This window comes from Bos indicus x Bos taurus, chromosome 1 (genome assembly GCF_003369695.1).
Source record: "Bos indicus x Bos taurus breed Angus x Brahman F1 hybrid chromosome 1, Bos_hybrid_MaternalHap_v2.0, whole genome shotgun sequence".
Lineage (NCBI taxonomy): Eukaryota > Metazoa > Chordata > Mammalia > Artiodactyla > Bovidae > Bos > Bos indicus x Bos taurus.
The window spans coordinates 115,626,188-115,698,276 of NC_040076.1; the positions used below are offsets into that span (position 1 = coordinate 115,626,188).

Consider the following 72,089-nt stretch of genomic DNA (forward strand, 5'->3'; position numbering starts at 1 on the left):
CAGATGCTTATATCGTTCCTTTTCTCCTTTGCTTTTCACTTCTCTTCTTCTCACAGCTATTTGTAAGGCCTCTTCAGATAGCCATTTTACTTTTCTGCATTTCTTTTTCTTGGGGATGGTCTTGATCACTGTCTCCTGTACAATGTCATCAACCTCTGTCCTAGTTCATCATGTGGTCTATCAGATTTAGGCCCTTAAATCTATTTCTCACTTCCACTGTATCATCGTAAAGGGTTTGATTTAGGTCATACCTGAATGGTCTAGTGGTTTTCCCTACTTTCTTCAATTTAAGTCTGAATTTGACAATAAAGAGTTCATGATCTGAGCCACAGTCAATTCCCGGTCTTGTTTTTGCTGACTGTATAGAGCTTCTCCATCTTCGGCTGCAAAGAGTATAATCAATCTGATTTTGGTGTTGGCCATTTGTTGATGTCCATGTGTAGAGTCTTCTCTTGTGTTGCTGGAAGAGGGTATTTTCTATGACCAGTGCATTCTTTTGCAAAACTCTATCAGTCTTTGCCCTGCTTCATTCCGTATTCCAAGGCCAAATTTGCCTGTTACTCCAGGTGTTTCTTGACTTCCTACTTTTGTGTTCCAGTCGCCTATAATGAAAAGGACATCTTTTTGGGGTGTTAATTCTAGAAGGTCTTGTAGGTCTTCATAGAACCGTTCAGCTTCTTCAGCATTACTGGTCGGGGCATAGACTTGGGTTACTGTGATATTGAATGGTTTATCTTGGAAATGAACAGAGATCATTCTGTCATTTTTGAGATTGTATTCAAGTACTGAATTTTGGACTCTTTTGTTAACTATGATGGCTACTCCATTTCTTCTAAAGGATTCTTGCTCACAGTAGTAGATATAATAAATATCTACTATTATAGTAGATATAATATATTTAATCTGTGTTAAATTTACCCATTCCAGTCCATTTTAGTTCACTTATTCCTAAAATGTTGATGTTCACTCTTGCCTTGTCCTGTTTGATCACTTCTAAGTTGCCTTGTTTCGTGGATCTAACATTCCAGGTTCCTATGCAATATTCCTCTTATAGCATTGGACCTTGCTTCTATCACCAGTCATACCCAGAACTGGGTGTTGTTTTTGCTTTGGCTCCATCTCTTCATTCTTTCTGGCGTTATTTCTCCACTGATCTCCAGTAGCATATTGGGCACCAAAGACCTGGGGAGTTCATCTTTCCATGTCCTATCTTTTTGTCTTTTCATACTGTTCATGGGGTTCTCAAGGCAACAATACTGAAGTGATCAGTATTGCCATTCCCTTCTCCAGTGGACCACATTTTGTCAGTACTGTCCACCATGACCCATCCATCTTGGGTGGCCCTACATGTCATGGCTTAGTTTCATTGAGTTAGACAAGGCTTGTACATGGAATATCTCTTCACGGCTGCTCCAGCAAAGCACAGCTGCTGCTCCTTACCTTGGACATGTGGTAGCTCCTCATGGCCTCCACTACTGATCTTGGACTGGGGCATCTCCTCTCGGCCACTTCCCACCCCAGTGCTATGTAGCCATGTATGTTCCTATTGTCACTTTATTAATTGTTTTGAGTTTGTTTTTTAGGTCTTTTTTATTCCCTTCCTCTTTTGTTCTCTAGTATTTTCTGCCTACAGAAGTTCATTTAGCAATTGTTGTAGAGCTGACTTGGTGATATTGGATTCTCTTAGCTCTTGCTTGTCTGTAAAGCATTTGATTTCTACATGGAATCTGAATGAGACACTTGCTGGGTAGAGTATTCTCAGTTGTAGGTTTTTCCCTCTCATCACTTTAAATGTATCATGCCTCTCTCTTCTGCCCTGAAGAGTCTCTGCTAAAAAAATCAGCTGATAACCTTATGGGATAGTTCTGACAAAACATGATCTACTAGAAGAGGGAATGTCAAATCACCCCAGAATACTTGCCTTGAGAACCTCATGAACTGTATAAAAAGACAAAAAGATATGACACTGAAAGATGGGTCCCCCAGGGCTGAAGGTATCCAATATGCTACTGGGGAAGAGTGGAAGAGAACTACTAGTAGCCACAGAAAATTAAAGCAACTGGGCCAAGGCGGAAACAATATTCAGTTGTAGATGTGTCTGGTGATGAAAGAAAAACCCAATGCTTCAAAAAACAGTATTGCATAGGAACCTGGAATTTTAGGTCCATGAATCAAGGTAACTCTGGCGTGGTTCAAGCAGGAGATGATAAGAATAAACATCAAGATTTTAGAAATCAGTGAACTAAAATGGACAGGAACAGACAAATTTAATTAAGATGACCATTATAACTACTATGGGCAAGAATCCCATTGAAGAAATGTAGTAGCCCTCATAATCAACAAAAGAGTCCAAAAGGTAGTACCTGGGTGCAACCTCAAAAATGACAAAATGATCCCACTTTGTTTCCAAGGCAAGCCATTCAACATTACAGTAATTCAAGTCTATTCCCCTACCACCAATGCTGAAGAAGCTGAAGTTGATCCATTCTATGAAGACTTAGAAGACCTCCTAGAACTAACACCCAAAACAAAGATGTTCTATTCATCACTGGGGATTGGAATGCAGAAGTAGGAAGTCAAGAGGTACCTGGAGTAACAGGCAAGTTTGACCTTGGAGAACAAAATGAAGCAGGGCAAAGGCTAACTGAATTCTGCCAAGAGAATGCACTGGTCATAGCAAATACCCTTTTTCAACAACATGAGATGACTTTACACATAGACATCACCTATAATTTGGGTCAATACCTAAATCAAATTGATTGCGTTCTTTGTAGCCAAAGATGGAGAAGCTGTATACAGTCAGAAAAAATATGACCTGGAGCTGACTGTGGCTCAATCAGCTCCTCATAGGAAAATTCAGGCTTAAACTAAAGAAAGTGGGGGAAACCACTAGGCCAACCAAATACAACTTAAATAAAATCTCCTATGAACATGCAGTGGAAGTAATGAATACATTCAAGGAATTAGATCTGAATAACTATGGATGGAGGTCTGTAATATTGTACAGTAAGCAGCAAACAAAACCATCCCAAAGAAAAATAAAAGCAAGAAGGTAAAGTGGTTATCTGAGGCAGCTTTGTGAATAGCTGGATAAAGAAGAGAAATGAAAAGCAATGGAGAAAGGGAAAAGTACATCCAACTAAACAAAGAGTTCCAAAGAATAGCACAGAGAGACAAGAAGGCCTTCTTCAATGAACAGGGCATAAAACTAAAAGAGAACAACAGAAGGGGAAAGACTAGAGATCTCTTTTGGAAAATTGGACATATCAAGGGAACATTTCACCCAAAGATGGGCAAAATAAAGGACAGAAACAGTAGAGAGAACTCGTTGACACTGAAGAGATGAAGAAGAGATAGAAAGAATACATGGAAGAACTGTACAAAAAAGATCTAAATGAACTGGATGGTGTGGTCCGTTACCCAGAGCCAGACGTTCTGGAGTGCAAAGTCAAGCAGGCCTTAGGGAGCACTGCTGTAAATAAAACTAACGGATGCGATGGAATTCCAATAAAACTATTTAAAACCCTAAAGGATGATGCCATCAAGGTGTTGCATTCAACATGTCAGCAAATCTGGAAGACCTAGCCACAGGACTGGAAAAGGTCAATCCTCATCCCAATTCCCAAGAAGGGTAGTACTAAAGAATGTGTTAACCATCAGACAATTGCACTCATATCCAGTACTAGTAAGATCATGCTTAAAATCTTGTATGCTAGGCTTCAGTTTAGTTCACTTCAGTTCAGTGGCTCAGTTGTGTCTGACTCTTTGTGATCCCATGAATCGCAGCACGCCAGGCCTCCTTGTCCATCGACAACTCCTAGAGTTCACCCAAACCCATGTCCGAGTCAGTGATGCCATCCAGCCATCTCATCCTCTATTGCCCCCTTCTCTTCCTGCCTCCAATCCCTCTCAGCATCAGAATCTTTTCCAATGAGTCAACTCTTCACATGAGGTGGCCAAAGTATTAGAGTTTCAGCTTCAGCATCAGTCCTTCCAATGAACACCCAGGACTGATCACCTTTAGGATGGGCTGGTTGGATCTCCTTGCAGTCCAAGGGACTCTCAAGAGTCTTCTCCAACACCACAGTTCAAAAACATCGATTCTTCAGTGCTCAGCTTTCTTCACAGTCCAACTCTCACATCCATACATGACCACTGGAAAAACAATAGCCTTGACTAGACTGACCTTTGTTGGCAAAGTAATGTCTCTGCTTTTCAATATGCTGTCTAGGTTGGTCCTAACTTTCCTTCCAATGAATAAATGTCTTTTAATTTCATGACTTCAATCATCATCTGAAGTAATTTTGGAGCCCCCCAAAAATAAAGTCTGACACTGTTTCCACTTTTTCCCCCTTCTATTTCCCATGAAGTGATGGGACCAGATGCCATGATATTAGTTTTCTGAATGTTGAGTATTAAGCCAACGTTTTCACTCTCCTCTTTCACTTTCATCAAGAGGCTTTTTAGTTCCTCTTCACTTTCTTCCATAAGGGTGGTATCATCTGCATATCTGAGGTTATTGATATTTCTTCCAGCAATCATGATTCCAGCTTGTGCTTCCTCCAGCCAGCATTTCTTATGAGGTACTTTGCATATAAGTTAAACAAGCAGGGTGACAATATACAGCCTTGATGTACTCCTTTTCCTATTTGGAACCAGTCTGTTGTTCCATGTCCAGTTCTAACTGTTGCTTCCTGACCTGCATATAGGTTTCTCAAGAGGCAGGTCAGGTGGTCTGGTATTCCCATCTCTTTCAGAATTTTCCACAAGGTTTTAGCATTATGCAAACCAAAAACTTCCAGAAGTTCAAGCTGGGTTTGGAAAAGGAAGAGCAACCAGATATCACATTGCCAACATTCTCTGGATCATAGAGAAAGCAAGGGAATTCCAGAAAAACATCTACCTCTGTTTCATTGACTACACTAAAGCCTTTGACTGTGTGGATCATAACAAACTGTGGAAAGTTCTTAAAGAGGTGGGCATACCAAATCATCCAAACTGTCTCCTGAGAAAACTGTATGCAGGTCAAGAAGCAATATTTTGAGCCCTGTATGGAACAATTTATTGGCTCAAGATTGAGAAAGGAGTATAACAGCTGTCTGATGTCACCCTGTTTGTTTAAACTATATGCTGAGCACATCATGAGAAATGCTGGGCTGGATGAGTTATGAGCTGGAATCAAGATAGGTGGGAGAAACATCAACAACCTCAGATATGCAGATGACACCCACCCTAATGGCAGAAAGTGAAGAAGAACTAAAGACCCTGGTGATGAGGGTGAAGGAGGAGAGGGAAAGAGTTGGCTTAAAGCTAAATATTTTTGTTTTTAAACTAAGATCATGGCATCTGGCCCCATTATTTTATGGCAAATAGAGGGAGAAAATGTGGAAGTAGTGACAGATTTCCATTTCTTGAGTTCTAAGATCACTGTGGATGGTGACTGCAGCCATGAAACCAGAAAACAATTGTTTCTTGGCAGGAAGCTATGACAAGCCTAGATAGTGTGTTGAAAAGCGGAGACATTACTAGGCCAACAAAGGGTCCATATAGTCGAGGCTATAGTCTTCCCAGTGGTCACGTATGGTTGTGAGAGCTGGACTGTAAAGAAGCCAGAACTCTAAAGAATTGATGCCATCAAACTCTGATGCTGGAGAAGACTCCTGGAAGTCCCTTGTACAGCAAGGAGATCAAACTAGCCAATCTTTAGGGAAATTAACCCTGAATAGTCATTGGAAGGACTAATGCTGAAGCTGAAACTCCAGTATTTTGGTCATCTGATGCCAACCGCCAACTCATTGGGAAAGCCCTAATGCTGGGAAAGATTGAGGGCAGAAGAAGGGGGCATCAGAGGATGAGATGGATGGATGGCATCACCAGTGCAATGGACATGAACTTGGGCAAACTTCAGGAGATGGTTAGGGACAGGGAAGCCTGGCGTGCTGCAGTCCACGGGGTTGCAAAGAGTCAGACACGACTGGGCAACTGAAAAATAATAACGTTATGGGGGTTCCCTTGTATATTTTTTGCTGCTTTTATCTTGTTGCTTTTAATATTTTTTTCTTCTTATTTAATTTTTGATAGTTTGGTTAATATGTGTTTGTGTTTTCATCCTTGGCTTTATCCTGTATGAGACGCTGTGTACTTCCTGGATTTGGATGACTATTTCTTTTCCTATGTTAGGGAAGTTTTTTATTATAGTCTCTTCAAATTTTTTCTCAGGCCCTTTCTCTCTTTCTTCTTCTGAGAAAAAAAAAAAAAAGTGTGTTTAATGTTGTCCTAGAGATCTCCTGAGACTGTCCTCATTTCTTTTCATCCTTTTTTATTTATTCTGTTCCTTAGCAGAGATTTCCACCATTCTGTCTTCCAGGTCATTTATCCATTCTTCCATCTCAGTTATTCTGCTACTGATTCCTTCTAGAGTATTTTTCATTTCAGTTATTGTATTGTTCATCTCTGTTTGTTTGTTCTTTAGTTCTTCTAAGTCTTTGCTAAACTTTTCTTGTATCTTCTTGACCTGTGCCTCCATTCTTTTGCTGAGATCTTGGATCATATTTACTCTTGAGTCTTTCTCAGGTAGATTGCCTATCTCCTCTTCATTTAGTTGTTTTTGTCAGTTTTTATTTTGCTCCTTTGTCTGAAACGTATTTCTTTGTCACCTCATTTTGTTAAACTTACTGAATTTGTGGTCTCCTTTCTGCAGGCTGCACTATTGTAGTTCCTCTTGCTTCTGGTGTCTGATCCCTGGTGTGTGAGGTTGATCCAGACATTTGTGGCACTATCCTCTTAATAGGGGGTTTGATTGGTGTTGTAGTGATGAGGGCCTGCCCTGGATATTGAGCATGGCCTCCCATTTGCTTTTTGCTTGTCACTGCCCTATCAGGAGTGAGGTCTGCTCCCTAGTTGTTGTAGCAGAGGCCCCCTGATCTGTTTCTTAGCTGTCATTTTAATCTGTGGCACAAGGTATGTTGTATTAGAGCACTTCCACTGGGAGAAAAGCCACTGAATATTCCTCCTCTGGAGCCATTCATTTGTGAATATACTCTGCAGTGTTCCCTTTTCGTCTTGTGTAAGCTCACAAAGTATACTGTTGTTGGCATTGCTCTCAGTCTCATCTTACCTGTGGGTATGCCTGAATTTGGCCCCAGTGACTCTCAGGTGTTGTTTTCACCAGGACACTGGCACAGATCCACTGAGATAAGGACCCAGGACTTCAGTAGTCATGAACCTGGACCAGCTATAGAAGCAGCTCAGGTGCTGGCCTGACCTAATCTCTATGTGTACATGCCCACAAAGTCCACAGCTGGTAAAGTCAGACCTATTCCAGCTTCTAGGATATTTATTCTTTCAGATATTTTGTAACCACTGAATTTAGGAAGCCATCAAAGGAGTTTTATGGAGCTACAAGGAGAGATTTCAACTCTTCTTCCTTAGTCACAGAGCCAGTGGGGCTCAGCTATGGTTTCAGTGCCTCCTAGTTGGAGGAGGTATCCATGCCTTCCTGGGACAGCAGGGTGCATCCCAGTATCCACTGACAGATTTCCTAATAGTGAGAGCTTTCCTCATAAACCTGGGGAAATGGGGCAGGTCCCAGCTCTCACTGATGGACTTAGTAGGGGAAATATCCCAGGACTGGAGGGCAAGTCCCAGCACCCACGGGTAGTCAGAAGTTTCCTTGCCATTTGAGGACAGTGTAGGCAAATCCTGGGACCCACTGGTGGAATTCCTAGAGGTCAGAGCTGTCAGCTCCTTTCTGGGTCAGTGTAGGCAGGTCCTGTGACCTGTTGGTGGAATTGCTAGTTTGGGAAGCTCTCTGTGCCCGTTTGGGTCAGTGGAGGAGGTGGTCCTAGGGCTCAGTGGCAAAATTTGAAATTTGTAGTGGTGGGAACTGCCCATACCCTTCTGGGTCCACAGATGTGGAGCCTGGCATCTGCTTGTGTTCTGGAGGAGGTGGCCAGTGTCCATCTTTGGAGCCCAAGGTGGCAGTGGCGACTTGTGCCCATCCCCAAAGCTCCTGTAGGAGGTGTTCTGCACCTGAGAGCTCTCACAGGGAAAGACGCTTTTACGATGGTCCCACCCCTCTCCTTGTGCACCTCCAAATAATGGTGCCTCACCTCTCTGGCAGGCCCAGGCTTCTTCCTAGTACACCCTCAGTTGCTACAGCCTGAACTCTTCAGCTGTTTCCACATACAACCCTGGTCCTTTCCCTGGGACTGAGCTCTTGAATCTGGGCATCAGCATGTGCTTCTCACCCTTACCAACACAGGACTGTCTAGGTTGTGGGGAGCCGGGTGGTGGTGTTGACCCTCTGGGCAAGTTACTCACTGTTACGCCTTCCACAGATTGATTGTTGCTCTCTCCTTTAAGGCTCTGAAATTCCCCATCTGTCCAGGCTGATCTCCTTGCTGATAAGAAGACTTCCAGAGCAGTGGGAACCTTTCCTCCTTCACAGCTGCCTCCCTGGGGCACAGTACTGATTACTTCTTTTCTTTCTTCCTTTGGTTCTTTCCTGATTACATGGAAGTTTTCTTGTCTTTTCAGAGATCTGAGGTCTTCTGTCAATGTTCAGTAGCTGTTCTGTGTGAATCTTTCCATTTGTATTTTCAATGTTTCTGTGGAAGGAGGTGATTTTACTTTCTACTCCTCTGCCATCTTGATTCTCCCCCTCTCCTCAGTTCAGTTCAGTTCAGTTGCTCATACTGTCCGACTCTTTGTGACCCCATGAATTGCAGCATGCCAGGCCTCCCTGTCCATCACCAACTCCCGGAGTTCACTCAAACTCATGTCCATCGATTCGGTGATGCCATCCAGCCATCTCATCCTCTGTCATCCTCTTCTTCTCCTGCCTCCAATCCCTCCCAGCATCAGAGTCTTTTCCAATGAGTCAACTCTTCGCATGAGGTGGCCAAAGTATTGGAGTTTCATCTTTAGCATCATTCCTTCCAAAGAACACCCAGGACTGATCTCCTTTAGAATGAACTGGTTGGATCTCCTTGCAGTCCAAGGGACACTCAAGAGTCTTCTCCAACACCACACTTCAAAAGCATCAATTCTTCAGTGCTCAGCTTTCTTCACAGTCCAACTCTCACATCCATACATGACTACTGGAGAAACCATAGTCTTGACTAGATGGACCTTTGTTAGCAAAGTAATGTCTCTGCTTTTGAATATGTTTTCTGCTGCTGCTGCTGCTGCTGCTGCTAAGTTGCTTCAGTCCTGTCTGACTCTGTGCAACCCCAGAGATGGCAGCCCACCAGGCTGTCCCATCCCTGGGATTCTCCAGGCAAGAACAATGGAGTGGGTTGGTCATAACTTTCCTTCCAAGGAGTAAGCATCTCTTAATTTTGTGGCTTCAATCACCATCTGCAGTGATTTTGGAGCCCAAAAAATGTCTAACCCCCTCTCCTAAAGCTCTTTAATTGGCTCATTGATATAGCTCTATAACTACAGATATAATTCACATAGCAAATTGTTCTGATGCTTTAAAGTGTTGAGAAATTTACTCTCATCTTGTCCTTCTTTCCACTAAAGAAAAAATAAATGTACTTCAATAAAAAACTGATCTTCTGTGTTGCCTAGAAGAAAGAGATCTTCTTTCTTCTGTGTCATCTTTGTGTTTCTCTACGTTATCTGGGTCTAGTATATTATGGTCTTTGAAATACTTTACAACTATGCATTGTCTACATTAAGCACACCCTCTATTGCTCATTGTCTTTGACGTCTTTTTGTTATATCGGTCCTCTGAATTATCTTTTGTATGAGTTATAACAGTGGCTTGGTTTGCTTACTGATTGAATTGAATTAAAATATAGTCTTTAACATATCTGGATTTTTATATCTGCATGGGTCATAAATTTTTCTTAGTTTAAAAATTGTCTTCAATTCCACAGACCTTCCTTTCCTCAATAATCACATGTTAGTCACTGTAGTATTTACATATTAACTTAATGGTTTGTAATACTGACAGCTATAAGCTTTATGTTAAGTTTTATAATTAATGTAAATAATGATGTTTACAAAATAAATCTTGAACCACAAAGATTCACATGATTCCAATGATTAATTCAGGCAAGCAATTTTTTTTTTCATCTGAGAAGGAAAGTTATGACCAACGTAGATAGCATATTCAAAAGCAGAGACATTACTTTGCCAACAAAGGTCCGTCTAGTTAAGGCTATGGTTTCTCCTGTGGTCATGTATGGATGTGAGAGTTGGACTGTGAAGAAGGCTGAGCACTGAAGAATTGATGCTTTTGAACTGTGGTGTTGGAGAAGACTCTTGAGAGTCCCTTGGACTGCAAGGAGATCCAACCAGTCCATCCTAAAGGAGACCAGTCCTGGGTGTTCATTGGAGGGACTGATGCTGTGCTGAAACTCCAATACTTTGGCCACCTCATGCAAAGACTCTGATGCTGGGAGGGATTGGGGGCAAGACGAGAAGGGGACGACAGAGGATGAGATGGCTGCATGGCATCACCGACTCGATGGACGTGAGTTTGGGTGAACTCCAGGAGTTGGTGATGGACAGGGAGGCCTGGCGTGCTGCAATTCATGGTCTCGCAAAGAGTCAGACAGGACTGAGTGACTGATCTGATCTGATCTGAAGACAGTATCTTTGAACAGTGTCTCTTTTATAAAAAACACAACTAGATGATTGTTGAGTAAGATGTTATTTCATGCATGTGATGAGACAACAAATACCAATGAAAACATAATAGTCTATACTCATGGGTCCTGATGTAATAGTTTAGTGTTTGGATTTCAGGGAAGAGCTTAATATGGTGGAATATGTTAGGAGATTGGAGAACAGATTAGGTGCTGAGATGACCAAAAAGCAAATAATGCAGCTGTAGACTCAAGCAATGTGTTTGGGGATTAGATTCTCAAACAAATGAACAAACACAATTACACTTATACAGCACCAAATTTACTCAGTTTAATAAAAAGACACAGAACTAACAATAGCATGCAAAGAGTAGCATCACAGGGACTTCAGAAAAGGAGGCACTGTTTATGAAGTGTCCTAATGGGAATTATGGAGAAGGCAATGGCATCCCACTCCAGTACTCTTGCCTGGAAAATCCATGGACAATGGAGCCTGGTAGGCTGCAGTCCATGGGGTCGCTAAGAGTCAGACATGACTGAGCGACTTCACTTTCTCTTTTGACTTTCATGCATTGGAGAAGGAAATGGCAACCCACTCCAGTGTTCTTGCCTGGAGAATCCCAGGGATGGGGGAGGCTGGTGGGCTTCCGTCTATGGGGTCGCACAGAGTCAGACATGACTGAAGCGACTTAGCAGCAGCAGCAATGGGAATGAATTTTAGTCGTGAGGTTCATCTAGATTAACATGAGTGTGGACCCCATTATCACTGGAGAGTCCATAGGTCCAGATATCATCAGTTAAATATTTTTGTAGTTATATAGCTTTCTGTGAAGATAAATGTATGACCCCAGAAGTTCAAAATAATAGAATACCCAATACTTACAGCAATGTACAATTGGTGAGGGAACATCTTGGATAATCAGTACATAGAAATCAGTGTAGTAACTCATCTATCTTCTGGGTTGATGTTTCTAAACATTTGAGTAAGGGCTAAAAATTTAGGCTTTTAAAGGATTTACAGTTTAGATGTTGGCCTTTTCCCTCTATCAGCAAAGAAGGCTAGCAATATGTCTGAAAGCAGATTTTGTGTGAGTAAAAGAAAACTAATGATTTACACAGAGAGGATAAAATTAATGTACAGACCACTAAATAATAAAAATTAAAAAGCTTGAAAGGTATTACTTCCCAACCCCATCTAAAAGCCATTGCAATTTTTCTTTCTTAAAATTACTTCTCACTCACCATTACCATTCCTGTCGGAAACTATGATGTGTATGTTGCTTATAATCATACTTATTTTTATACTTTATTATGAAATTGGTGAATATTTAACATGTATCACACTGAATAAATGACATTTATTAGGATAAATATGTCTTCCTTTTAGCAAGATCTATGATTAGGGAAATTAATTTTTTTCAAAGATACACAATAATTATGCTTTGATTTAAACCTTGATTGATCAGAACTAACATCATATTGTCACTTAAATTCACAAATCTCAAAACATAGCCTTTGCACTATAACACTGATTAGCTAGTTAGTTATATGTACTACTTACAGATTTTCTTCTAGCCAATTAATATACTTATCTTTTATTCTAATGCCTAATTTTAAGTAAACTGGTGCAGCCATGAATGATAAAGCTCCATGGATTCCATCCTCCATATGGTCATGAGAAACTTTAACTCCAACATTTTGAAGTCGTAAGACATACATAAGTCCATCATCTCTTAGAATATCATGTTTACAGGTGAGGATGTAAGTTAAGGGCAGATTTCGCAACTGGGAATCATTGGCTGCCAAGGGTGATAACCTACTATCCAAAAGTATTGAATATGAAGGGTTAAGTTTTCCAATAATTGGTTCAGTATATACATGGTTTTTCTTGTACTTCTCAGGAAGAAAGGTGCTCCAGTTTACCAACTTGAACAGATGCATTGATCCATAAGGCATGTGTTGATTTTTCATCATTGCCTGGGGGAGTGCTTTATCCCGGGTAAAATATAGGCATGCAAGTTTGATTGCCAGTTTCCGTGACAGAAATGGACCATGCTCATTTTCTCGGTGAGATGGCATAGAGACATCAACTAGCTGTAAGCCAGGGTAAATTAAAGCTTGTGCTTTCAGTTTATTTTTGAATTCTGGATCATTCTGTATCTGAAAAAAGACACAATAAAATGTGAATGAGTCCAAGCCTTCCAAGCTATAGGAGTAGGAAGCTTTCCTCCCATCATATCAGCTCTTATGTAAATAATTATAAGAATAATATAGTACCTCATAGTTAGAAATATCGGAGAAGGCAATGGCACCCCACTCCAGTACTTTTGCATGGAAAATCCCATGGATGGAGAAGTCTGGAGGGCTGCAGTCCATGGGGTTGCTAAGAGTCGGACATGACTAAGCGACTTCCCTTTCACTTTTCACTTTCATGCATTGAAGAAGGAAATGGCAACCCACTCCAGTGTTCTTGCCTGGAGAATCCCAGGGACAGCAGAGCCTGGTGGTCTGCTGTCTCTGGGTTCACACAGAGTCAGACATGACTGAAGCGACTTCGCAGCAGTTAGAAATATCAATAACCTCAGATATGCAGATGACACCACCCTTATGGCAGAAAGTGAAGAGGAACTGAAGAGCCTCTTGATGAAAGTGAAAGAGGAGAGTGAAAATGTTGGCTTAAAGCTCAACTTTCAGAAAATGAAGATCATGGCATCCGGTCCCATCACTTCATGGGAAATAGATGGGGAAACAGTGGAAACAGTGTCAGACTTTATATTTTTGGGCTCCAAAGTCACTGCAGATGGTGACTGCAGCCGTGAAATTAAAAGACGCTTACTCCTTGAAAGAAAAGTTATGACCAACCTAGATAGCATATTGAAGAGCACAGACATTACTTTTCCAACAAAGGTTCGTCTAGTCAAGGCTATGGTTTTTCCAGTGGTCATGTACGGATGTGAGAGTTTGACTGTGAAGAAAGCTGAGCACCAAAGAATTGATGCTTTTGAACTGTGGTGTTGGAGAAGACTCTTGAGAGTCCCTTGGACTGCAAGGAGATCCAACCAGTCCATTCTGAAGGAGATCAGCCCTGGGATTTCTTTGGAAGGAATGATGCTAAAGCTGAAACTCCAGTACTTCGGCCACCTCATGCAAAGAGTTGACTCATTGGAAAAGACTCTGATGCTGGGAGGGATTGGGGGCAAGACGAGAAGGGGACGACAGAGGATGAGATGGCTGGATGGCATCACTGACTCGATGGACGTGAGTCTGAGTGAACTCCAGGAGTTGGTGATGGACAGGGAGGCCTGGCGTGCTGCGATTCATAGGGTTGCAAAGAGTCGGACACGACTGAGCAACTGAACTGAAGTAAGTTATACTTTGAGTGCTTTAAAAAGTGTCATGCCACTTTCATCAATAATGATTCACACACAAGTTTACTCACATATGACAACCAAATAAAAAATAATTATGTAATTCCTATGGACAAGTAGTCTATACTGAAAAATCTGACCCTCAGTAACCTGAGAAGAAATAATGAATGTAATAATAGAATATCATTGCCCAAACTCACATATTAACTAAATTCAAATGGAGTTCGATCAAGTTAAAAAAAAAATTCCTAACATACAACTTGTCTTTTGGAAAAAACAGTATAGTGGCACTAGTGATAAAGAATTTGCCTTCATTGCAGGAGACACAAGAGACATGGGTTTGATCTCTGGGTCAGGAGGATCCCCTGGAGTAGGAAATGGCAACCCACCTCAGTATTCTTGCAGGAAACTTCCATGGACAGTGGAACCTAGTGTGTTAGAGCCCATGGGGCCACAAAGAATCATATATGACTGAAGTGACTGAGCACACACATGCACAATAAACAGCTTATCTTTTGGAGAAAACAGTGTAGTGTGGTAGGAAATAAGCATAGTGCTATGTGTGCTAAGTTGCTTCAGTTGTGTCCGACTCTTTGCAACCCCAGAGATGGCAGCCCACCAGGCTCCCCCGTCCCTGGGATTCTCCAGGCAAGAACACTGGAGGGGGTTGCCATTTCCTTCTCCAATGCATGAAAGTGAAAAGTGAAAGTGAAGTCGCGACCCCATGGACTGCAGCCCACCAGGCTCCTCTGTCCATGGGGTTTTCCAGGCAAGAGTACTGGAGTGGGGTGCCTTTGCTTTCTCCAATAAGCATAGTAATTAATGAAAATTTGAAGGGCAAAAAAAGACATAAAGCATTGTATTTGAAGTTTTTCTTTCTTACAGAAATAAGAAGCATCCTAATATCTCAATCATGGGGTGAGATGAGCCACTGTATATTTTCCTTTCTTTTGATTTTACTCCTACACTCTAAAGAAGAAAACTTACAAGTAATGTGAGGTGCCTAACCCCAGACCAACAGCCTCAATAGTGACATCTGTAGAAATGAATATACCAGTTGCCACTCCACATGAAAGGCTCAGTTTCTGGAGGGTGTTTCTTAATCTTAAACCCTCCCAGAAGTAACTGACATACAAAATAAGAATTAATTGAAATTAACCCCAGTAGAACCTCAGAAGGGAACGTGATATCCAACCAACTGCAAACTATACACTCAAGGTATAATGGGGGCATGGTTTCAAAAAGACAATGAAGAAAAACAAATTTGTCTAACAATCTCTCTTATGCCCTTGATCCCTTCCCAGTGTCCTCCATACAGATTATTTTCTAAATCAACCGGCTTATGTCATAAGCAGAGTGGAAGAAACAACAGCAACCCAAAAACAAAAATGACAGAAGCTCAACCAATACTTTCTCAGGCTAGTAGCAAAGTCATACAAGAGGAGTTAGAAGAGCCTGCTGGTTTTACTGGTAGGTATCCTTCTTCTTATGTTAGTTTTGCTCCATAAAATTTACTTTTGGGGTTAAAAATTATCTATTGTACTGAATTCATTTTTCAACTGTAATAGTTATTGGGGACAACTATTATTTAACTGCACACAGCAATGGTTTTAACATAGACCATTTTCTTTATTACAGTAGTGATTCTTCCAAGCAAGCATGTCTTGTGGCCCAAATGTTGTCTGCTAGCATTCCACTGAAATACATGAACTACAATACCTAAGGAGAACAAAAAATCCCTTGTCATATTAAACAGTAGTTCCTAGACATTGTTCTGTTTCCTTCAAAATTTCCTTCAAAATTAAAAGCCTTATTTAGTATTATATGTCACTTTTCCTCAATGCTGCTAAAGCCACATTGTCTAATGGTAAAACTATGTAAAAGGACAGGAGGGTTTTTTCTGTTTATTCCACTTAACAGCTTGAAATATTAAACCATTAAAAATATCCTACCAAAGAAAGTGATTTTGTGTTAGAGTTATAGCATGTGTGTATGTGTTATAAATATGTATAACATATAACACATACAGCTTACCAGTTGAGCCACTCCTGCTGCAAGTGCACCCCCAGAACTATCACCTGAAATACAAATTCGATTGGGGTCCACTCCATATTTTGCAAGGATTTTATCATGTAGAAAGTATTTGACCACAGAAACAACATCCTCATAGGGAACTGGAAATGGATATTCAGGAGCTAGTCTAGGGCTTCAGAAAAAAAAGAAAAGAAACAAAGCATATAGGATTAAACTTCAGTTGCATATATCCACGTATCTCTCAATTTAATCATCAGGTCCAGAGAACAAAATTGGCCCTACTTTGAATCTTTAGTTTCACCAGTCATACCTGGACTTCCTACTAACTTCTGTTTTTAAAATAAAATGTAGATTCTTGTAGAACGTTTTTAAAATATTGGGTTCTATGGGAGATGAAAGAGATCAGGATTCAGTCTTTATACTCATAAAATTGTATGTAAATTTTTCAGCAAAAGTGCGATCAAAGAGACATGCTCTGTAAGATTTATCAGATTCTCTATGGAGTTGGTGACTAACATTTTTACAATCATTCTTGGGAGTGCACACTAGATTTTAAAAGCACCAAATCTGAGAGAAAATGATTTATAGGTGTCATATTAGAAATTTATCTAGGTAAAAATTCTACAGAATAGAATTCTGTTATCAGAATTTGTATCATAAGCTGAGTACATGAGTATGAGTTTACATATGACCTGAAAACACAATTCAAAATAAATATTTAAGTATAGTAAGTGATCTTGTGTGACAGCTGTAAATGTCATTCTAAGGCAAATTATTAGAGCATCTGTTAATGTACCCAACTGTACACTGTGTATATATATATATATATATATATATAATTTTTTCTTCTAATAGTGAATTAAACTCTATTGGGTAATCTTACTTACTTACTTAGTAAGATTGGGTAATCTTACTCTGCACTAGTAATCTTACTTTGCAAAAGAATTGGTGAATTAATAATGTCAATGCTGCTGCTAAGTTGTTTCAGTCATGTCTGACTCTGTGACAGCCCAGAGACAGCAGCCCACCAGGCTCCCGCGTCCCTGGGATTCTCCAGGCAAGAACACTGGAGTGGGTTGCCATTTCCTTCTCCAATGCATGAAAGTGAAAAGTGAAAGTGAAGTCACCCAGTCGTGTCCAACTCTTAGTGACCCCATGGACTGCAGCCTACCAGGCTCCTCCATCCATGGGATTTTCCAGGCAAGAGTACTAGAGTGGGGTGCCATTGCCTTGCTGCTGCTGCTGCTAAGTCACTTCAGTCGTGTCCGACTCTGTGCGACCCCATAGACAGCAGCCCACCAGGTTCCTCTGTTCATGGGATTCTCCAGGCAAGAACACTGGAGTGGGTTGCCATTTCCTCCTCCAATGCATGAAAGTGAAAAATCAAAGTGAAGTCGCTCAGTCATGTCCTACTCCTAGCGACCCCATGGACTGCAGCCCACCAGGCTCCTCTGTCCATGGGATTCTCCGGGCAAGAACACTGGAGTAGGTTGCCATATGCTGACTGGATGACCCCTGCAATCTTGTCATATTGTAACTATATCTAAAATATCTGAAATGTAGTATAAATTAAGGAAAATAACATATCAAAAATGTATTGTTACTTTAAATGTTCTTCAGGGTACAAAAAAAAGAACAAATATCAGAAGTAACTGATTGAATTCTTAAACTCAGTACAATACACATCACAATTTTAAAAGTATCTTAAAATAATAAAGTGGTATATTAGGTTCAATTATAGAGAGAAAGGGAGAGCATCCTAATTATTATAAATTAGACGTATCTCTGAAAACATCCAATTCTTCTGGTTGCCCTACGGCAGCATTAATGAGTAGAACAGCAGTGGTTCCACTTGTATTTTCTATTTAATACCCTTAAGTTTTCAATTAACAAAAATACTACTATGTTCTCTGTTCGCCATTGGGCTAGGAGTCTCTAAGTATGTTTCTGCACTACTTAACTGATTGGAAAATGGGGGGAAAAAACTTCATTATGAAGATGAAATACAGAGAACCCCTGAATAGATCATATAGTACTGGACATTTGCTAGTCTTTCTTGTGTATTGTTGGAAATTTGGGCAAAAATCATTAGCACTTAAGTTCTCTCATTTTGGAATGATTTTAAATTTTCAGATGGTCCCAACATTTTCATCTGATGTTTCTCCAATTAAGAGTATCTATGTTGCCAATATCTTCTAATAAATTATAATGAAAATGAATCTAAAAAAGAATATATATGAGTGTAGCTATATCACTTTGCTGTATACTTGAAACTAACACAATATGATAAATCAATGGCACTTTAGTGAAAAAAAGAATGTCTATAAAATTAATCTTTTATCACCAACTCAAAAAAAAAAAAAAAAAAACTTCACAAAACTCAACATCCCAAATGTATAACGGGTAGCTAACTACTTAGACATTTCTAGAAGTACCACAGTTGGGTTGCCAAAGATGTTCAGCCTGTGGTGCCTCTCAGAAGTCTGTCCAGTGACAGAGGTTGAAGGGAAACTAGGTACCTTTCAGGAAGATAAGATAAGGTAACATTAGTAAAAGTTACTAACATAAATATAAGATCCCTAGGTTCCAAGTCCTTTGGGAGGCTTGGGTGCCTTCTTTGGAAATCAAAACTATGTCACAAGGGCAAGAATTATAATACTAAAAAAAAATCACTGTCTTACTCCACTCCAACAACAACAGCATCAACTTTGTTTGCCGTCCATCTATTCAGGAGGTCCAAAGGTGTATGCTCTGAAATGAAGAAATTAATATGAAAGTCTACCCTGTAAATAAATGGCAATGGAAAACCAACAACACTGTGAAACATGACAGAAATATGATTAATTGGTGGAATCCTCACATTTTCACTTTTCCTGCTACCACATGTTAGGATCCAGAGATGAAAGATTTGATGGCTGCCATCAAATGGGGAAGGTCATTGCAGAAGAAAATACATTCGAAGAATCATGAGAATACATTTAAAGCTCAGGGAATTAACTGTTAAGTACAATTGAAACAAGTATTGAGAGAGAAGTAGGCTATAAAGTGAAACCACATTGGAAAATAAGAATACCTGTACCAGTACTTGGATGCTACACTAAAGATTTCTTTGTCAACAAGGTGATAGATATTACCAAAGAATTTAGTTATAAAATTTATGACCAGATTTGCATATAACAGAAGCAAATTAGAAAAAGGGTGACATAAACAAGGAAATGGTGGTGAGCAAAAAAAAAAAAAAAAAAAGGAGAAGCAACAGAAGGAAATAAAAATGATAATTTTTTTAAGCATGGAGAGAGAAAAAGCTATTTAGGAAGATAGGTGGACAGAATTGGTTATTAAATGTAGATGCTAAGGAACAATAAATAATTGATTGTAATTCTCACATTGATAAAATGACAGCTGAGGAGGAGTTCCTCTGTTTGTTTTCTTGAAGTTGTTTTTACTTTTGTTGTTTATTTGGGTTTATTTTTTTCCTAGACTATGGGGGTGGGGACTAGATATGATTCAGGTTGTTTAATCATGCTAACCTTATATTATCTGCTGCTGCTGCTAAGTCACTTCAGTCGTGTCCGACTCTGTGTGACCCCATAGATGGCAGCCCACCAGGCTCCCCCATCCCTGGGATTCTCCAGGCAAGAACACTGGAGTGGGTTGCCATTTCCTTCTCCAATGCAGGAAAGTGAAAGGGAAATCGCTCAGTCGTGTCTGACTCTTCGCGACCCCATGGACTGCAGCCTATCAGGCTCCTCCATCCATGGGATTTTCCAGGCAAGAGGACTGGAGTGGGGTGCCATCGCCTGTGGTTCCTCCAAATATACTGGCAAGCTCTGAAATTCTATATATATTGATCTTAAACTTAAGACCATGGTTACAGCTGGAGGTACAGCTTTGGAAATCAACAGCATAGGTGTGAGGGGTAGTGCTGAAAAGTGGAAAGGTCTAAATAAAAGAGCATGAGGAGTCAAAAACTAATGAAAGGACTACTGGAGAACACAAATACTTATAAAATGTAAAAACAGGCCCATTTTGTGCATTTGTTTATGTTTGCTTTATTTTAAAGAAAGAGAAGCATGTGAAGTTAAGGGGGAGAGGCAAAAGTCAAAAGAAATTGGTTTCATAGAAACCAAGGGAGCAAAGAATTTCAGTGAAGCAAAGATGAGGGATCATTGTCAAATTACACAATTTAAGAAGTCTTAAAGGAGAAATTGGATTCCACAGTGTATAAAAATGAGCCTGAGAAAGATAAGAGTGATAAGTGACTACCTAGAGAGAGATATTTGGAAACAAAGAAGATCAAGGTAGAAGATGTTGTAACATGTTTAAGTGCCAATAGAGAGGACACATTTATAGATAGAAGAAAAATACTGATTAAAATTTTAACAATAGTAGGAAATATGACCACAGACAAAAAAGAGATTAAATCTTAGCAAAGATAAAAATGCATTTTTCTACAGTATAAGTAGAAAGAAGTAAAGTTAAGAATTAATACAGTCCATAATTTTTGAGGACACATATGGTTGGCAAGGAGTAAAGAATAGATGGGTGCTGAATTTGCACAGACATCCTTGATAGATGAGGGAGGATAAGCTGAGAGACTTGAAAGAGCATGAGGTTTTGAAAGTGGCATTGATATGAAGGACAGTAACTAAATACACACAAGAGACAACATCTTGAAACCACCTTGAGGGTTTGTAGGATGAAACTGCTCACCAGTGGTATGAGGGTTAAACCTGTTGATCCTGCTGACAGGCCTTGGTTTGGGTTTTGGTTCCTCCACTTGCTAATAGGACTTGGAACAAATTACTGAACCATTCTGTAGCTACCTTACCTCTAAAAGCATGATAATAATACCTATCTTAATATTGTGCTGCTGCTGCTGTCACTTCAGTCGTGTCCGACTCTGTGCGACCCCATAGATGGCAGCTCCCCTGTCCCTGGGATTCTCCAGGCAAGAACACTGGAGTGGGTTGCCATTTCCTTCTCCAAAGCATGAAAGTGAAAAGTGAAATTGAAGTTGTTCAGTCATGTCCGACTCTTCATGACCCCATGAACTGCAGCCTACCAGGCTCCTCCATCCATGGGAATTTCCAGGCAAGAGTACTGGAGTGGGGTGCCATCGCCTTCTCTGATCTTAATATTGTGAGTATCTATCAAATAAGAGTGGACCACTCACCAAACTACCATAGCATTTGTGATTATTTTGAAATGTTAACAGATCACAAAGTCAAAATTCTGGGTATAATCACTCAGGCTGTGTCTCTTTGGTGAAAGGAGTCTTTTCATTTGTTTCTTACATTTTGAAATTCCTTCAATACAATATCAATTATATTCTGTGCTGTATGGTGAATCAATAATATCAATAGTCTAAAAGCAACTGTGTACATATGTGTGTTTGTGAGTGTGTGTGTATATGTTTGAGCATGTTTGAGTTTGTATCTGTTTGGGAATGTGTATGAGTGTGTAACTGTCTTAGCTATTCCATCATACCTCTTGGAATCATCTCCAAATATTAGACAGGAATATACTTGAGGAGAGGAACTTGATTACTCAGGTGTATTTTATTTTTCAAGTTCAAAAATATGCATTGGAGTCTAAGCCTCAAAGTGATAAGTATTGATGCATCACTGTCTACAATATGAATATGTGTTTGCTACTTGGAAGTTGCAGATATTATCACTTCTGAACAAACATTTAAATCATCTTATTCACTTCTGTTTTTCTGAACCTAAAATCAGGCCATTAGGTAATTTCAAACCCAAGCTTTAAGTTTACCACTTGAATCTCCCATTATACATTGTCAGTGTAACTTTATTTGATAATAACTTTTTTAAAGCAAAAATCTCACCTGATATTTTTATGATTTATTTACAAAAAAGTATATGAAGATATATATATGAACCTTGACTGACACAGTTTATCTCTCTGCTAAGTACACTTACTTACAAACATAAATTATATCAGCAAAAGTTCTGCCAAATATAATATACAAAAATTATTTTAATATAAATACTTATAATGTGCAACACATACAAACACACATACTCACACACATTTGCTTATATAAAAAGTACTTACTATAACTTCCTAAGACAAAGCCACCACCATGAATAAAAATTACAGCTGGTCTCTGGCTTTCTCTCTTCCTCTTTGGCAAGTACAAACGTACTGGAATATCACTAAATGTTGTATCCATCACTGTAACATTTTCGTCTGAAATTGGTTGTGTATAGTCCAGTTTTACTAGTATGGCCAAAAAATCTTCAAGTCTTTTAAGGCCTATTTTTTCCAATATCGTAGCCTGTCAAAACAAACAAAAAATTTAGAACTTTAAATATTTCAGTTTTTAGTAATATGTAATCAAAGAGGAAAAATAAAAAATGAATACCGTAAAACTACTAGAATTCATCAATGAATTTGGTAAAGTTTCAGGTTGCAAAATTAATATACAGAAATCTCTTTCATTTCTATACACTAACAACAAAAGATCAGAAAGAGAAATTTAAGAAGCAATTCCATTTACTGTTGCATCAAAAAGAATAAAATACCTAAGTATAAGCCTACCTAAGAGACAAAAGACGTGTACTCTGAAAGGTATAAGATGCTGATGAAAGAAATCAAAGAAGAAACAAACAGATAGAAAGATATGCCATGTTTATGGATTGAAAAAAAATCAATATTGTCAAAATGACTATACTACTAAAGACAAACTACAGATTCAATGCAATCCCTATCAAATTAACATTGGCATTTTTCAGAGAACTAGAACAAAACAAACAAAAAAAATCTCAGAATTTGTAAGGAGACACAAAAGACCCTGAATAGCCAAAGCAATCATGAAAAAGAAAAACAGAGCTGGAGGAATCAGGCTCCCTAACTAATACTACAGAGCAACAGTCACCAAAGAGTATGGTATTGGCACAAAAATAGAAACATAGATCAATGGAACAGGATAGAAAACCCAGAAATAAACTCATGAACCTATAGTCAATTAATCTATGACAAAGGAGGCAAGACTACACAATGTAGGAAAGACAGTCTCTCAACAAATGGTGCTGGGAAAACTGGACAGCCACATGTAAAGAAATGAAATTAGATCATTCTTTAACTTCAGACTGGAGAAGGGAATGGCAATCTACTCCAGTATTCTTGCCTGGAGAATCCCATGGACAGAGGAGGAGCCTGGCGGGCCACAGTCCATGGGGTCGCAAAGAGTCGGACATGATTGAGTGACTAACACACTAACTCCATACACAAAAAATAAGCTCAAAATGGATTAAAGACCTAAATATTAGACCAGACACTATAAAACTCTTAGAGGAAAACATAGGCAGAACACTCTCTGACATAAATCACAGCAATATCTTTTCACTCCATCTCCCAGAATAATAAAAATGAAACCAAAAATAAACAAATGGTACCTACTCAAAGGCTTTTGCACAGCAAAGGAAACAATAAACAAAAAGACAACCCACAGACTGGGAGAAAATATTTGCAAATGATGTGACTGATAAGGGGTTAGTCTCCAGAATTTACAAACAGCTTATGACACTTAATAGCATCAAAACAACCCATTCAAAAAATGGACATAAGACTTGAATAGACATTTCTCTAAAGAGGACACACAGATAGCCATCAGGCACATGAAAAGATATTCAACACCACTAGCTATTAGAGAAATGCAAATCAAAACTACAATGAGATATCACCTCACATCAGTCAAAATGACTCTCATCAAAAAATCCACAAACAACAAATGCTGGAGAGGATGTGAAGAGAAGGGTACCCTCCTGCACTGTCGGTGGGAATGTAAATAGGTACAGCCACTATTGGAACAATATGGAAGTTCCTTAAAAAACTAAAAGTAGAGCTACCATATGACCCTGCAATCCCACTCCTGGGCATATATCCAGGAAAGAATATGGCCTGAAAAGATACATGCACCTCAATGTTAATTGCAGCACTGTTTACAATAGCCAAGACATGAAAACGACCTAAATGTCCATTGACAGGGGAATGGATAAAGAAGATGTGGTACATATATACTATAGAATATAACTCAGTCGTTAAAAAGAATGAAATAAGGCTATTTGAAGCAACATGAATGGACCTAGAGAGTGTCATACTGAGTGAAGTAAGTCAGAGAGAGAAAGAGAAATATTACATGACACCCCTTATATGTGGAATCTAAAAACAAACGATACACATGAACTTACTTACAAAGTAGAAAGAGATTCACAGACAAAAAACTAACTCACATCTGCCCAAGGGAAGGGATAGTCAAGGATTTGGGGAAGATCATGCCAAACTGCTATATTTAAAATGGATAAGCAACAAAAACCTATTTTATATCGCATGAAACTCTGCTCAATATTATGTGCCAGGCTGGATGGGAGGGGTGTTTGGGGGAGAATGGATACATGTATATGTATGACTGAGTCCCTTCATTGTTCACCTGGAACTATCACAGGATTGTTAATTGGCTATACCCCAAACAAAATGTTTTTAATATTAAAAAATTGAATAAATATAATAATACTGTAGAGGTCTCAATGTACATCCTAACACATATGCTATCAGTCAGCTCAGTTGCTCAGTTGTGTCCAACTCTTTATGACCCCATGAATTGCAGCACACCAGGCCTCCCTGTCCATCACCAACCCCTGGAGTTCACTCAGACTCACGTCCATCGAGTCAGTGATGCCATCCAGCCATCTCATCCTCTGTCATCCCCTTCTCCTCCTGCCCCCAATCCCTCCCAGCATCAGAGTCTTTTCCAATGAGTCAACTCTTCGCATGAGGTGGCCAAAGTACTGGAGTTTCAGCTTTAGCATCATTCCTTCCAAAGAAATCCCAGGGCTGATCTCCTTCAGAATGGACTGGTTGGATCTCCTTGCAGTCCAAGGGACTCTCAAGAGTCTTCTCCAACACCACACTTCAAAAGCATCAATTCTTCGGTGCTCAGCTTTCTTCACAGTCCACCTCTCACATCCATACATGACCACTGGAAAGACCATAGCCTTGACTAGACGGACCTTTGTTGGCAAAGTAATGTCTCTGCTTTTGAATATGCTACCTAGGTTGGTCATAACATTTCTTCCAAGGATTAAGCATATTTTAATTTCATGGCTTCAGTCACCATCTGCAGTGATTTTGGAGCCCCAAAAAATAAAGTCCGACACTGTTTCCACTGTTTCCCCATCTATTTCCCATGAAGTGATGGGACCAGATGCCATGATCTTCATTTTCTGAATGTTGAGTATTAAGCCGTTTTCACTCTCCTCTTTCACCTTCATCAAGAGGCTTTTTAGTTCCTCTTCACTTTGCCATAAGGGTGGTGTCATCTGCATATCTGAGGTTATTGATGTTTCTACCAGCAATCTTGATTCCAGCTTGTGCTTCTTCCAGCCCAGCGTTTCTCATGATGTTCTCTGCATAGAAGTTAAATAAGCAGGGTGAAAATATACAGCCTTGACGTACTCATCTTTCCTATTTGGAACTAGTCTGTTGTTCCATGTCCAGTTCTAACTGTTGCTTCATGACCTCCATATAGGTTTCTCAAGAGGCAGGTCAGGTGGTCTGGTGTTCCCATGTCTTTCAGAATTTTCCACAGTTTATTGTGATCCACACAGTCAAAGGCTTTGGCATAGTCAAGAAAGCAGAAATAGATGTTTTTCTGGAACTCTCTTGCTTTTTCCATGATCCAGCGGATGTGGGCAATTTGATCTCTGGTTCCTCTGCCTTTTCTAAAACCAGCTTGAACATCTGGAAATACACAGTTCCCGTATTGCTGAAGCCTGGCTTGGAGAATGTTGAGCATTACTTTACTAGCATGTGAGATGAGTGCAATTGTGCAGTAGTCTGAGCATTCTTTTGCATTGCCTTTCTTTGGGATTGGAATGAAAACTGACCTTTTCCAGTCCTGTGGCCACTGCTGAGTTTTCCAAATTTCTGGTATATTTAGTGCAGCACCTTCACAGCATCATCTTTCAGGATTTGAAATAGCTGCACTGGAATTCCATCACTTCCACTAGCTTTGTTCATAATGATGTTTCCTAAGGCCCACTTGACTTCCCATTCCAGGATGTCTGGCTCTAGGTGAGTGATCACACCATTGTGATTATCTTGGTCTTGAAGTTCTTTTTTGTACAGTTCTTCTGTGTATTCTTGCCACCTCTTCTTAATATCTTCTGCTTCTGTAAGGTCCATACCACTTCTTTCCTTCATTGTGCCCATCTTTGCATGAAATGTTCCCTTGGTATCTCTAATTTTCTTGAAGAGATCTCTAGTCTTTCTCAATCTGTTGTTTTCCTCTATTTCTTTGCATTGATAGCTGAAGAAGGCTTTATCTCTCCTTGCTATTCTTTGGAATTCTGCATTCAGATGCTTATATTTTTCCTTTTCTCTCTGCTTTTTGCTTCTCTTCTTTTCAAAGCTATTTGTAAGGCCTCCCCAGGCACCCATTTTGCTTTTTTGCATGTCTTTTCCATGGGGATGGTCTTGATCCCTGTCTCCTGTACAATGTCATGAACGTCCATCCATAGTTCATCAGGTACTCTGTCTATCAGATCTAGTCCCTTAAATCTATTTCTCACTTCCACTGTACTCCTTTACATATAATTAATTGCTAAATTATGTTTTACAAAAGAGCCTATAAGAAATGGATGGGAGAAAAACAAAGAGATTGAACAATCAGACAAGAAAAAGAAAGAAAAGGAATCCAGATTGGAAAAGAAGAAGTAAAACTCTGTTTGCAGATGACATGATCCTCTACATAGAAAACCCTGAAGATACCACCAGAAAATTATTAGAGCTAATCAATGAGTATAGTAAAGTTACAGGATATAAAATTAAAACACAGAAATCCTTTGCATTACTATAAACTAACAATGAGAAAACAGAGAAATTAAGGGAACAATCCCATTCACCATTTCAATGAGAAGAATAAAATACTTAGGAATAAATTTACCTAAGAAACAAAAGACCTATATATAGAAAACTATAAAACACTGATGAAAGAAATCAAAGATGATATATACAGATGGATAAATATACCATGTTTGTGGATTGTAAGAATCAATATCATGAAAATGAGTATACTACCCAAAGCTATCTAAAGATTCAGTGCAATCCCTAACAAGCTACCAGTGGTATTTTTCACAGAACTAGAAAAAATAATTTCACAATTTGTATGGAAACAAAAACCTGGAATAGCCAAAGCAATCCTAAAAAAGAAGAATGGACTGGAGGAATCAATCTGCCTGACTTCAGACTATTCTGAAAAGCTACAATCATCAAGACAGTATGGTACTGTCACAAAGACAGAAATATAGATAAATGGAACAAAACAAAAAGCCCAGAGATAAATCCATGCACCTGTGGACACCTAATCTTTGACAAAGGAGGCAAAAATATACAATGGAGAAAAGACAATCTCTTTAACAAGTGGTGCTGGGAAAACTGGTCAACCACCTGTAAAAAATGAAACTAGAACACTTGCTAACACTATACACAAAAATAAACTCAAAACTCAAAAAGATCTAAATGTAAGACCAAACTCTATAAAACTCCTAGAGGAAAACATAGGTAGAACACTCTGACATAAATCACAGCATGATCCTCTATGATCCACCTCCCACAATAATGGAAATAAAAGCAAAAATAAACAAATGTGACCTAATTAAACTTAAAAGCTTTTGCACATTGAAGAAAACAGGGTGAAAATGCAGCCTTCAGAGTGGGAGAAAATAATAGCAAATGAAACAATTGACAAAGAATTAATTTCAAAAATATACAAGCAGCTTATGCAGCTCAATACCAGAAAAATAAACAACCCAATCAAAAAGTGGGCCAAAGAACTAAACAGACATGTCTCCAAAGAAGATATAGAGATGGCTAACAAACATATGAAAAGATGCTCAACATCACTCATTATCAGATAAACGCAAATCAAAACCAAAATGAGGTACTGTCTCATGCCAGTCAGAAAGACTGCCATCGAAAAGTCTCCAAATAACAAATGCTGTAGAGGGTGTGGAGAAAAGGGAACCCTCTTACACTGTTGGTGGGAATGCAAACTAGTATAGCCACTATGGAGAAGAATGGAAATTCCTTAAAAAACTGGATATAGAACTGCCACATGATCCAGCAATCCCACTGCTGGGCATACACACCAAGGAAACCAGAATTGAAAGAGACATCTGTATCCCAATGTTCATTGCAACACTGTTCACAATAGCTAGGACATGGAAGCAACCTAGTTGTCCATTGACTAATGGATAAGGAAGTTGTGGTACATATACACAATCAAATATTATTCAGCTATTAAACACACACACACACACATTTGAGTCAGTTCTAATGAGGTGGATGAAACTGGAGCCTATTATAGAGTGAAGTAAGTCAGAAAGAAAAACACCATGCAGTATATATAGAATTTAGAAAGATGGTAATGACAACCCTATATGCAAGACAGCAAAAGAGACACAGATGTAAAGAACAGACTTTTGGACTATGTGGAAGAAGGAGATGGTGAGATGATTTGAAAGAATAGCACTGAAACATGTACATTACCATATGTAAAACAGATGACCAATGCAAGTTCAATGCATGAAGCAGGGCACTCCAAGCTGGTGCCCTGGGACAACCCAGAGGGTTGTGGTGGGGAGGGAGGTGAGAAGGGGTTTCAGGATGGGGGGACACTTGCACACCTGTGGCTGATTCATGTTGATATATGTCAAAAACCACCACAATATTTTAAAATTATCAGCCTCTAATTAAAATTAATTTAAAAAACAAAATTAAATTGAAAAAAAGAAAGGAAAGGTTCTCTGATAGAAATAACTTGACCAAACTTAAAAAATAATATTTACTTAAGGAATAATGAATCATAAATACTCTGCTTGTCCGCATAGTACAGGCTTGAAGTAGAAATTTCAGCATATTAACATTTCTAAATAGCTCTAAAATACTACTGATTTCAAATAAAAACGCACATGCACACTTCCCAGATGGCTCAGTTTAGAATCCGCCTGCCAAGCAGAAGAGGCTGATTTGATTCCTGGGTCAGAAGATTTCCTGGAGAAGGAACTGTCAACCCACTCCAGTATCTTGTCTGGAAAATTCCATGAACAGAAGAGCCTGGCAGGCTGCAGTCCTTGTGGTTGCAAAGACTCAGACTGAGGAGTTGAGCCTGTACACACATAGAAGCAAAAATCCTTAACAAAATATTAAATAACATTCCCTGATATTGAAAAATGACAATCCATTATTATCAATTGAGTTCTGCCCCAGAAATGCAAGATTAGTACACTATTTGTAAATCAATGTAATTCATGATACTAATACAGAAAGAAAAATTATATATGCTCATCCTAATATACAATTATAATAACAGATGCAGAAAAACAATTTGGCTTAACTCATCACCTATTCTTGATAAAAAAAAAAATCTCTGCAAACTTATAATAAAAAGAAACTTCTTTAATCTGATAAAGGATATCTACAAAAAAAATCATATTTAATAGTGAAAGACTGAATGCTTCGTCCTAAGGCAAGGATGTCTGCTCTCTACTCAACAGAATTCTGGGAAGTCCCAGTCAGGGCACTAAGGCAGAGAAAGAAAATGTCACACAGGCTGGAAAGAAAAGGATAACAGTTTCTCTGTCTCTATTTCCAGTCAACACAATTATCTAAGCAAATATTATGGGATTTACCAAAAACCTTAAAAAACAAATAAGCATGTTCAGTCTGAACAAAATATACAAGTGAATATACATAAGAAACATCATTTCAAATGTAGCAATAAACAAAAGGAAATCAAAATTTAAAAATGTATCAATTTTAACAGCACCAAAATTAAATTTTTAGTTATATAACAATATACATATAGAGTCTTTATCTGCTGAATACTGATGGGAAAACACTGATGGAAGAAATTAAAGACCTAATTAAATTGAGAAATATTCATAAACTGATCAGAGACAATATTGTTGAACTGACAGCTCTTTCTGAATTGGTTTACAGAGTCAACAAATTTCAGACAAAAAGCTCATCAGAATTTTTAGTCACTACTAAAAATTATGATTAATGGTGATTAATTATAATGATCAAAGCAATTTTGGTAATTAAGAAAGGTTGGTGGACTCCTACAACCTGGTTCCAAGACTACTGAGAAGCTAAAGTAATCAAAACCGTGTAGCATTGCTGAAAAGCTGGACTCACAGATCAAGGGAAGAAAAAGGAGTCGGTTCAAAAATAAACCAACACAGGGACGTCCCTGGTGGTCCACTGGAATCTGCCTTCCAGTGCAGGGGACACAGGTTCTATCCCTGGTCTGGGAACTAAGATCCCACATGCCTCGGAGCAACTAACCCTGTGTGCCACAAGTAGAGTCTGTGCACCACAAGAAAAGATCGTACATGACATGACGAAAATTCTGCATGCCACAACTAAGACTGACAGGGTAAAATAAGTAAATATTTTTAATAAAAAGGAAAAAAATAATACAACTATGTCCAATTTATTTTTGACACAGATACAAGGCAATTCGATGAAGAAAGGTAGTAAGTGTTTCAACAAATGATTATGGAACAACTGGACATCCATATGCAAAAAGAATGTACTTTGACCAATTCCTGACACATTATATAGAGATTAACTCATAATGGATCCACTAAGCAGTGTGTGCTCAGTGTCCAACTCTTTACAACCCCATGGACTGTAGCCTGCCAGGCACTGTTATCCATGAAATTTTCCAGACAAGAATGGGTTGCCATTTCCTACTTCAGGGGATCTTCCTGACCCAGGGACTGAATCTGTGTCTCTGGCGTCTCCTGCATTGGCAGACAGATTCTTTACCACTGAGCCACATGGAAAGCCCGATGAATCCAGTACCTAAATGTAAAATGAAAAACTGCAAACCTCTCAGAAGACATGATAGGAGAAAATCAGTGATCTTAGATTAGGTAAAAAGTTCTTAGATACAATGTTAAAGAAGGAAAGCTTTACTTTTTGGAAAGCTAAATTGGACTTCAATGACATGTAAAAGTTTTTGCTGTGTAACTTAAGACAACAAGAAGAAAAGTCCCAGACTGGGAGAAAATATTTACAAACTAAGTATCTGCTAAAAGAATACACAGGAAAACTATACAAAAAAGGTCTTAATGACCCAGATCACCATGATAGTATGGTCACTCACCTAGACCCTGACATCCTGGAGTCTGAAGTCAAGTGGGCCTTAGGAAGCATTACTACAATCAAGGCTTGTGGAGTTATGGAATTCCAGCTGAGCTATTTAAAATCCTAGAAGATGATGCTGTGAAAGTGCTGAACTCAATATGCCAGCAAATTTGGAAAACTCAGCAGTGGCCACTGGACTCGAAAATATCAGTTTTAATTCCAATCCCAAAGAAGGGCAGTGCCAAAGAATGTACAAATTACCATACAATTGCTCTCATTTCACATGCTAGCAAAGTAATGCTCAAAATCCTTCAAGCTAGGCTTCACCAGTATGTGAATCTAGAACTTCTAGATGAACAAGTTGGATACAGATAAGCAGAGGAACCAGAGGTCAAACTGCCAACATTCACTGGACCACAGAGAAAGCAAGAGAATTCCAGAAAAATATCTGCTTCTACTTCATTGATTACTCAAAAGCCTTTGACTGTGTAGATCACAACAAACAAAAATTCTTAAAGAGATGGGAATCCCAGACCACCTTACCTGTCTCCTGAGAAATAGGTATTTGAATCAAGAAACAACAGTTAGAACCTTACACTGAACAAGTGACAGGTTCAAAACTGAGAAAAGTGTATGATAAGGCTGTATGTTGTCACCCTGTTTATTTAACTTATATGCAGAGTACATCATGTGAAATGCTGGGCTGAATGAATTACAATCTGGTATCAAGATTGCCAAGAAATGTCAGCAACCTCAGATATGCAGATGATATCACTCTAATGGAAGAAAGTAAAGAGGATGTAAAGAGCCTCTTGATAAGGGTGAAAAAGAAGAGTGAAAAATTGACTTAAAGTTCAGCATTCAAAAACTAAGATCATGTCATCATGTCCCATTCTTCATGGCAAATGGATGGGGGAAAAGTAGAAGCAGTGACAGAGTTTATATTTTTGGCCTCCAAAATCATTGCACAGGTGACTGCAGCCATAAAAATTGCTTGCTCCTTGGAAGGAAAGCTATGACAAACCTAGACAGCATATTAAAAAACAAAGATATCACTTTGCAAACAAAGTGACATAGCTATAGTCAAAGTTATGGTTCCTCCATTTGTAATGTATAGATGTGAGAGTTGGACCATAGAGAAGGCTGAGCACCAAAGAAGTGATGTCTTCAAACTGTGGTGCTGGAGAAGACTCTTTAGAGTTCCATGGACTGCAAGGAGATCAAACCAGTCAATCCTAAAGGAAATCAAAATCATTGGAAGGACTGATGCTGAAGCTGAAGCTCTAATACATTGGCCACCTGATGCAAAGAACCGACTCATTGGAAAAGATCATGGCTCTGGGAAAGACTGAAAGCAAAAGGAGAAGAGGGGCACAGAGCATAAGATGGTTGAAGTGAAATGAAGTGAAGTAACTCAGTCATGTCCGACTCTTTGCAACCCCATGGACTGTAGCCTACCAGGGTCCTCCCATGGGATAGCATCACTAACTCAACGGACGAGAATCTGAGCAAACTGGAAGAGAGTGAAGAAAGCCTGGTGTGCTGTAGTTGATGGGTTTGCAAAAAGTCTGACACAACTTAGCACTGAACAACAACAACAAATGACTTGTATCCCCAATAGGAAGAACTCTGTATAGTTAAAAATAGCAAAACAAAGAACCAATCTTTCAAAATGGAGGAAAAATTAAACATGCATGTCACCACAAAAACATGGAATAAGATATAAATATATGAAACAATACTCAATACTTGTAATCATAAAGGAAATGCAAATGTGTACCACAATCAAATATTTTGAAACAATAATAAAATTGCTCTTAAAAAATTGAAAATATTAAGTGTAGAAAGGACACAGAACAACTAAAACTTTCACGTTTTGCTGGTCTGAATGCCAAATTGTACTGGCTCTTTAAGACCCAGAGGGATGGTATGGGGAGGGAGGAGGGAGGAGGGTTCGGGATGGGGAGCGCATGTATACCTGTGGCAGATTCATGTTGATATATGGCAAAACCAATGCAATATTGTAAAGTTAAAAAATAAAATAAAATGTGAAAAAAAAGAGACAGACCCAAAACAAACAAACAAACAAATAGGCAATTTGCTATATGTTAAATACACATTTATAATATTACTCAAAACATCTAATTCTAGGTATTTACCTGGTAGAAATTAAAATTTTTGCTCTTTCAAAATCCTGTATATGAGTGCTTTACCAGCTTTATTCATATCCACTCCAGTGGGAACAACCCAAATATCTTTCAACTGTTTATTTGGGATAAACCATGATACATCCAGCTTCCCTTGTGGCTCAACTGGTAAAGAATCTGCCTGCAATGCAGGAGACCTGGGTTCAATCCCTGGGTTGGGAAGACCCTGGAGAAGGGAAAAGCTACCCACTCCAATATTCTGGCCTGGAGAATTCCATGGATTGTATAGTCCATGGGGTGGCAAAGAGTCGGACATGACTGTCTTTCACTTTCACTTTCATGATACAACCACATAAGGGAATACTACACAGCTTTAGAAAGGATTGAACTTGTGATACTCTCAATGCATAGATTACTTTAGAATATATCTTTCTTTTTATTTATTTTATTTTTGGCTGTGCTGGGTTTCTGTTGCTGTGTAGGCTTTCTTTAGTTGCAGTGAGTATGGGCTACTATAGTTGCAGTGTAAGGGCTTGTGGTGGCTTCTCTTGTCGAAGAGAATTGCCTATGAAGTGCATGTGGAATCTTCTCGGACCAGGGATCAAACCCGTGTCTCCTGCATTGGCAGGTGAATTTTTAACCACTGAACCACATGGAAGTCTCTCAAATGTATTATGTTTAGTGAAATCCATTAAGCTGGACTCACAATTCCCATGCAGTATGAACCCATCTGGGCTTCCAAGGTGGCTCATGGGTAAAGAACTCACCTGCAATGTAGGAGACACAGGAGACACAGAGAGGATCCCTGGGAGGAGAAAATCCCATGGAGGGGGGCATGGCAACCCACTCCAGTGTTCTTGTCTGGAGAATCCCATGGACAGAGGAGACTAGCAGGCTACAGTCCATAGGGTCTCAAAGAGTCAGAAACGGCTGAAGTGACTGAATACACACACACACACACACACACACACACACAGATACACAAACATGAACCCATTTATGATATTTCAAAAACACAAAGTGTACAGGCATACAATGATCAGCAGTTACCAGATGTTTAGGGTGTGGAAGTGTTTACTAAAAAGGGAAGCATGAGGTGATTTGGGGGGTTATGTTTTCATGTTTGATTTTGGTGCTGATTACATGAATCTCTACCTATATTAAATGACATAGGACTGTATAACCAATAGGCTGACTTTTAATTTGGCATAATGTTGAAGGAAAGTAGAGTCTGAATATAGACTGTTTGGTTTGAATCTCAATTCTAAAAATTATTACCTATGTGTCTTTGGTTTTCTTATTCCCTGTGCCTCATTTTCCTCATTTATAAAAAGAATAACTATAGTGACATCTTCAAAGTGCAGTTGTAAGTGTTAAATAACAGTTTTAAGGAAATTAAAGCATGAAAGGATACATCATAAGTGCCCAATAAATTTTAGTTTTTTTTTTTCATTATCAATATATGTGAAAAAACACTCTTAAATATTTTCATTGCTGGTTGAAGATAATCATAGTGAAGATAATTTCCATTTAGCAGATAATTATCACTTTAAAATGAACTCCACTTAATGCACTGTGGTGACCTGAATGGGAAGGAAGTCCAAAAAGGAGGGGATATATATATATGTAAATGGATTAATTTTTCTGTACAGTAGAAACTAACACAATATTGTAAAGCAACGATACTCTAGTAAAAATTAATTTAAAAAATTAACTGTTTTAGGGTGTGGCCCCTCATTTCTGATTGTTCTGATGATGGGAGTAGATGCTTACTAGATTTCTACTGAACAAACACCAGCTACCATTTTAGACATCACTACATGCTGTCTTGGAAAACATGCCCTCTTACTCTCATAGTAATGCTGCAATTTGTTTATAGATTTCTCACTTTGCAGTTGAAGAACTTGAGCCACAGAAAAATGAAGTAGACTCTTTTAAGATCTGGATTTCAAGTTCATGCTCTGTCTTCTACTTTCAGTCAGTTCAGTACAGTTGAGTCACTCAGTCATGTCCGACTCTTCATGACCCCATGAATTGCAGCACGCCAGGCCTCCCTGTCCATCACCAACTCCCGGAGTTCACTCAAACTCACGTCCATTGAGTCGGTGATACCATCCAGCCATCTGATCCCCTGTCGTCCCCTTCTCCTCCTGCCCCCAATCCCTCCCAGCATCAGAGTCTTTTCCAATGAGTCAACTCTTCGCATGAGGTGGCCAAAGTATAAGAGTTTCAGCTTTAGCATCATTTCTTCCAAAGAACACCCAGGGCTGATCTCCTTTAGAATGGACTGGTTGGATCTCCTTGCAGTCCAAGGGACTCTCAAGAGTCTTCTCCAACACCATAGTTCAAAAGCATCAATTCTTAGGCGCTCAGCTTTCTTCACAGTCCAACTCTCACATCCATACATGACCACTGGAAAAACAATAGCCTTGACTAGACAGACATTTGTTGGCAAAGTAATGTCTCTGCTTTTGAAATGCTATCTAGGTTGGTCATAACTTTCCTTCCAAGGAGTAAGCGTCTTTTAATTTCATGGCTGCAGTCACCATTTGCAGTGATTTGGGAGCCCCCAAAAATAAAGTCTGACACTGTTTCCACTGTTTCCCCATCTATTTCCCATGAAGTGATGGGACTGGATGCCATGATCTTCATTTTCTGAATGTTGAGCTTTAAGCCAACTTTTTCACTCTCCTCTTTCACTTTCATCAAGAGGCTTTTTAGTTCCTCTTCACTTTCTGCCATAAGGGTGGTGTCATCTGCGTATCTGAGGTTATTGATATTTCTTCCGGCAATCTTGATTCCAGCTTGTGCTTCTTCCAGCCCAGTGTTTCTCATGATATGCAGCCAATAATATGAATGTCTAACTCTGTAGTCTTGTTTTTCCACATCATTTTATCAAGAATTGTTGCACATTATAAAATTTACTTATGACAATAACAAAGTGATTATCACTTGAGCAATTAGAAGCTGATTGCTAAAATAATTGCATGTATATATAAGCAAATACAAAAGCCATTTCTATTTTACATATGCAATATTTTAATTCTGTTTTGCATTTGATAAACTAGAAGTTGAATTCTACAGTTGCATGGTTTCAGAATGTACTAACATTGATGAGGCAGGGCAGTAAATTAGCATTCGTTACTCTGAAGTTTAAAGCTATAGAAGCTCTTCAGACAATAACATGGCAGTTTCTCTGTAGGGCTGGCACTTGCTCATTTTTCTCTCTAATTCAGTGAATGAAAAGGTGGAGCATTCACAATAAAAGGGAACACTGAGGGCAACAGATCATTCGGCACACTTTTAACTTTAGACAGGAGATACCTTGGGATCTAGTTTGACAGATCTGTCATCTCTAGGTAGCACACTAGACAAGCACTTCCCTGGTACCATGCACCGCTCTCCCTTCTCTGATCATTTATTGTCTGTTGATGCATTGTCCCTCAAACTTCCTATTGTTCACATATTTATAAGGCCTCCAGTTAGCAGCATGCTTTGATAGGAGAGCCTGATACTTTCAGTGAGGTAGATCTTAGTTCAAATTCTAGTATTGTCACAAAAAAATCTAAAATGTAACAATATAGTATTGAAGATAGACAAAAGCAGTGGTTTTCAAGGTATGGTCTTAGAATTCTTGTGGGTCTCTGACAGATATTCAGGAAATGATACTTCCTGCCTTTTTTAAAAGTCCAATTTCCTCATGAGCATGTAGTGGAATTTTCTAGAAGCTACATGACATGTAATATTGCAGCAGGTTAAATGCAAAAGTAGATGGTGACTCCAGCTCTCTTCCATAAAGTGAGACATAAATGAGATTTACAAAAATGGAAAACAATATCACTATTATTTATTTTAACTTCTAATAGGCTTGTTATATTAACATCATTATCATTATTAAGTTCGTTGATTTCTTTCTCTCTCTCTTTTTTTTCCACACTGTGGGGCATGCAGGACCTAAGTTCTGCTACCAGGAATTGTACATAGGCCCCCTGCAATAGAAGTGTGGAACCTTAACCACTAGACTACCAGGGAATTGTTATCTAATGAGGTCAGTTTCTAATGCAAATACTAATAACTATAACCCACATTAAAAAAGTTCATTTAGTCTCAATATTTAAAAGGTATAGAGTTCTGAAACTAAAAACTTTAAAAATGACTGATAGAGACACTAAACCAATACAGGTACTAAATGTACATCAAAATATAAAAACATAATCAGTATACATGAGTAAGTTTAAGAAAATACATGGTTAGTTTTTCTCAGGAATATAAAATATAAATTGCTTTAAAATCCCTTCAATTTTCCACTTAAATAATATTATTTCTTTTATTCTTGGCACAGTATATTTTGCATTTATTTTACCAGCAAAATTTTATCTCCCATGTTTTATACAGATTCAATAGAGTTTATAATGATTTATCAAATTAAACAGATTAATAATATTTGAATGATCTATCTTAAAAAAGTCATTTTCAAAATACTAATTACAAGAAACTTTACATGTGCTTTTAACAAGGAATCCCAATTCCCTGGAAAAAAAAAAAAAAAATTACCACAAGTGAAGTAGTTTTTATAGCAGCATCCATGATCCTTACTTTCCATGGTTCTTCAATGTTTTCTGGGATTGGTGTAAAAATATAAAAAGCACAAAGAATACAAGTCAGTCCAAAGCACAGAGCTTTGTACCCCATGATATTCTTTTCACAACCTCTGGATAGTGATGATACAATGTCCCCGTATATATACTAAAATGCTAAGTAGTAGGACAAAGGTACATGACAGAGTCTCTCAAGTAATCTGACTGTGTTAACCATGCTGACCTAAAATTCAGTTCCAAGATTAACAATGACCAGTTGTAACTGGTTCAACAGTTACACACACACTGTATCTGAAACACAGTTCACAATATGTTTCATCAAACATGCAGACAGAATAGTGAAGAATTTAGAACGTTGGCAGAAGCTCTTTCATCCTGTGACACTATCATTGACTCAGCACAATAAATTTTACTATGAGTCTAAACAGAGCACAAGATAAACCATAGAGTCTGGTGTTTTTCCTATTATTATTTTACAAAGATTAATGTGAAGAGCTTGACTCTCTTTGCAAAACAGAAATAGAGACACAGACATAGAGAACAAACATTTACACACCAAGAGGGGGAGGAAGGAGTGGGATAAACTGGGAGATTTGGATTGACATGTATACTTTATACTATGTATAAAAAAGATAACTAAAAAAAAAAAAAAAAACTACTGAATAGTGTAAAGAAAAAAAAAGATTAAAAACACACACATGCACACATACACACACACACAGAAAAAAAACCAAAACCTGTCAGGTAATATTTAGTCACACTCAAGGCTAATATCTTTGTCATACATTATTACAAAATTAAAATCCACTTTGATCATCTGAGCTTTAGACAAGAAGAGTGGAACCTAGTATTCTTGGCAGAATTAATTCATCCAGTCCAGAAACACTTATAAAGTGTTTATTTACATTGAAAGTGAACATTTTCAATCTATTTAGTTGGATGATCATGCAAAAAGTATGTATTGATTAAACAAATATTTATCACATATCTTATATATGCTAAGTACTGGACAAAATGCTAAGAAAACTGAGCAAAATCTGGCATTTATCCATTCCTTGGTGGACCTTTTTTTGAACTACCTTTCTGACTTCCATTTTCCTTAAGACCATTTTTGGGGAGTTTTTTCATAAAATAGCTAATTTGGGGCCTCTCCCGTTTCTCCATTCATTTTGCAACAGAAGTTTTTATTCTTACTGTAATTGTTGTTTTATCCCCATACTGTCATTTCTCACTACAACCCTGCTTTATTATCTATCTAAGCATCAGACTTAAAGGGATAAAGATAATTATTCTAAAACAGTTGCAGAATAAGAACCACATGGGTGGAAGAGGATAAGAAGGCTGAAAAAAGGCTAATGGAAAAGTAAACATTTTGAAATATCAGTCTAATTTTGCACACTCATCCTTTCCCAACTTCTTTGGAACCTCATTGGCCCTGCTCTTCTCCCCATTGGCTAGCTTTTTCTCTTGATTTCTAAATGACAGAATATGCTATCAGAAAATAGAAAAAAAGTATAACTTCTTCCTGCATTCTGAAAGTTAATCTCTTACATTAATAAAAAGGATTCTTGATAAAGACATGAATTCATATGCTTTATTGCAATATGGAAGAGTTTCAAATGCAGAAATAGTTTTCCTTGATTGCTGATTTTTCCCTCATGGATGTGGTGGTGAGGGAGGCTAGTAAGCAGGTTGAAAGCAGAGAAATATTTCCCCATGTTTCTAATGGTTGTATGAGACATTTCTGCTGGAAAGAGGTATCTGCCAAGCACATGAGACAGAGCTAAAAATCAAAACTGTAGAAAACAGATGTGAGTTGAAACTGATTAATGATACTATGTAGTCACAACTCAGGTCAATTCCTGATTGGTTTGAAGTAATTAACCCTCACACTTGCTACAAAATATAGATATAGGTATGTTCATTCTTTGTAATAAAAATAAGATACAACACTCTGTAAAGCAATTATCCTTCAATTAAAATAAATAAATAAATAAAAATTACTTCATTTTCAAAGATTCTTTTAAACACAATGTCTGGTACACACACATACACAAAAATTCAATGAATAAATCAGACTCATAGACAGCTCTAATGTTGGAATTCACAACAACAGAGAAAGATGTTATAATAACTATTTTAAATATGTTAAATAAATTAGTTAAAATGGAGAAACATATAAAAGTGTTGAATTCATCATAGGTAAATCAAAAGATTATAAACAGTTATTCTAGAATTAAAAATAAAATGTCTGATACAAAGGATTAATTGAGTAACTAAGAAAAAGACATGAACATAAAGATATGGCAATATAAATTAAGCATGTGTGCAACATCAAATGGTCTAAAATATGTTTGAAGATTCCCAAGAGGACAGGAAATAATAAATGGGGAAGAAACATACTGGAATAGATGTTGGATGAGAAATTTCTAAAATTCATGAAAGACATGAGCTCACAAGTCAAACAGCTCAGTGAACTGATGACAGTATAAATACAAAGGAAAACATAGAATCACATCATAGTTGTAACTGCTGAAAATCAAAGATGAAGACAAAAATCTTGAAATTGGAATTCTAAGATGACTATCTGGGGTTTTTGGTTACTGGTGTAAAAACAACTTATCCTAGTTATTCAGTCAAGTACCATTGCCAACATTAATAAGAAAGAATTTGGCCGATGTTATTAAGGCTCCAAATCAGTTGACCTCAAACTTTCAATTACTGACATGAATACGCAGAGGTCCAATGTCAACCAATGTGGGCAGATACTAAATGTTCAGTGGCTCCCAGTCAACAGCTTGCAAGAAAATAGGTAAGTCCTACAACCATAAATAACTCAACTCAGGCAACAACCTAAAAGAAGTTGAAGGAAGACTCTAAGCTCAGAAAAGCTCAATTCTAACCAAGACCTTGATTTAAGCAATATAAAACTCAAATGCATGAACCCACTCATACCATACAAGATCCACAAAGTTTTGAAATCTTTGAATTGACTTAACCTATTGAATTAAATTTGTGGTAACTTATTACACAGGAATAAAAACTAACACAAACATTAAAGAAAACTAATGAAGGCAACATCATATTATTGAAGGAAACAGCAGGAAGAAATATGGGTGGTATTACATACCAAGCAAAAGACACTGAAGAAAATAAAACAAAGTCTGAAAAGTATTGAAGATAAAAAAAGAGCTACCAATATAAAATGCTATACATGAAAAAATAGATATATCCTTAAGGGGGTAAATAAAGACAAAGATAACACAATTTGTCACCAGCAGATTCACATTACAAGAAATACTAAGCCTTCTTCCGAAAAGCCAAAATAATCCCAGAGAGAAATACCAGCAGGCAAGAAGAAACCAGAAAGGATGTGAAACAAGGATATCCATTCCTACCACTTTTTTTACAGAGGGATTTATCCAGTGAAATAAGTCCAACAATTTGAGGCATGATGAAATACAATTTGTATTTAAAGGCAGGACAAGAGAAAAATTAAACATTTTCTGTGTCCATCCAGGCCTCCTCTTTCTCACCCTCATGTGCAGTGTGCATCTGCTTTCCACATTAACCAAACCTCTCAAAGATGGAAGTACCTGCTTACCATCAAGATCATTTTTTCCCCTTTCTGCAGACCTATGTAAATTCATAAAAAACCAGCATTCTTTCCCAACTCTGCAAGAGATCATGGTGACTTGCTACTCACTTTGTACCAGCTAACCTATACTATGTATCCTCAGTGAACTTTATGTAAAATATCAGTATGTCATGTTGATGCACAATCCTTTGTCTCAAAATCGTGTATGACTACGCCTTAAACTTCTAACTGGCAGAACAGTGCTCAGAGGTTTCTAAGAGTCTCTCTCCTGGGTTATATTCTTCACTTTAGCCCAAATAAAATTTCCTTTTCCTTATTGACTGCTCACTGAACATTGTTGACAGGCATCAAGGTTGAAAATAAGAAAGAAAATATTTTTTTTAAGTGATTCATTAATAGTCACAGAGAATCCAAAAGAATACATCTGGAAATGAAAATTTAGCAAGCTTATGGGAATAAAGTGTAAAATTATAAATATTGCAAATCAATGTTTACCAAAAAATTGGAAATGTATTTTAAAAACATTTAGAATTCTATTCTTTTTCTGGCCAAAGTAGATGAATACAACAAATCTACTCTCCCCCCACCCAGTTTGGAAATATATGAAACAATACTTTGGAAAACACTGAAGATCAGGAAAAAAGAGTAATTCCTAACAGATGAGAAATGTGATTGCCCTAGCTTTCTGCCTTGGGCGAGTTTTCTGTGACATAGAGGAGGGAAAGAAGTCTGGTGGTTCCCTAAGATGAACACACAGAGGAAGGAGTCTTTAGACACTAAGGTGCCTACAATTCACAGGACAGAAAATCGTAGTTGGGAACATCGCTCAGAAAAAGAACTTCATGAATCTGTAGCTGGCTTCCTTGAATACTGACTGGCACATTGTATGTGGGGATCATACATGGGGCACAGAAAAAGACCACCAGAAATGATTAAAGAGTGACCCAGTGCTCACAGAGGGTTAGGAATCTTGTCTGTTCTAAGAACTACACTGGAAAAATTCAAGATTCACGGGCTTATTAAATAGAGGACACAGAAGGTCTTCCCTTAGGACTGGGGAATAATTAGCCCCAGGCTGAAGACTACTCTGGTTTTATTTAACAAATCTTAAAAAGCAAGATCTAAAGAATCAGTCTTTTTAAAACAAAAATATCCAGTATACAGAAAGGTAAGATTTACAATTTTGGATACCCAATACAAAATAACCCAGCATGTAAATATGTGGACATTAGAAACCCCATAATGAATAAATAAATCAATGAATCAAAACCGAACAACCTAGCACAAATGTCAGTAATAGCAGAAAAAGACATTAAAAGCGTATGCATAACTGTATACCAAAATGTTCTACATTGTTTGGTTGTTTAGTGACTAAGTCCCATCTATGACTCTTTTTGACGCCATGTACTGTAGCCTGCCAGGTTCCTCTGTCCTTGGAATTTCCAAGGCAAGAATACAGGAGTGGGTTGCCATTTCCTTCTCCAGGACATCTTCTCAACCCAGGGATAGAATGTGCATCTTTTGCATTGAAAGGCAGATTCTTTTTCGCTGAGCCACCAGGGATGCCCAAAATGTTCTATACATTACATAGAAACATGAAGATAAAAACATGAGCCACATTGATGTGATCATCTTCTTTTTCTTTTCTCTCTCTCTTTCTTTTTGGTATGAAATATTTTTGTGACTCAGAAAAACCTTCAAAAATTCGTTATTACAATTTTAGGGGAAATTGAAGTTCCTGGGTTGGTCCCCAGGGTCCCAGGCTGTGCTCTGTGAGAAGCATGGATTTCTCATGTATGAATTGGTTCTTCCATCTAGGTCCTAGAGCCTAGAGGCACCAGTTCACCCTCCAAGAGGAAACTCATTCAATTAATGGCCTACATTTTCCCTAATTCCAGTGCAAGAGCTGATCAAGAACCACATATTCAAAGGCTTCCACAGCAACCTGGAATATACACTCAAAACCATCAATTTATCAAGATGGAAATTTAACATAAATCTTTTAGACTAAGCTTCAGCATGTAAAGACCTTGTAAGTCATCACATTATCTTCATAAAAAGATAAATTCCAAACAGCTGCAAAACTAAGAACCTTTTTACTTGCTCCATTAGAGAACTGTCACAGGGCAAAGAATCACCCCAATCTAGAGAGATAGGCAAATACAAAGAATCACAGGAAAGGTCAGATTACCTAAAGCAGAAGACACTGAAACTAGAAACTGATAAAATTATTTCAATGATAATTGCAGTAAATGGCTGGATGCCTGATGTGGATAAGTTTGAGTCAAATTCTCCTGGGGACTCAGAGATAAGAGGTTCCCAACCCTTTCTTGGGTGTTACATCCAGAAACTCCACTAGGGAGTTGTCATAGAGAACAGTGGAAAAAATTCTTTCCTGTCTTTGGTAGGGAGAGAAAAAAAAAGAAAACATTTTAAGTTGTTCACAGTAATCTTCATAATGAAGGTTTCCTTTTCACAGAAAAAGCCTTCTCTCACCTGGAGAAAGAACAAATAGCCAACTCCAGCCCCTTCTGATCTTCCAGTCTCATGTGAAGTACAAAGCGAGAAAGCAGAGGAGGCTAAGAAATGCCTTAAAAAGGCACAGGTCAGAGACTCAAATCCACTAAAAGAAAAACTACAGTCTGAAGAGATAAAGCAAGCATCAGAACATGATTCAGATATACTTGCCGGGGTCCAGCCCCGGTGGATCCAGGGAATTTCGAAGGAGAGACGGCATCGGTGAATACACTGGCTTTAATTAAATATTAATTAGAGATGAAAAGAGTAATAGAATGAGGATAGCTCAGTGAGAAAATTCAGTGGAGAAAAGAGGCTGAATAACTTGGTTTACATGGAAAGCTAACAAAATTCCAAGGCAAGGAATTTATGTCACCTACATAGGCCGTAGGCGTCCTCTCATTCTCCTGAAGGAGAGGAGACACTGAGGCCTCCCCAGTCAGATCTTAGAAGCCCAGGCATAATTAGTAGGCTTGACGAGCCTCCACGCCCCAGATGGAATTCAGCCAGAAGATGAGAGAAAGAACGGCATGGGGAGACCAGTCTTTCGAGGAACTGATCCCATTCTTTATTTTCCAGGGTCTGTTTTTATACACTGAGATGTTATACAAAAGTCACGCGGGGTCAGCAGTCCTGACTTTTATTAAAGTCAGGTGCTTTATACAAATGTATACGAAGGTCTTAGGGGTGTTACATCATCTTCTGGCTAGGGGGCCTGTTAACAATTCATGACCCTCTCCTTGTGACAGCGGTCAGTCAACCAGAACACTTATTTCTCCAGGGGTGATTATTCTTAAAACAGACGCCACCTTCCAAAGGTACCAGATAAAGTTACATTCCTATAGGGTGAGGGTGTAGTGGGTTTTAATTAAGGAAAAAATTTGCTTAGCCTGAGGTCTAATGTGATTAATATCAAAGGTTAATACTTATTTCTTCTATATATTCATTAATGTGTATAAGGGCAGGGGATGTGGAGACTTAGCAGCAAACACTGGCTCAACAAATGAAAAACCCTCACCAATACAATTTCTAATCAGCCTGCTATACTAATAATTTCCTAACTTCTTAAAATAATCTGTTTTTAGAAAGTTTAGAGCATCTCGTGCCTCTCACGGTTGGGAGGCTGTGAGCAATCACATGTGGCCGGACAAGCCTGTCAGGCAGGCTAGAGAACCTTCAGAGGAGTGTGTAGGTTGAAACACTCCAGTCACGCCCAGGAATTATTATTAACTGGAGCTCTAAGTTAACTCCTTCTCTGAAAGAGGTGGTGGGGGACAGCCCCCTGTAAAGTCAGAGGTGTAGGTGAGAGCACAAAGCAGTAAAGTAGGCAGGCTCTGGTTTTGGGGGTAGCTGCTCAAGAATTTCCAGGGGGACTCCTGAGGCTCGATCCCGCCTTTGCGTGTGCCAAGCCTCCTTCCTCATGACCTTTGCCACAGGTGGAGTTCTTCACGCTGGCTATCGGCAGATACTGATTTTGGAAATATCAATTAGGGAATTTGAAACAACTATGAGCAGGGGAGAAGGAGACAACAGAAGATAAGATGGTTGGACTGAATCACGGACTCTATGGACATGAGTTTGATCAAGCTCCGGGAGTTGGTGATGGACAGGGAATCCTGGCCTGCTGCAGTCCATGGGGTCACAAAGAGTCTGACATGACTGAGCAACTGAACTGAACTGATGAGTACATATTAGCCTCAAGTTAGAACATATGCCTAATGGGAATACAAAAACAATCAAATAGAAAAACGCCTTAAAGAAATATTTGAATATCTGATAATTTCCCAAAATTAATAGCCAAAAACACACATCCAGAAATATCAGTGAACATTAAGCAGGAAAAAAATCTATTTAAAAAATAAACATTGAAAGAGTTAGAAGGGAAAAGCACCTTGCTAAGGGGAACAAAGATTAAAATTACATCCAATTTCTCTTAAGAAGTGAATTGAGAGCTGAATAGCCCAATTTTCTTTTGTTTGTGTGAACGGAGGTAAGAGGTAGCACTCTTGGCAGAAAGACTGAGAGGTATGTGAAATTTTGAGTTTGGTTGCCTAATGATAGTCAGCAGCCAAAAACTTAGACAGATAAGCCTGGAGACAAATACAGGCTCTGTAAGCCTCATGTAGGAGTCTGGGTTTTACTCTGAGGGATATGGGGACATGCTGCAAACTACACAGAGGTGTATGTGTGGGCATGTTCCTCTTCCCTGAGGCAGTCACAGATTATTCCTCTGCTTATTCACAGTGATCCAGGTGTGTACAGTATGTTATCTGGTCATCCATCTATAAACGTTTTTCGGGGTAACCAAATCTGACCTCTAGTACTTAGGTTGGCAAGGAAGACGCTTGGCCTATAGTTTTCTTTTTTTGTGGGATCTTTGTCTGGTTTTGGTATTAGGGTGATGGTAGTCTTATAGAGTCAGTTTGGGAGTTTATCTTCCTCTGAAATTTTCTGGAAGAGTTTGCGTAGGACAGGTGTTAGCTCTTCTCTAAATTTTTGATAGAATTCACCTCTGAAGCCATCTGGTCCTGTGCTTTAGCTTGTTGGAAGATTTTTTATTATAGTTTCAATTTCTGTGCTTGTGATGGGTCTGTTAAGATTTTTTATTTCCTCTTGGTTCACTTTTGGTAGGTTATACTTTTCTAACAATTTGTCCATTTCTTCCAAGTTGTCCAGTTTATTGGTATATTGTTACTCATAGTAGTCTCTTATGATCTTTTGTATTTCTGTGTTGTCTCTTGTGATTTCTCCATTTTCATTTCTAAATTTATTGATTTGATTCTTCTCCCTTTTTTTTCTGATGAGTCTGGCTAATGGTTTGTCTATTTTATTTATCTTCTTAATGAACCAGCTTTTAGTTTTTTGATCTTTGATATATTCTCTTTAGTTTCTTTCTTCATTTATTTCTGCTCTGATTTTTATGATGTGTTTCCATCTACTAACTTTGGGGTTCTTCTTTTTCTAGTTGCTTTGAGTATAAAGTTAGGTTGTTTATTTGATGTTTCTCTTGTTTCTTGAGGTAGGCTTGTATTGCTATGAATCTCCTTCTTAGATTTTACTGAATTTTATTGCTTTTACTGAATCCCATAGGTTTTGGGTTGTCATGTTTTCATTTTGATTTTTTTTAATGAACATTTTGATTTCCTTTTTGATTTCTTCCATGATCTGTCGTTTATTCAGAAGTGTGTTGCTTAGCCTCCATATGTTTGGGTATTTTATAATTATTTTTTCCTGTGGTTGATATCTAATCTTACCACATTGTGATCAGCAAAGGTTTGAAATTATTTCAATTTTTAAAAATTTAGCAAACTTATTTTGTGGCTCAGGATGTAATCTATCCTGGAGAATGTTCTGTGTGCACTTGAGAAAAAGGTGAATTCCATTATTTTGGGGTGAAATATCCTGTAGATATCAATTAGGTCTAACTGGTCCCATTTATCATTTAAAGCTTGTGTTTCCTTGCTAATTTTTTGATTGTTTGATCTATCCATAGGTGTGAGTGGAATACTAAAGTCCCCCCCTCCCCATTATTGTGTTACTGTTAATTTCCCCTTTCATACTTGTTAGTATTTGTCTTATGTATTGGAGTGTTCTTATGTTGTGTGCATATATATTTATAATTTTAAGTCTTCTTTGTTTGATCCCTTGATCATTGTGTAGTGTCCTTCTTTGTCTATTTTCACGGCCTTCATCTCAAAGTCTATTTTATCTGATATGAGTATTGCTGCTCCCGCTTTCCTTTGGTCTCCATTTGCATGAAATATCATTTTCAGTCTCTCACTTTCAGTCTGTACGTGTCCCTAGGTTTGAGGTGGGTACTTTATAGACAGCATATATGAAGAGTTTTGTTTTTTTATCCATTTGGACAGACTTTGTCTTTTTGTTGGAGTATTTAACCCTTTTACATTTAAGGTATTTATTGATAACTATGATCCCATTACCGTTTACTTTGTTGTTTTGGGTTTGTTTTTATAAACCTTTTCTGTGTTTCCTGTCTAGAGAAGATCCTTCACCATTTGTTGAAGACTGATTTGGAGGTGCTGAATTCTCTCAGCTTTTGCTTGTCTGTAAAGCTTTTGATTTCTCCTTCATATCTGAATGAGATACTTGCTGGGTAGAGTAACCTTGGTTGTAGATTTTATCTTTCATCATTTTAAGTATGTCCTGTCATTCCCTTCAGACCTGAAAAATTTCTATTGAAAGATCAGCTGTTATCCTTATGGGGATCCTTTGTGTGTTTGCTCGATAAAGGACGGAAATGGTATGGACCTAACAGAAGCAGAAGATATTAAGAAGAGATGGCAAGAATACACAGAAGAATTGTACAAAAAAGATCTTCACGACCCAGATAATCACAATGGTGTGATCACTGACCTAGAGCCAGACACCCTGGAAGGTGAAGTCAAGTGGGCCTTAGAAAGCATCACTATGAACAAAGCTAGTGGAGGTGATGGAATTCCAGTTGAGGTATTCCAAATCCTGAAAGATGATGCTGTGAAACTGCGTCACTCAATATGTCAGCAAATTTGGAAAACTCAGCAGTGGCCACAGGACTGGAAAAGGTCAGTTTTCATTCCAATCCCAAAGAAAGGCAATGCCAAAGAATGCTCAAACTGGGGGAGGAGCCAAGATGGCGGAGGAGTAGGATGGGGAGAACACTTTCTCCCCGACAAATTCATCAAAAGAGCATTTAAACGCTGAGTAAATTCCACAAAACAACTTCTGAATGCCGGCAGAGGACATCAGGCACCCAGAAAAGCAACCCAACTCTTCGAAAGGAGGTAGGAAAAAATATTAAAGACAAAAAAAAGAGACAAAAGAGGGAGGGATGGAGCTCTGTCCCGGGAAGGGAATCTTAAAAAGAGAGAAGTTTCCAAACACCAGGAAACCTTCTCACTGCCGAATCTGTGCCGAGCTTTGGAAGCACAGAGGGCAACATAACAGGGAGAAAAAATAAATAAACAATTAAAACTCGCAGATTGCGAGCCCTACGGTAACTCCCCCAGCGGAGAAGCAGCGCAGACGCCTGCACACGCCATTAGCAAGCGGGGCTGGGCAGGGAGGCGCGGCGCGGGCTGCATCGCTGAGAGTAAGAATCTGGCCTGAATACCCTGAGCGCTATCTGAGCGAAATAATTTGGGCTAGCAAACCAGACTGTGGGATATCTACCACGTGAAAAGCCAGCCCCAACCTAAGACACCGCCAGGCCCGCGCACAGAACAAAGGACTGAACAGAGAACAGGCTGCAGACCTTCCCCCTCTGGTGACAGGCAGCCAGAGCCGGAAGGGGGCAATCGCAGCCCCAGAGAGACATTATCTATAAAACTGTAAGCAGGCTTCTTTGCTAACTAAAACTTCTTGGGGGTCTGGACGGTCAACATCTGCCTGAGAAGGTGCGCCGGTTTTACACCCAGATAACCGAGTGGCGGGGAGGCGTTAAGTCGCAGCATTGGCGCTCGCCAAACACCTCATCACCTGAGCTGCTCGGACCTGGGAAGAGCACAAAACGCAGGCCCAACTGAGTCTGCGCCTCTGAGGACTACCCGAGTGCCTGAACCTGAGCGGCTTGGACCTGGGAGGTGCATGCAACCCAGGGCCGGCCTCGGATTGTTCCCAGCGGAACAACCTAGGGCCCGAGCAGTGTGGGCAGGGTGGCTACATGCACCGTGAGAGGGGGCAGACCCAGGGTGGCTGAGGCACTGCGAGCCCACGCCAGTGTTATTTGTTTGCAGCATTCCTCCCTCCCTCCCCACAGCGCGACTGAACAAGTAAGCCTAAGAAAAAAAAAAAAAAGTGTCCTCCACCATCCCCTTTGTGTCAGGACGGAAACCAGATACTGAAGAGACTAGCAAACAGAAGGAGATATAACAGAGGGAAACGCCTTGGAAGCTACAGGCAATAGACCAAAACCCTGTGGTTACTACGGACTACATAGGAAGGGGCCTATAGATCTTGAGAAATATAAGTCTGACCAAGGAACTAGCCAAAAATGAACTGAACCCACAACAACACCAAGAAAGTCCTAGATATATTTTTATTATTTTTACGATCATTCTTTCTTTTTTTTTTAATTAAAAAAAAATTTTAAGTCCTCTATTGTTCCTTTAATTTTCAATTTTACAACCTATTACTTTGCAAAAAAAAAAAAAAAAGACCCTATTTTTTTCTTCTTCAGCAAACTTCATATATATATTTTATAATTTTTTGACCTTGTTTTTTTTTTTTTTTTCTTCTTCTTTTCTTTAACATTGTATTTTTGAAATTCCAAACTCTACTCTAGATTTTTAATTTTTGCTTTTTGGTATTTGTTATCAATTTTGTACCTATAGTTTTTTTATATATAATTTCTGTTACTTCTTTTTTTCTTCTTCTCTGTTTCTTTCTCTTCTTCTTCAGTATAACATTGTATATCTGAATAATATCAATTTTGTACCTGTATTTTCTTTATAATTTTTGTGACATTGTTTGTTTTTGTTTGTCTGTTTTCTCTCTTTATTTTTCTTCTTCTTCTTTTTTTTTTTAACATTGTATTTTTGAAATTCCAAACTCTACTCTAGATTTTTAATTTTTGCTTTTTGGTATTAGTTATCAATTTTGTACCTGTACTTTCGTTACAATTTTCGCGACCTTGTTTGTTTTTGTTTGTTCATTTTTTCTCTCTTTCTTTTCCTTCTTCTTTTCTTTAACATCGTATTTTTGAAATTCCAAACTCTACTCTAGATTTCTAATTTTTGCTTTTATGTATTTGTTACCAATTTTGTACCTTTAAGAACCCAATCTTCAGGACCCATTTTTCACGAGGGAGCAAGATTACTGGCTTGACTGCTCTCTCTCCCTTTAGACTCTCCTTTTTCTCCACCAGGTCGCCTGTGTCTCCTCCCTAACCCCTCTACTCTACCCAACTCTGTGAATTTCTGTGTGTTCCAGACGGTGGAGAACACTTAGGGAACTGATTACTGGCTGGATCTGTCTCCCTCCTTTTCATTCCCCCCTTTTATCCTTCTGGCCACCTCTGTCACCTTCCTCCTCCTTCTCTTCTCTGTATAACTCCGTGAACATCTCTGAGTGGTCCAGTTGTGGAGTGCACACAAGGAAGTGACTACTGGCTAGCCCACTCTCTCCACTATTGATTCACCTCATCTCATTTGGGTCACCTCTAACTCCCTCCTCCCTCTTCTTTACTCCATGTAACCCTGTGAACCTCTCTGAGTGACCCTCATCGTAGAGAAACTTTTCATCTTTAATGTAGATGTTTTATCAATGGTGCTGTATAGAAGGAGAAGTTTTGAAACTACTGTAAAAATAAGACCAATAACTGGAAGCAGGAGACTTAAGTCCAAACCCTGACTCCAGGGAACTCTTGACTCCAAGGAACATTAATTGACAAGAGCTCATCAAATGCCTCCATACCGACACTGAAACCAAGCACCACACAAGGGCCAATAAGTTCCAGGGCAAGACATACCAAGCAAATTCTCCAGCAACAAAGGAACACAGCCCTGAGCTTCAAGATACAGGCTGCCCAAAGTCACCCCAAAACTATAGACATCTCATAACTCACTACTGGACATTTCATTGCACTCCAGAGAGAAGAAATACAGCTCCACCCACCAGAACACCGACACAAGCTTCGCTAACCAGGAAACCTTGACAAGCCACCTGTACAAACCCACACACAGTGAGGAAATGCCACAATAAAGAGAACTCCACAAACTGCCAGAATACATAAAGGACACCCCAAACTCAGCAATTTAAACAAGATGAAGAGACAGAGGAATACTCAGCAGATAAAGGAACAAGATAAATGCCCACCAAACCAAACAAAAGAGGAAGAGATAGGGAATCTACCTGATAAAGAATTCCAAATAATGATAGTGAAATTGATACAAAATCTTGAAACTAAAATAGAATCACAGATAAATAGCCTGGAGACAAGGATTGAGAAGATGCAAGAAAGGTTTAACAAGGACCTAGAAGAAATAAAAAAGAGTCAATATATAATGAATAATGCAATAAATGAAATTAAAAACACTCTGGAGGCAACAAATAGTAGAATAACAGAGGCAGAAGATAGGATTAGTGAATTAGAAGATAGAATGGTAGAAATAAATGAATCAGAGAGGATAAAAGAAAAACGAATTAAAAGAAATGAGGACAATCTCAGAGACCTCCAGGACAATATTAAACGCTACCACATTCGAATAATAGGGGTTCCAGAAGAAGAAGACAAAAAGAAAGACCATGAGAAAATACTTGAGGAGATAATAGTGGAAAACTTCCCTAAAATGGGGAAGGAAATAATCACCCAAGTCCAAGAAACCCAGAGAGTCCCAAACAGGATAAACCCAAGGAGAAACACCCCAAGACACATATTAATCAAATTAACAAAGATCAAACACAAAGAACAAATATTAAAAGCAGCAAGGGAAAAACAACAAATAACACACAAGGGAATTCCCGTAAGGATAACAGCTGATCTTTCAATAGAAACTCTTCAAGCCAGGAGGGAATGGCAAGACATACTTAAAGTGATGAAAGAAAATAACCTACAGCCCAGATTATTGTACCCAGCAAGGATCTCATTCAAATATGAAGGAGAAATCAAAAGCTTTTCAGACAAGCAAAAGCTGAGAGAATTCAGCACCACCAAACCAGCTCTCCAACAAATACTAAAGGATATTCTCTAGACAGGAAACACAAAAACAGTGCATAAAGTCGAACCCAAAACAATGAAGTAAATAGCAACGGGACCATACTTATCAGTAATTACCTTAAACGTAAATGGGTTGAATGCCCCAACCAAAAGACAAAGACTGGCTGAATGGATACAAAAACAAGACCCCTACATATGTTGTCTACAAGAGACCCACCTCAAAACAGGGGACACATACAGACTGAAAGTGAAGGGCTGTAAAAAGATTTTCCATGCAAATAGGGACCAAAAGAAAGCAGGAGTAGCAATACTCATATCAGATAAAATAGACTTTAAAACAAAGGCTGTGAAAAGAGACAAAGAAGGTCACTACATAATGATCAAAGGACCAATCCAAGAAGAAGATATAACAATTATAAATATATATGCACCCAACACGGGAGCACCGCAGTACGTAAGACAAATGCTAACAAGTATTAAAAGAGAAATTAACAATAACACAATAATAGTGGGAGACTTTAATACCCCACTTACACCTATGGATAGATCAACTAAACAGAAAATTAACAAGGAAACACAAACTTTAAATGATACGATAGACCAGTTAGACCTAATTGATATCTATAGGACATTTCATCCCAGAACAATGAATTTCACCTTATTCTCAAGCGCACATGGAACCTTTTCCAGGATAGATCACATCCTGGGCCATAAAGCTAGCCTTGGTAAATTCAAAAAAATAGAAATCATCCCAAGCATTTTTTCTGACCACAATGCAGTAAAATTAGATCTCAATTACAGGAGAAAAACTATTAAAAATTCCAACATATGGAGGCTAAACAACACGCTGCTGAATAACCAACAAATCACAGAAGAAATCAAAAAAGAAATCAAAATTGGCATAGAAACGAATGAAAATGAAAACACAACAACCCAAAACCTGTGGGACACGGTAAAAGCAGTCCTAAGGGGAAAGTTCATAGCAATACAGGCACACCTCAAGAAACAAGAAAAAAGTCAAATAAATAACCTAACTCTACACCTAAAGCAACTAGAAAAGGAAGAAATGAAGAACCCCAGGGTTAGTAGAAGGAAAGAAATCTTAAAAATTAGAGCAGAAATAAATGCAAAAGAAACAAAAGAGACCATAGCAAAAATCAACAAAACCAAAAGCTGGTTCTTTGAAAGGATAAATAAAATTGACAAACCATTAGCCAGACTCATCAAGAAACAAAGGGAGAAAAATCAAATCAACAAAATTAGAAACGAAAATGGAGAGATCACAACAGACAACACAGAAATACAAAGGATCATAAGAGACTACTATCAACAATTATATGCCAATAAAATGGACAACGTGGAAGAAATGGACAAATTCTTAGAAAAGTACAACTTTCCAAAACTCGACCAGGAAGAAATAGAAAATCTTAACAGACCCATCACAAGCATGGAAATTGAAACTGTAATCAAAAATCTTCCAGCAAACAAAAGCCCCGGTCCAGACGGCTTCACAGCTGAATTCTACCAAAAATTTAGAGAAGAGCTGACACCTATCCTGCTCAAACTCTTCCAAAAAATTGCAGAGGGAGGTAAACTTCCAAACTCATTCTATGAGGCCACCATCACCCTAATACCAAAACCTGACAAAGATACCACAAAAAAAGAAAACTACAGGCCAGTATCACTGATGAACATAGATGCAAAAATCCTTAACAAAATTCTAGCAATCATGCGCGATACTGGATGCTTGGGGCTGGTGCACTGGGACGACCCAGAGGGATGGTATGGGGAGGGAGGAGGGAGGAGGGTTCAGGATGGGGAACACATGTATGCCTGTGGCAGATTCATTTTGATATTTGGCAAAACTAATACAATTATGTAAAGTTTAAAAATAAAATAAAATTAAAAAAAAAAAAAGAACTCAGCTGGGAAAAAAAAAAAAAGAATCCAACAACACATTAAAAAGATCATACACCATGACCAAGTCCGCTTTATCCCAGGGATGCAAGGATTCTTCAATATCCGCAAATCAATCAATGTAATACACCACATTAACAAATTGACAAATAAAAACCATATGATTATCTCCATAGATGCAGGGAAAGCCTTTTACAAAATTCAACATCCATTTATGATAAAAACTCTCCAGAAAGCAGGAATAGAAGGAACATACCTCAACATAATAAAAGCTATATATGACAAACCCACAGCAAACATTATCCTCAATGGTGAAAAATTGAAAGCATTTCCTCTAAAGTCAGGAACAAGACAAGAGTGCCCACTTTCACCATTACTATTCAACATAGTTTTGGAAGTTTTGGCCACAGCAATCAGAGCAGAAAAAGAAATAAAAGGAATCCAAATTGGAAAAGAAGAAGTAAAACTCTCACTGTTTGCAGATGACATGATCCTCTACATAGAAAACCCTAAAGATTCCACCAGAAAATTACTAGAAATAATCAATGACTATAGTAAAGTTGCAGGATATAAAATCAACACACAGAAATCCCTTGCATTCCTATACACTAATAATGAGAAAACAGAAAGAGAAATTAAGGAAACAATTCCATTCACCATTGCAACGAAAAAGAATAAAATACTTAGGAATATATCTACCTAAAGAAACTAAAGACCTATATATAGAAAACTATAAAACACTGGTGAAAGAAATCAAAGAGGACACTAATAGATGGAGAAATATACCATGTTCATGGATTGGAAGAATCAATATAGTGAAAATGAGTATACTACCCAAAGCAATTTATAGATTCAACGCAATCCCTATCAAGCTACCAACAGTATTCTTCACAGAGCTAGAACAAATAATTTCACAATTTGTATGGAAAAACAAAAAACCTCGAATAGCCAAAGCGATCTTGAGAAAAAAGAATGGAACTGGAGGAATCAACCTACCTGACTTCAGGCTCTACTACAAAGCCACAGTTATCAAGACAGTATGGTACTGGCACAAAGACAGAAATATAGATCAATGGAATAAAATAGAAAGCCCAGAGATAAATCCATGCACATATGGACACCTTATCTTTGACAAAGGAGGCAAGAATATACAATGGATTAAAGACAATCTCTTTAACAAGTGGTGCTTGGAAATCTGGTCAACCACTTGTAAAAGAATGAAACTAGACCACTTTCTAACACCATACACAAAAATGAATTCAAAATGGATTAAAGATCTAAACGTAAGACCAGAAACTATAAAACTCCTAGAGGAGAACATAGGCAAAACACTCTCTGACATACATCACAGCAGGATCCTCTATGACCCACCTCCCAGAATATTGGAAATAAAAGCAAAAATAAACAAATGGGACCTAATTAAAAGCTTCTGCACAACAAAGGAAACTATAAGCAAGGTGAAAAGACAGCCTTCAGAATGGGAGAAAATAATAGCAAATGAAGCAACTGACAAACAACTAATCTCAAAAATATACAAGCAACTCCTCCAGCTCAACTCCAGAAAAATAAATGACCCAATCAAAAAATGGGCCAAAGATCTAAATAGACATTTCTCCAAAGAAGACATACAGATGGCTAACAAACACATGAAAGGATGCTCAACATCACTCATTATCAGAGAAATGCAAATCAAAACCACTATGAGGTACCATTTCACACCAGTCAGAATGGCTGTGATCCAAAAGTCTACAAATAATAAATGCTGGAGAGGGTGTGGAGAAAAGGGAACCCTCTTACACTGTTGGTGGGAATGCAAACTAGTACAGCCACTATGGAGAACAGTGTGGAGATTCCTTAAAAAACTGGAAATAGAACTGCCTTATGATCCAGCAATCCCACTGCTGGGCATACACACTGAGGAAACCAGAAGGGAAAGAGACACGTGTACCCCAATGTTCATCGCAGCACTGTTTATAATAGCCAGGACATGGAAGCAACCTAGATATCCATCAGCAGATGAATGGATAAGAAAGCAGTGGTACATATACACAATGGAGTATTACTCAGCCATTAAAAAGAATACATTTGAATCAGTTCTAATGAGGTGGATGAAACTGGAGCCTATTATACAGAGTGAAGTAAGCCAGAAGGAAAAACATAAATACAGTATACTAACGCATATATATGGAATTTAGAAAGATGGTAACAATAACCTGGTGTACGGGACAGCAAAAGAGACACTGATGTATAGAACAGTCTTATGGACTCTGTGGGAGAGGGAGAGGGTGGGAAGATTTGGGAGAGTGACATTGAAACATGTAGAATATCATGTAAGAAACGAGTTGCCAGTCCAGGTTCAATGCACGATACTGGATGCTTGGGGCTGGTGCACTGGGACGACCCAGAGGGATGGTGTGGGGAGGGAGGAGGGAGGAGATTTCAGGATGGGGAACACATGTATGCCTGTGGTGGATTCATTTTGATATTTGGCAAAACTAATACAATTATATAAAGTTTAAAAATAAAATAAAATTTTAAAAAAATTAAAAAAAAAAAAAAAAAAAGAATGCTCAAACTACTGCACAATTGCACTCATCTCACATGCTAGTAAAGTAATGCTCAAAATTCTCCAAGCCAGGCTTCAGCAATATGTGAACCGTGAACTTCCTGATGTTCAAGCTGGTTTTAGAAAAGGCAAAGGAACCAGAGACAAATTGCCAACATCCGTTGGATCATGGGAAAAGCATAAGAGTTCCAGAAAAACATCTATTTCTGCTTTATTGACTATGCCAAAGCCGTTGACTGTGTGGATCACAATAAACTGTGGAAAATTCTGAAAGAGATGGGAATACCAGACCACCTGATCTGCCTCTTGAGAAATTTGTATGCAGGTCAGGAAGCAACACTTAGAACTGGACATGGAACAACAGACTGGTTCCAAATAGGAAAAGGAGTACGTCAAGGATGTATATTGTCACCCTGTTTATTTAACTTATATGTAGAGTACATCATGAGAAACGCTGGACTGCAAGAAACACAAGCTGGAATCAAGATTGCCGGGAGAAATATCAATAACCTCAGATATGCAGATGATACCACCCTTACAGCAGAAAGTGAAGAGGAACTAAAAAGCCTCTTGATGAAAGTGAAAGAGGAGAGTGAAAAAGTTGGCTAAAACTCAACATTCAGAAAATGAAGATCATGGCATCCGGTCCCATCACTTCATGGGAAATAGATGGGGAAACAGTGGAAACCGTGTCAGACTTTATTTTTCTGGGCTCCAAAATCACTACAGATGGTAACTGTAATTACCATGAAATTAAAAGATGCTTACTCCTTGGAAGGAAAGTTATGACCAACCTAGATAGCATATTCAAAAGCAGAGACATTACTTTGCCAACAAAGGTTCATCTAGTCAAGGCTATGGTTTTTCCTGTGGTCACGTATGGATGTGAGAGTTGGACTGTGAAGAAAGCTGAACGCCGAAGGATGGATGCTTTTGAAGTGTGGTGTTGGAGAAGACTCTTGAGAGTCCCTTGGACTGCAAGGAGATCCAACCAGTCCATTCTGAAGGAGATCAGCCCTGGGATTTCTTTGGAAGGAATGATGCTAAAGCTGAAACTCCAGTACTTTGGCCACCTCATGCGAAGAGTTGACTCATTGGAAAAGATTCTGATTATGGGAGGGATTGGGGGCAGGAGGAGAAGGGGACGACAGAGGATGAGATGGCTGGATGGCATCACTGACTTGATGGACGTGAGTCTGAGTGAACTCCGGGAGTTGGTGATGGACAGGGAGGTCTGACGTGCTGCGATACATGGGGTCGCAAAGAGTCAGACACGACTGAGCGACTGATCTGATCTGATCTGATCTTGTGTGTTATTTGTTGCTTTTCCCTTGCTGCTTTTAATATTTGTCTTTGTGTTTAATTTTTGTTAGTTTGATTAATATTTTTCTTGGGGTGTTTCATCTTGGGTTTATCCTGCTTAGAACTCTCTGGGTTTCTTGGACTTGGGTGGCTATTTCCTTCCCCATTTTAGGGAAGTTATCATCTGTATTCTCCTCAAATATTTTCTCATGCCCTTTCTTTTAGTTTTCTTCTGGGACACCTATGATTTGAATTAATTTAACATTGTCCCAGAGTTCTCTGCATTTGTCTTCATTTCTTTTTATTCTTTTTTTCTTTTTTCATCTCTGCTTCATTTATTTCCACCATTCTATCCTCTACTATACTTATGCTCTCCTCTGCCTCAGTTATCCTTCTGTTGGTTCCTTCCAGAGTGTTTTTAATCTCAGTTATTGCATTGTGCATTATTGATTAACTCTTCTTTATTTCTTATAAGTCAGTTGTTAAATGTTTTTAGCATTTTCTCAATCCTTGTCAAAGAAGGTTTATTTATCTGTAATTCCATTTTATTTTCAAGATTTTGGATCATCTTTACTGTCATAGTTCTGAATTATTTTTCACGTGGACTCCCTACTTCCTCCTCCTTTGTTTGGTTTGGTGGATTTTTATCATATTCCTTCACCTGCTGAATATTTCTCTGCCTTTCATTTTGTTTATATTGCTGTGTTTGGCGTGCCTTTTCTGCAGGCTGAAAGGTCGTGTTTCCTCTTAATTGTGGAGTTTGCTCCCTGTGGATAGGGTTGGAGCAGTGGCTTGTCAACGTTTCCTGGTTGGGGGAACTTGTGTCTGTGTTCTGGTGGATGGAGCTGGATCTCTTCTCTGGAGTGCAGTGAAGTGTCCAGTAGTGAATTTTGGGGTGTCTATAAGTTTGGTAAGGCTTTGGACAGGCCATCCTTTAATATTCAGGGTTGTGGTCCTGTTTTGCTAGAGTATTAACGTGGTGTATCTTGCACTGGAACTTGTTGGCTCTCAGGTGGAGCTTGGTTTCAGTGTAGGTAAAGAGAATTTTGGTTGGGCTCTTAATGCTCATTAACATCTATTAATGCTCATTAACCATCAAGGAGCCACGGCTGTGCAGGGGCAGGAGGGCCTAGAGGAGCTATCCCACGTTGAAGGTCAGGAAGGGTGGCAGTGAGGAGATACCCATCGTCCAAGGTAAGGAGCAGTGGCTGCACTTTTCTGGAGCAGCCATGAAGAGATACCCCACGCCCAAGGTAAGAGAAACCCAAGTAAGACAGTTGGTATTGCAAGAGGGCATCAGAGGGCAGACACACTGAAACCATACTCACAGAAAACTAGTCAATCTAATCACACTAGGACCACAGCCTTGTCTAACTCAATGAAACTAAGCCATGCCCATGGGGCAACCCAAGACGGGTGGGTCATGGTGGAGAGGTCTGACAGAATGTGGTCCACTGGAGAAGGGAATGGCAAACAACTTCAGTAGTCTTGCCTTGAGAACCCCATGAACAGTATGAAAAGGCAAAATGATAGGATACTGAAAGAGGAACTCTCCAGGTCGGTAGGTGCCCAATATGCTACTGGAGATCAGTGGAGAAATAACTCCAGAAAGAATGAAGGGATGGAGCCAAAGCAAAAACAATACCCAGCTGTGGATGTGACTGGTGATAGAAGCAAGGTCCGATGCTGTCAAGAGCAATATTGCATAGGAACCTGGGATGTCAGATCCATGAATCAAGGCAAACTAGAAGTGGTCAAACAAGAGATGGCAAGAGTGAATGTCAATATTCTAGGAATCAGAGAACTAAAATGGACTGGAATGGGTGAATTTAACTCAGATGACCATTATATCTACTACTGCAGGCAGGAATCCCTCAAAAGAAATGGAGTAGCCATCACAGTCAACAAAAGAGTCCGAAATGCAGTACTTGGATGCAATCTCAAAAACGACAGAATGATCTCTGTTCGTTTCCAAGGCAAACCATTCAATATCACAGTAATCCAAGTCTATGCCCCAACCGGTAACACTGAAGAAGCTGAAGTTGAACGGTTCTATGAAGACCTACAAGACCTTTTAGAACTAACACCCAAAAAAGATGTCCTTTTCATTATAGGGGACTGGAATGCAAAAGTAGGAAGTCAAGAAACACCTGGAGTAACAGGCAAATTTGGCCTTGGAATACGGAATGAAGCAGGGCAAAGACTAATAGAGTTTTGCCAAGAAAATGCATTGGTCATAACAAACACCCTCTTCCAACAACACAAGAAAAGACTCTATACATGGACATCACCAGAAATCAGATTGATTATATTCTTTGCAGCCAAAGATGGAGAAGCTCTTATACAGTCAGCAAAAACAAGGCCAGGAGCTGACTGTGGCTTAGACCATGAACTCCTTATTGCCAAATTCAGACTGAAATTGAAGAAAGTAGGAAAAACCACTAGACCATTAGGTATGACCTAAATCAAATCCCTTATGATTATACAGTGGAAGTGAGAAATAGATTTAAGGACCTAGATCTGATAGACAGAGTGCCTGGTGAACTATGGAATGAGGTTCATGACATTGTACAGGAGACAGGGATTAAGATCATCCCCATGGAAAAGAAATGCAAAAAAGCAAAATGGCTGTCTGGGGAGGCCTTACAAATAGCTGTGAAAAGAAGAGAAGCAACAAGCAGGGAGAAAAGGAAAAATATAAGCATCTGAATGCAGAGTTCCAAAGAATAGCAAGAAGAGATAAGAAAGCCTTCAGCGATCAATGCAAAGAAATAGAGGAAAACAACAGAATGGGAAAGACCAGAGATCTCTTCAAGAAAATTAGAGATACCAAGGGAATATTTCATGCAAAGATGGGCTCGATAAAGGACAGAAATGGTATGGACCTAACAGAAGCAGAAGATATTAAGAAGAGATGGCAAGATACACAGAAGAACTGTACAAAAAAGATCTCCACGACCCAGATAATCACAATGGTGTGATGACTGACCTAGAGCCAGACATCCTGGAAGGTGAAGTCAAGTGGGCTTTAGAAAGCATCACTACAAACAAAGCTAGTGGAGGTGATGGAATTCCAGTTGAGCTATTCCAAATCCTGAAAGATGATGCTGTGAAACTGCGTCACTCAATATGCCAGCCAATTTGGAAAACTCAGCAGTGGCCACAGGACTGGAAAAGGTCAGTTTTCATTCCAATCCCAAAGAAAGGCAATGCCAAGGAATGCTCAAACTACCGCACAAGTGCACTTATCTCACACGCTAGTAAAGTAATTCTCAAAATTCTACAAGCCAGGCTTCGGCAATACGTGAACGGTGAACTTCCTGATGTTCAAGCTGGTTTTAGAAAAGGCAGAAAAACCAGAGATCAAATTGCCAAAATCTGCTGGATCATGGAAAAAGCAAGAGAGTTCCAGAAAAACATCTATTTCTGCTTTATTGACTATGCCAAAGCCGTTGACTGTGTGGATCACAATAAACTGTGGAAAATTCTGAAAGAGATGGGAATACCAGACCACCTGATCTGCCTCTTGAGAAATTTGTATGCAGGTCAGGAAGCAACAGGTTGAGAACTGGACATGGAACAACAGACTGGTTCCAAATAGGAAAAGGAGTTCGTCAAGGCTGTATATTGTCACCCTGTTTATTTAACTTATATGCAGAGTACATCATGAGAAACGCTGGACTGGAAGAAACACAAGCTGGAATCAAGATTGCAGGGAGAAATATCAATAACCTCAGATATGCAGATGACACCACCTTTATAGCAGAAAGTGAAGAGGAACTAAAAAGCCTCTTGATGAAAGTGAAAGAGGAGAGTGAAAAAGTTGGCTAAAACTTAACATTCAGAAAATGAAGATCATGGCATCCGGTCCCATCACTTCATGGGAAATAGATGGGGAAACAGTGGAAACCATGTCAGACTTTATTTTTCTGGGCTCCAAAATCACTGCAGATGGTGACTGCAGCCATGAAATTAAAAGACGCTTACTCCTTGGAAGGAAAGTTATGACCAACTTAGATAGCATATTCAAAAGCAGAGACATTACTTTGCCAACAAAGGTTCGTCTAGTCAAGGCTATGGTTTTTCCTGTGGTCACGTATGGATGTGAGAGTTGGACTGTGAAGAAAGCTGAACGCCGAAGAATGGATGCTTTTGAAGTGTGGTGTTGGAGAAGACTCTTGAGAGTCCCTTGGACTGCAAGGAGATCCAACCAGTCCAATCTGAAGGAGATCAGCCGTGGGATTTCTTTGGAAGGAATGATGCTAACGCTGAAACTCCAGTACTTTGGCCACCTCATGCGAAGAGTTGACTCGTTGGGAAATACTCTGATGCTGGGAGGGAATGGGGGCAGGAGGAGAAGGGGACAACAGAGGATGAGATGGCTGGATGGCATCACTGATTCGATGGACGTGAGTCTGAGTGAACTCCAGGAGTTGGTGATGGACAGGGAGGCCTGGCGTTCTGCTATTCATGGGGTCACAAAGAGTCGGACACAACTGAGCGACTGAACTGAACTGAACTGAACTGAACATCTATTAACATTCCCTGGAATCAGGATTCTCTGAGAGTCTAAAGCTCTGGAATTGAGCCTCCTGTCTCTGGGTTTATGTTCCTCCTCTACAGTAGCCTCAAGACTTCTCCATCCATACAGCACAAAAGATAAAACCCCTTCGTTAATGGTGAAACAACTCTCCACAGCCAGGAACACCCAGAGAGATTCACAGAGTTATATAGAGAAGAGAAGTGGGAGGAAGGAGATAGAGGTGACCTGGGGGAGAAAAGGGAGAGTCAAAAGGGGAGAGAGCAATCAAGCCAGTAATCAAATCCCTAAGTGAAAATGGATACTGAAGATTAAATTCTTAAAGGTATAAAATTTATAACAAATATAAAAAAGCAAAGATTAAAAACGTAGAATAGAAGTTAGACTCCCAAAAATACAATATAAAAAATACAAAACAAAATCAGTCACAAAAATTTTAAAAATATATATGAAATTTGTTTGTCAAAAACAGGGTTGTTTTAAGGAAGGTAATAGTAGGCTATAAAAATGAAAGTTAAAGGAGTAATAAAGAACTAATTTTTTAAAAAAATTAAAAAGTGATAATAGTAAAAATATGTCTAGGAATTTCTCTGGAGCTGTTGTGGGCAGTGTGGGGTCAGTTCAGTATGAGATAGTCCATTTTTCTGGCTTGTACTTGTTCTTAAGGTCTATAGTTGCCCCTCAAATTCAGTCTCAGCATTACCTGTAGGGTTTTAATCTTCTGCACCTGTCATTTCCAGGGTGTTTCCCCTTTCTTTGCTTATTTTGGCTTCCTGTGTTTGCAAGTCTCTTCAGTGCCTAATTCTTGCCCTGACACAAAGGAAAAAAAGCCACTTATTTAGGCTCACTTTTTCAGTTATGCTATGGGAAAAGAGGGAGGGACAATGCAAACAAATATCGTTGGCATGTGTGGGGAGTGGTCACAGTGGATGGACCACTCTGGGTTTGCCATAGCCCAAGGCAACATGTACGTCCTGGATCCACACTACTCAGGCTCCAGGGTGCTCTGCAAGGGCATTGTTCTAACTGGGCCCTGAATTTTGTATATTTCCCAGGTATAAGCTGCTCAGGTTCTCGGGTGTCCCAAGGACACAGACCCTGATGGGTTTTGTGCCTTTCCCAGGCCCAAGCCATTCAAGCAGCCAGGTGCTTGGCGAGCACACCATCACAGGTAGGCCGTGCCTCTTATGCACCTGCCTGGTCCTGCCACTTGGTTTCCTGAGTGCATCGTGGGGGTACAGTGCAAGGTGGGAGCTGACCTCAGGTTGTGACACTCCTGGTGGATGTGAACTGTCCAGGATCCTAGCAAGACTGGGATAGCAACTGATTAGCAACTGGCAGCCTGCTCACAGTTTGGTGGAAGATGCAGTCTCTGGGGCTGAGATTGCAGCAGCCCCTTGCCTTCCAGCTGTGGCTGCCCCACACCTGCCTCCCTGCCTCTAGGGAGGGAGGACCCTAAACAGACAGTAGCCGTCTTGCTCTCCTTTGGTATTTGCTAGGACACAATCCTTTGTTCTGTGAGTGTGCCAGGGTTCACCATACAGCGTAAAAGCCTTTTACGGAAAAGACCCTTTTATTTTTGGTCTCTCTGGTGATCCTACATTTTAGGTTGCTTGTTCACATTAGCCCCTTCAGATTGGCCTCAGGGCATTCGAGCCCAGTCCTTACCCTAAGGACCAACGAAGCAGCCCGCGCCTCCCTGCCTACCCCCGACACTGCTGGGAGACGCGAGTGTCTGAGCCGCTTCTCTGCATGTGTTTGTTTTTTTCCCTCAGTTATGTTGCCCTCATCTGAGTTAAATTCCCATCTGAGTTAAAATCCCATGTGTTTGTTTTTTTCCCTCAGTTATGTTGCCCTCATCTGAGTTAAATTCCCATCTGAGTTAAAATCCCATGTGTTTGTTTTTTTCCCTCAGTTATGTTGCCCTCATCTGAGTTAAATTCCCATCTGAGTTAAAATCCCATTGACTGTGTGGATCACAATAAACTGTGGAAAGTTCTGAAAGAGATGGGAATACCAGACCACCTGATCTGCCTCTTGAGAAATTTGTATGCAGGTCAGGAAGCAACAGTTTTAGAACTGGACATGGAACAACAGACTGGTTCCAAATAGGAAAAGGAGTACGTCAAGGCTGTATATTGTCACCCTGTTTATTTAACTCTGTTCATTTCCAAGGCAAACCATTCAATATCACAGTAATCTAAGTCTATGCCCCAACCAGTAACACTGAAGAAGCTGAAGCTGAAGAGTTCTATGAAGACCTACAAGACCTTTTAGAACTAACACCCAAAAAAGATGTCCTTTTCATTATAGGGGACTAGAATGCAAAAGTATGAAGTCAAGAAACACCTAGAGTAACAGGCAAATTTGGCCTCGGAATACAGAATGAAGCAGGGCAAGGGCTAATAGAGTTTGCCAAGAGAACGCACTGGTCATAACAAACACCCTCTTCCAACAACACAAGAGAAGACTCTACACATGGACATCACCAGATGGTCAACACTGAAATCAGATTGATTATATTCTTTGTAGCCAAAGATGGAGAAGCTCTATACATCCAGCAAAAACAAGACCAGGAGCTGACTGTGGCTCAGATCATGAACTCCTCATTGCCAAATTCATACTTAAATTGAAGAAAGTAGGGAAAACCACTAGACCATTCAGGTATGACCTTTAGTCATTAAGGAAATGCAAATGTACACTACAACCAGATATTTGACACACTTATTAGAATGGTTTTTAAAGAAAAACTGAAAATACTAAGCGCTAGTAAGAAGACAGAGCAACTAAATCTTCCATCTAATGCAGATCTAAATACAAAATGGTACAAGCTTTTTAGGAAGTATTTTGGTAGTTTCTTGTAAAGATAAATATATGTTTATATCATGAACTAGCAATCTATTTCTAGGTATTTACCCAACAGAAACTAAAATTTTTGTTCATACAAAAGCCTGTATATGAGTGCTTTAGCAACTTTATTCATATCCACTCCAAAGTTGGACAACTCAAATATACTTCAAATGTTTATTTAGGACAAACTGTGATACATCCATATAATGTAATACCACACAGCTTTAGAAAGGATTTAATTTATTATACTCTCACAGCATGGATTACTCTCTAATGCATTATGCATAGTGAAATACATCAAGCTGGACTCAAAATCCAAATGCACATGAACCCATTTCTATGAAATTATAGAAAGGGCAATGTATACAGATATACAATGATTAGTGCTTACCAGGGGGTTAGGATGGGGAAGTCTTTACTAAAAAGAGCAGCACAAAGGTGATTTTGAGGGGTTATGTTTTCATATTTTGATTATGGTTGGTGGTTACATGATTCTCTACCTATATTAAACCACATGCTGCCGCTGCTAAGTCTCTTCAGTTGTTTCCGACTCTGTGCAACCCCATAGACAGCAGCCCACCAGGCTTCTCTGTCCCTGGGATTCTCTAGGCAAGAATACTGGAGTGGGTTGTCATTTCCTTCTCCAATTCATGCATGCATGCTAAGTCGCTTCAGTCATGTCCAACTCTGTGTGACCCTGTGGACAGCACCCCACCAGGCTCCTCTGTCCACGGGATTCTCTAGGCAAGAATACTGGAGTGTGTTGCCATTTCCTTCTCCTATTAAACCACATAGGACTATATAATTGAAAGATTGAATTTAATTGTATGCAAAGTTAAATTTAAAATTTGGCACAACAATAAAATAAAAAAGTAGAGTCTAGATACAGACTGTCTGGGTTTGATTTCCAATTCTATGGATTACTGACTATAAGTCTTTGTTTTACTTATTCCCTATGTCTCATTTCCTCATCTATAAAATTAGAGTGACAAGAGTGGCTTGTTCAAAGGGCATTTGTGTTAAGTCATAGGTTTAAGGACATTAAAGTAGGACAGGGCACATCATAAGTGTGCAATAAATTTTAGCTTTTTTCACTATCAATATATATATGGAAAATATTCTGAAATAATTTCATATCTGGTTGAATATAATCACAGTGAAGATAATTTCAATTTAACAGATATATTACTTTAAAAGTAACGCTTTTTTACTTTTTTTGGCCTCTTATCTCTCATAGATCCTATCATGGAGTAAATGCTGACTATATCTCTACTGTAAAAAAAACAGCTACTATTCCAGACATTACTACCTGCTATTTTGTAATATGTCCCCTCTATTCATATAAAAATGCTGCAACGTTTTATAGACTTCTCACTTTACAGTTGAAAAAACTGAGCCACAAAAGGATTAAGTAGACCCTTTTAAGACCTGTTCACAGTCGTGTCCAATTCTTTGCAACCCCATGGACTGGGACCTACCAGTCCCCTATGTCCATGGAATTTCCAGGCAGAAATACCAGAGCAGGTTGCCATTTCCTTCTTCAGGGGATCTTCCCCACCAAGAGATCAAACCCAAGTCTCTTGCACCTCCTGCATTGGCAGGTGTATTCTTTACCACTAGCTTCATGTGTTTTCAGAATGTACTAAAATTGATGAGGCAGAGTTAAAAGGCAGGAGGAGCAGGGGACAACAGAGGGTGAGATGGTTGAATGACATCACCAACTCTGATGGATTTGAGTTTGAGCAAGCTCCCGGAGTTGGTGGTATACAAGGAAGCCTGGCGTGCTGCAGTCCATGGGGTTTCAGAGAGTCGGACATGACTGAACAACTGAACTGACTGATTGACTCTCAAGTTCAAGGATATATGAGCTATTTAGAAGATAAAATAGCAGTTTCTCCGTAGTGCTGGCACTTGTTTGTTTTTGTCTAAGACCATTGAATGAAAAGGTGTAGCAATTGCAATAAAAGGAAACATTGAGGGAATGGCTGATTAGGCGTATTTTGGACTTTGGGCAGGAAATACCTTGGTATCTGGTTTGACAGATCTGCTGCTTCCCAGATACCATGCACTGCTCTCTCTTCTCTGATAATGTATTGTCTGCTGATGCATTGCCCCCCAAACTTCTTATTCTCCATATCATCCCTAAGGCCTCCAGATAGCAGCATGTTTTGACAGAAGAGTGTGATATTTTCATTGATGTAGATCTTAGTTTCAACTCTGACATTGTCACACACACACACACATAGAAAAATGAAATCCAGTAATTTAGGATTGGAGAGAAAGAGACAAAAGCAGTAATTTTTGAAGTATGGTCTTAGAATTCTTGTGGGTGTCTGAGACATATTCAGGGAATGTGCATAATACTATGACACTTCCCATATTTTTTAAAAGCCTAATTCCCTCATGAGTATGCAGTGGCATTTTCCAGAAGCTACAAGACCTATGATATTACAACAGATTAAATGCAAAAGCAGAGAATCCAGCTCTCTTCCATAAAGTGAGTCATTAATGAAATTTGCAAAAACAGTGCCACTATCTGATTAATTGAGAAACGCTGGGCTGGAAGAAGCTCAAGCTGGAATCAAGATTGCCGGGAGAAATATCAATAACCTCAGATATGCAAATGACACCACCCTTATGGCAGAAAGTGAAGAGGAACTCAAAAGCCTCTTGATGAAAGTGAAAGTGGAGAGTGAAAAAGTTGGCTTAAAGCTCAACATTCAGAAAATGAAGATCATGGCATCTGGTCCCATCACTTCATGGGAAATAGATGGGGGAAACAGTGGAAACAGTGTCAGACTTTATGTTTTTGGGCTCCAAAATCACTGCAGATGGTGACTTCAGCCATGAAATTAAAAGATGCTTACTCCTTGGAAGAAATGTTATGACTCACCTAGATAACATACTGAAAAGCAGAGACATTACTTTGCCAACAAAGGTCCATCTAGTCAAGGCTATGGTCTTTCCAGTGGTCATGTATGGATGTGAGAGTTGGACTGTGAAGAAAGCTGAGCACCGAAGAATGGATGCTTTTGAACTATGGTGTTGGAGAAGAGTCCTGAGAGTCCCTTGGACTGCAAGGAGATCCAACCAGTCCATTCTGAAGATCAGCCCTGGAATTTCTTTGGAGGGAATGATGCTAAAGCTGAAACTCCAGTATTTTGGCCACCTCATGAGAAGAGTTGACTCATTGGAAAAGACTCTGATGCTGGGAGGGATTGGGAGCAGGAGGAGAAGGGGACAACAGAGGATGAGATGGCTGGATGGCATCACTGACTCGATGGACGTGAGTCTGAGTGAACTCCAGGAGTTGGTGATGGACAGGGAGGTCTGGCATGCTGCGATTCATGGAGTCACAAAGATTCGGACACGACTGAGCGATTGAACTGAAGTGAATTGAATCTGATTAATTATAACTTCTAATAGGTAATCATCATCACCATTATGAACTACATTGATTTCTAATGAGGTCAGTTTCTAATGCTGTAAATATTAACTAATATAATCCACATACAAAAGATCTCTGAGCCTCAATAAAGAGTTCCAGAGAGACCAAAACCTTTGAAAATCACTGAGAAAGAGAAAGACACTAAAACAGTACAAATACTAAACATATATCAAAATATAGAACATAATCAATATACATGTGCAAATTTTAACAGAATGTATGAGACTAGGTTTTCTCAGAAATTTAAATACAAGTTGTTTTAAAATCCCCCCAATTGGGGGAGGAGCTAAGATGGCAGAGGAATAGGATGGGGAGAACACTTTCTCCACCACAAATTCATCAAAAGAACATTTAAACGCTGAGTAAATTCCACAAAACAACTTCTGAATGCCGGCAGAGGACATCAGGCACCCAGAAAAGCAACTCATTGTCTTCGAAAGGAGGTAGGAAAAAATATAAAAGACAAAAAAAAGAGACAAAAGAGGGAGGGACGGAGCTCCGTCCCAGGAAGGGAGTCTTAAAAAGCGAGAAGTTTCCAAACACCAGGAAACATTCTCACTGCCGAGTCTGTGCCGAGCCTTGGAAGCACAGAGGGCAACATAACAGGGAGGAAAAATAAATAAACAATTAAAACCCACAGATTATGAGCCCTACGGTAACTCCCCCAGCGGAGAAGCAGCGCAGATGCCTGCATCTGCCATTAGCATGCGGGGGCTGGGCAGGGAGGCACGGCATGGGCTGCATTGCTTAGAGTAAGGATCTAGCCTGAATACCCCCAGCGCTACCTGAGCGAAATAATTTGGGCTAGCAAACCAGACTGTGGGATATCTACCACGTGAAAAGCCAGCCCTAACCTAAGACACCACCAGGCCCGCGCACGGAACAAAGGACTGTACAGAGATAGCCGGCTGCAGACTGTCCCCCTCCAGTGACAGGCAGCCAGAGCCGGAAGGGGACAATCGCAGCCCCAGAGAGACATTATCTACAAAACTGTAAGCAGGCTTCTTTGCTAACTAAAACTTCTTGGGGTTCTGGACAGTCAAAATCCGCCTGAGAAGGTGCGCCGGTTGTACACCCAGATAACCGAGTGGCGGGGAGGCGATAAGTCGCAGCAATCGCACTCGCCAAACACCTCATAACTTGAGCTGCTCGGACCTGGGAAGGGCACAAAACGCAGGCCCAACCAAGTCTGTGCCTCTGAGGACTACCCGAGTGCCTGAACCTGAGCGGCTTAGACCTGGGAGGTGCAAGCAGCCCAGGGCCGGCTGCGGATGGTTCCCGGCAGAGCAACCTAGAGCCTGAGCAGTGTGGGCAGGGAGGGTACATGCATGCCCCGTGAGCGGGGACAGGCCCAGTGTGGCTGAGGCACTGTGAGCACACACCAATGTTATTTATTTGCAGCGTCCCTCCCTCCCCACAACACAACTGAACAAGTGAGCCTTAAAAAAAAAAAAAAGGTGTCAACCACCACCCCCTTTGTATCAGGGCGGAAATCAGACACTGAAGAGACCAGCAAACAGAAGAAGCTATAACAGAGGGAACCGCCTTGGAAGCGACAGGCAATAGATTAAAACCCCATGGTTAGTACTGACTACATACAAGGGGCCTATAGATCTTGAGAAATATAAGCCAGAACAAGGAACTAGCCAAAAATGAACTGAACCCACAATACCCACAACAACATCAGAGAAAGTCCTATATATATTTTTACTATTTTTACGATCATTCTTTTATTTTTTAATTTTTAAAAAAATTTTAAGTCCTCTATTACTCCTTTAATTTTCACCTTAATAACCTAGTATTACTTTGCAAAAAAAAAAAAAAAAAGACCTTTTTTTTTTTTTTAAAGCAAACTTCATATATATATATTTTTTAGAACTTTTGTAACCTTGTTTTGTTTTGGGTTTTTTTTTTCTTCTTCTTTTCTTTAACATTGTATTTTCGAAATTCCAAACTCTGCTCTAGATTTTTAATTTTAGCTTTTTGGTATTTGTTATCAATTTTGTACCTATTTTTTTTTATAACTTTGTGACTTTTTTTTATCTCTTTCTTTCTCTTCATCTTTTCTTTAACATTGTATTCCTGAAATTCCAAACTCTACTCTAGATTTTTAACTTTTGCTTTTCAGTATTTGTTATCAATGTTGTACCTATATTTTCTTTATAATTTTTGTGACTTTGTTTTTGGTTGTTGTTGTTTGTTTTTTTTTTTTTTTCTTTTTCTCTCTTTCTTTTCCTTCTTCTTTTCTTTAACATTGTATTTTTGAAATTCCAAACTCTACTCTAGATTTTTAATTTTGCTTTTATGTATTTGTTACCAATTTTGTACCTTTAAGAACCCAATCTTCAGTACCCATTTTTTACTAGGGAGTGAGATTACTGGCTTGACTGCTCTCTCCCCCTTCGGACTCTCCTTTTTCTCCACCAGGTCGCCTGTGTCTCCTCCCTAACCCCTCTCTACTCTACCCAACTCTGTGAATTTCTGTGTTCCAGACGGTGGAGAACACTTAGGGGACTGATTACTGGCTGGATCTGTCTCTCTTCTTTTCATTCCTTCCTTTTATCCTCCTGGCCACCTCTGTCTCCTTCCTCCCTCTTCTCTTCTCTGTATAACTCTGTGAACATCTCTGAGCGGTCCAGTTGTGGAATGCACATAAGGAAGTGATTACTGGTTAGCCCACTCTCTCCTCTATTGATTCCACCTCATCTCATTCGGGTCACCTCTAACTCCCTCCTCCCTCTTCTCTTCTCCATGTAACGCTGTGAACCTC

At 39.1% G+C, this 72,089-nt stretch overlaps 1 protein-coding gene across 1 annotated transcript; it reads right to left on the reverse strand.

The window, feature by feature from the left end:
* Nucleotides 1-11,984: 11,984 nt before the first annotated feature.
* On the reverse strand, nt 11,985-38,022 carry LOC113899110 (arylacetamide deacetylase-like 2). The gene is made up of 5 exons (XM_027552429.1): nt 37,885-38,022; nt 22,082-22,304; nt 18,685-18,754; nt 16,004-16,175; nt 11,985-12,761 (listed from the first exon to the last, which is right to left on the reverse strand). Exons 1-5 carry the CDS (start codon nt 38,020-38,022, stop codon nt 12,159-12,161), a joined length of 1,206 nt encoding a protein of 401 aa, XP_027408230.1. The 3' UTR covers nt 11,985-12,158.
* Between the last annotated feature and the right edge of the window lie 34,067 nt (nt 38,023-72,089).

Excerpts from the sequence above, each read along its gene's own strand:
- LOC113899110 (XM_027552429.1), bottom strand. The coding sequence starts at position 38,022 with ATGGGGTACAAAGCTCTGTGCTTTGGACTGACTTGTATTCTTTGTGCT. Across the intron at positions 16,176-18,684 it reads GCTGTTGTTGTTGGAGTGGA|CCCTAGACTAGCTCCTGAAT; the intron begins GTAAGACAGTGA and ends TTTTTTCTGAAG. Across the intron at positions 12,762-16,003 it reads CAGCAGGAGTGGCTCAACTG|ATACAGAATGATCCAGAATT; the intron begins GTAAGCTGTATG and ends GTCTTTTTTCAG.